Below are 72089 nucleotides of genomic sequence, written 5' to 3'. Positions count from 1 at the left end.
ATTATTATTGTAATAGTTTACTTTATTGGTTTAAAAGTATATTTAAATTTTCTCTGAAAATATTCGGTACTAGTTTTTAAGTTTGTTGTCGTTAGCTAGTTAAAAATATAAATTTTATTTTTCAATAAAACGATCTCAGTAAAAATGTATTAGTATTATTGTCTTAATTCAATTATATGTCCTGCTTAACATGGTTCTTTTATAACTGTTTTATTATTATTTTTTAATCTTAAAGTTCTTTTGAAACTTGGGGGAGACATTTTTTGGGTTTCCCTACGGCACACAAAAACGCTAGGACTGGTCTTGCTGGCATCCTTTGATTAACAGTAACCAGAAATTTTTAACAGCAAAAAGGGAATTTATCGAATACTCAGTCATCTAGGACTGGTCTTGCTGGCATCCTTTGATTAACAGTAACCAGAAATTTTTAACAGCAAAAAGGGAATTTATCGAATACTCAGTCATTAGAATTCCACTGTAGATATAGATCTAAATGGTGCAGACTTGAAGGAAAATATTTTTGTCGGCAAACTTCAAGAATATTTACTGTTATGAAAGTTTTCGTGCGGATTTTTTTCGCTCCGTAAACATTTCATATACTTGAATCGTCCTTAATTTTTAAGTAGGACCTCACTTGTTACGCTGAAGCAATTTTTTTTTTATCATATAATTTTATCTGCTGCCTCTGTTAAACTAAGTATAATGTTAAAAAAAAAATCAGTTATGCATATAATTATACAATTTAATTTGTGTGTGTGAGGGGAAAGAGTGGTACTTTGTTAATGTGTAAGTACTAAATTAATCTAGGAACAATAACAGAAAATACAAGAATAACAACAAATACGTTTCACAATAGATATTTTCCAAAATCTTTTAAAAAGTTATCAAAAATATTCAGTTTTTTTTACCATGAATTCAGAAGTTGCAGCAGTTAAAAAATCGTTCCCTGGGACAGTTAACAAATAGTTAAAACGCTATTAGCGTTATATTTATGAGGGTATACATTCCTACAAATTTTGTATACTAATATATACAAAATATTTCAACTAGTTTTAGATAAATCTGTCAGTCATTAATAAGGTTTAGTAAGGAGATGTTGCACCTGTTTTATAATAGAATCCTATTTATTAAAAAAATAATTTATTTTTAACTTGATTAATGCAGATAATCCTGTATTTAAATTTTTAATTAATTCAGGTTTTAAAGTAATGACCAGTTTTTCGAGATATGCGTAATAAAATATAATAAAAAAAAATCTAATCTTTATTCATCATATGTAAAAATAATACAGTCGTTATTTGAAACAGTGCATTAATAAACTTCAACTTTTTCTTTTTTTAAGTTGTAACTTCAAAACAATGTATTGTAATGCAGGACGGCATTGTAAATTATTGTTAAGGGTGTTGACCTACTAGTTCGAAGACGTTGAAAGATAATATATTTTACTAAAACATTATCTCTAATATATCATCTTTAACTTTAAAAAAACGGTTTTAATTAATATATTTTTTTTGTTGTTCAAAAATACATTAATACCTTTGAAAATTGAAAAAAAAGAGGAAACCTCATATCATAAATTAAAAAAAAAACGTGTTTTAAAATATTTATATGTTTTATAAAAAGATATATTTTTGCATATTACTATTACTATTATTATGTTTTTTATTCTTGTAATGTAATAGGACTTCTTCCGAAAGACGTTGATTTAAGATAAACTTGTTCGGAATCTGAGAATTTCGGTTTATTGATTGTTTTGACATTTTAACGACTCTTGTAAGTTAGTTAATGGTCTTCTTTATTGTTATTTGATTTTAAATGGATGTTAATTTGAATTTTGTAGTAGGCAAAAACAAAAAGATTACAATTGTTCATTCATGATCCGTTTACAGTATTTTAATGTTATTTACTTTTAAAATACAATGTAGGTTCTGATTTTTTTCCCTACGTATGCCATTAAAAATAATTAAGCAGTATATTTTTTTCTTGGTTGTTAACTATGAATGTAACTGTAATTAAAAAAAAAAAAAAACTTTATTTATATACTTTAATGTTAATTTTTCCTTCATATATTTATTTTTTTGTTTATTAAAAAGAAAAAACTAAAGAGTTATTACTGGTTGTTTGTTTTATGATGATGCTTGTGCAGGAGAGAAAACCTGTCAATTGGGGGAAGTATGAGAAAGCTGAATATAACTATTATCTGAAAAAATGCTAACCAGTTTAGACTTAATATTTTTATTTTTAGTTAAGTAATAAAGTTAGGTAGCGGTTCATTTCGTTTGTTTTTGGATAAATTGAACAGGTTGCAATTTGTACAGCTTTAATGCGAATTTTAGAAATTAATTATTATAGAAACTAAAATATTGTTTCTATAACTGTTTACCTTTGTTAGCTTCGTTCTTTTATTATATTTTGATGCGTTGCGGAACCACTCCATTGTCAAAACTTAGTGGTACTTTTTAATTTCTGTTGATCTTTGTATAGCGTTTAGTCAACGCCCAGCCCTTTATTTGATGTCATGTCTTATCTGACCTTGTTTATTCATTATTAATGGTTATATTTATCTTTTAATTTAATTTATTTATTTCCTAATTTTCAGTAAATTGAAGTTTAGTACAGTCAATTTGTATTTTTATTTGAAAATCCTTACCTACAGATTGATGTTTTTTCTATATGTTAGGGGTGATGAGGGAAGCTTAACTCCAGATTTTTAACATCCCCCTCCCATAGATTTTTGAAAAACTTAAAAAGTTTTTGAAATGCGTTTTTCTCTGAATCTATGCATTTTAGAGAAAAGTTTTCCAAACAAAAAAATGTAGAGAACATTCTCCTCTGCAATTAATGTCTTAAAGTTATGCCGTATAATTTGAAATTGAAATACTAGATGGCGCTGAAGTTGTAAAAAACGTGTTTTTTCGGTTTTTTCACCGAAAAAATAGTTTTTCGTCTGTATTGCAATTGGAAAAGTTGTTAATCTCAAAAAAAACAGACAACTTTTTTTAAACAATTTTCTTGTACGACTTATCGTTTTGGAGTTGTAGCTTGTGAAAGTGTGAAAATGTTGTGAATTGGGCACGTGTTCGAAATCGGTCTAGTCGCTGAACAATGCCGATCTCCCCGGCTACAGTAACAATAGGACCGCTGCGTTGCCATTGTACCGCTATAACTCTGGAATGCTAAGTCGTACAAGAAAATTGTTTTTTACAACACGTTTTTTACAACTTCAGCGGCACCTAGTATTTCAATTTCAAATTATACGGCATAACTTCAAACACATTAATTGTACAGGAAAATGTCCTCTATATTTTTTGTTTGTAAAACGTTTCTCTAAAACGCATAGATTCAGAGAAAAACGCATTTCAAAAAACGTTTTGAGTTTTTCGAGTTTTTCAAAAAATCTATGGGAGGGGGATGTTAAAAATCTGGAGGGAGCTTCCCTCTTTACCCCTAACGCATGGACAAAAGATCAATCGGTAGGTAAGGATTTTCAAATACAGCCTATTTTGATGACAAATGTGCCTGTACTAGTTCTTGAAAACGACATCCGCTTGATTGCTGGTATGTTCATTTATGATTGTTTTATTGTTATTTTTTAATTTGAAGATTTCTAAATTTTTTTAAATGTTCTTTCTTCTTCCTTTTACACATTTGTGAATTTATTTCATTAGTTCTTCCATCTTCATTAAGGTATGTTCTTCTTTTATTAAATGCGTTGCATAATTAGAATTTCGTTTTTGATTTTTAAAAGATCTCATATGTTCGTTATATCTTAATTTTAATTTTCTTCCCGTTTGTCCAATACATGTTGTATTGCATTTACATTTTATTATGTATATAACATTAATGGTTTTATGTATATTTTTCTTCTGTTAATATTAAAAATCTTTTTTAGGGTATTATTTGTATTTATTTGAAGTAGATAAATAAAATTAAAAGTATAAACATGAATAAAGAATAAACAAGAAGAAGCCCAGATAAGGAATGACGTCACATAAAGGGCTGGGCGTTGACTAAACGCTATATAAAGATTAACAGAAATTGAACAGTACCTGTACAATTAGTTTGGGCAATGAGGTGGTTCCAAAACAAGTCAACATATAATAAAAGAATGAAGCTGAGGAAGATAAACAGTACTCAACATAGAAACTACAGTGATCTTAGCAAAAAAGATAACAGTAATTATGTTAATAACAACAGAAAAATATTGGTTGGGTCAGTTTTGATGTATTTTATTCATCAATGATATTTGTTCTGGTGGGAGATTCGTTGCTCTATGTCAGTTTTAATATTTTTTATTTTCAGTTCGTTAATTAAAATTCCTGAGCCTATATTTCCTTTTTGATCTATTATTTTTACTCCTTCGTCCTTCGTCCTTTTTCTTTGCACTTTCTACCAATACTTCAAGTACTTTTTATTCAATCTTTATTCTCTAGTGCTTTTACCGATTAAATTATTTATTATAAATTTTTCTGTTTGAGCTACCGATCTTGTTTTTTATTCTTATTCTTTCGCTCTGGCGGTCGATTAATTTTCTTTAATTTCCTTACATCCATACAACAAATGCCTTCAGTTTTTAGTTTTTTCTTTCTAGTGTCAAAAGATCCATACAGAAGTACATTTTAAACATAGCATTTAAATTTAGCATAGTTATTGCTATTCTGAAGTTTGTTTTATTTGTCTTCTGATACTGTTTGACGTATTCAATTCTTCATTCCTTTCTGTAGACATTTAATTGGTTTATTGCTTTTATCTTCAATACTCAGTTTTTCTAATATTCATCATTTTCATGTCATATTTTGAAATCTTCAGTTGAATAACCTGTGGTTCATGTTATAAAAATGTCAGATCAGCTAAAAACTTGATACAGTTTCTTAAACGATAGAGATAGATAGTAAATCCTTAACACCAAATGGTCATGTTTTTAATAAGGATGTTTCTTATGCAGATGTTTTTCAGTATTAATTGTATGCCTGTATTCTTCTCGTAAAGTTAAGTTTATTTCAATTATTCTAAAAAGAAAAATTACGTCAATTTCAGGCTTTTTGAGTCAACAAACAACCTACAGTTGATTCATTAAATTAATTATTTGCTAAATTATATATAATTTTGGCTTCAATTCCATGTTTGGTAAAGTTTTTTCATGTTAAAAATATTTTTTTGTATTTTATTTTGTGATTAAACAGATGTAATTGTAAAAACAATTCCATGATATAAAAAATACTTCAAATAAATCCTGTATTTTATATGCTTATCTAAGTGGAAAAAGGTTCAAATGTTTTGTCCTCTCTTCTCTTTATTTCAAACAAACTGCATAAATCTAAATTCACGTTTACGTGTATGAAAAGATATACGTTGCTCATATTTTATATATTTTTTTTTCTTTTTTTAATTGAAGATAAATTGGTAAAGTTTTAAAAGCGTTTGTTGATAAAATTTAAAATAAAAACCCATCAACTGGAAAAATAAGAAAATTCATGAATTTGTTTAATTTTGATTGGTTATTATTTTTTTTTATAACCAACAATGCAAATAAATTTACGATTTTATTTATTGATTAAAAATGAAAAAAGTTTTTTTTAATTGTTATAAATAAAGAGTGTAACAAAGAATTATCATAAATATGAGAAATGATTAGAGACAATAAAATATGTGAAAAAAAATTCGATAAATATTTGTTCGGAAACTATTTGTTTCCATCAACATTTTTATGTGTCTACAAGAGAAATTTATGCATCAGAAAGAGGATAAAAGTAATAAAATTTAATATAACGAGATTTTCAACATAATAAAGTATATAAATCTTAAGATCTCAACTATCTCAGATTTTCAATCATTAACGTCTTAGTTGCTTTTTAAAATTTATAAGTTAATTATTAATCCAGTAAAATTTATTTTTGTTAGATAAAATCTAAATCACTTATTCTCTAAAAGGGAATTAGACGACTTTATTCGTGCTTGTTTTTAGCATAAAAAACACCATCGACAATAAAAAAATAACATTTTAAAAATAAACCTTAATAAAATTACCTCCACCACACGTTCTTAAATATTTTTATTTTGCTAGCATCACAGCTCTAGAGCGGTACGGATTTTCTTCCGTTTTTCGACGTTGAAAATAAGTGGGGAGTAATATTCATACGTACTTATGTACGTGTATTGGCGTGTTCAAAGCGTAATAATTTTTGAATGGATTAACCGAGTTTAATAAAATTTTGTACAGAAACTCATGTATACGGGGCAATATATTGGTAAAATTTTGGAATCAATATCTTTAAGAGGTGGGGTAAATAGGTTTTCGGGATAAATTTTCTCAAAATTTTGCAAACATAACCCTTATTTATATATCAAGCTCAGCACATGTGTGCATGGTTATCATACTATTTAAAAAAAAGAATTTCCTCCAAATTTCTTCCTTTCCCAAAAATTGAATAAAGCTATCTTTTTATTTATCGCAAATTTTTTAACAGATTTTTTTTTATATCTTTCTAGGCATAATTTAGTGCAAATTACTTTTAAAAAATACTTTGGGGGAAATTTTGGGGAAGGGGGAACTAATCAAAGTTTAATTTGATCAATTAAAAATATTTTCAATTTTTTTTTTAATTAAAACATTTTTTTAGTTTATTTAAACGTTTAATATTATTAAAAATTTAAAAAAATAAACTTTTAATAATAATAATAATAATAATAATAACCTAGCCAACAAGAATAATAATGTAGAACTCAAGAATAAGAGCAATACAGATAAAATTCAAGGAAAGAGATGCATGGGAGATGTAGGCACCGTCTAGACCAGAAAGGTGTCGACAAAGTAGCTTCAAATAATTGACTTGTGCAAGGAAAGTTACATTCCGAGACGGGAGGTTTATATGATCAAGTAGTAGCAATAAGAAATTTTAAGAAATTTATTCTTAAAGAAAATATCAGCAACAAATGTAGGCTATGTGTGCAACACAATGAAATCAATAGACCATATAATCACTGGCTGTTCGATTCTATCTCCGATGGAGTACACCAGGAGGCACAAAAACGTGGCAAAAATTGTACAAATCAGATATAAGTTAATAGTTTCAAAATAAGCCCTACTATACTTATAAGCCAGCCTCTTTTTTGGAGAATAAAAACGCAAAAATTTTCTGGAACCAAGGGATTGTAACAGCAAAACCCATCAACTGTAATAAGCCGATACAGTAGTAGTTGAAAAAATAAAAAAAAGTAACTTACCTAATAGACGTAGCCATCCCATCGCAACATCAACACTAAACACAATGAAAAGCTGCAGAAATATACAGATCTTGCTTTTGAAATTAAAGAAATGTGAAATAAAAAAGTAGATTATATAATCCCAATAATTATATCCGCGGAGGGAATAATACCATCTACTTTGAATAAGAGTCTTGAAAAACTGAAGATCCAGTAGAAGACCCACGCGCTAATGCAAAGGAGCGTGTAATTGAGGCCTGCCATGTTGCCCGGAAGGCACTTAGTCAACAACAACAGCCTAATCTCGTTGGTATAAATTACTCCGAGTTTAGGGAATGTCACCGGCAAAAGAAAAAGTTGTGAAAGTGTGGAATAATAACATTACAATAAACATTTCTTCATAATCCATCCCACAGCCCCAAAAATACTTAGGTAATTTTTTATTGGTTGTAGATTTTTCAGTCAGTTTTTTTTAGTCTCTTTCATTTGACACGTAATCGTAGAAAAAAAAACATTCTTGGAACGTAACTTTGGAGGCAGGGAGTAGAAAAAATTTAAACAAAAATGTTTGAATTTTTTAAACTATTTTGGTATACGTAAACATATAATGATAATTTTATAAAAAATCTTAATTATAAATTACCCTCATTCCAATAAAAGAAATCTTAGGTAATTTTTTTTCATATATAATTATTTTTCCACTATATAAGAATAAATAACCAATGCCAAGAAAATATTATAACTTTTTTATCAGCTTTTTTCTAACAATTATAATGTCGGAACAGTTTTCAAACCTTATCAGAAATTTACCGAGGATAACCAACCCCCACAAACCATTATAAATATGATTTTTTTACGTTTTTGTTATTTTAATTTACCAACTAGAATGACAATTGCTTTATTTGAATTTTTTTTAAACGGAACTAAATAAAGTATTCACATCTTATTAAAGAGGTAAAACTACCCAAAAAAACTTAAAAATTCAAGATTACTAAAAAAAAATTTATCATATTTAACGATTTGGGAAAAGTGTTCTGTATCTTCAAAACTGTTAACTCATAAAAAAATAAAATTTACGAAAGATGATGGTTACCATCTTTTTTGGTCTGGTGGTCTCAACATGCTGAGCGATTTATTTTTTTGTTTGCCCTCACTTTCCTTCCACCTTGATATGATTAGTACGTTGACACTTTTTCTCCCTCTTCCTTACACTATACCTTCTTTTTTTTTCTTTTTGGTTTGTTTTACCTCCGGGTCCGCAGTCGAACAATTCATTCCGCAGAGGATGCGATGAATGTTTTGTAGCGTGTGTGAAAAATGCCACGTCTGACCGGGATTCCAAACCAGGACTTCCGGGTGAAAGGCCGAGACGCTACCACTCGCGCCACGGAGGCCGGTTCTAATTTACCTTCTAATTTTTAATTTTTACCTTCTATATTTGTTTAAATTTTCTTCTAAATCACTTCCTTTTTCTGTTTTTTTATTTGTATTTCGTTATTTGTCTCCGTTCTCGGAGCGTGTTCAGCATTTCTAATTTATCCATTTTATACTCTCCATTATTTTCCAAATAAAAATTTCTGGCGCTTCTAATATTTTTTACCTTTCCACAAGAAAGAAAGTGAACAAATTACTAGAAACAAAATAGAAAATCCTTCATAAAATTTAAATAAAATATGAAACAACTATCTTGAACAGTGATTGAGATGTATATTTTAATAAAATTTTCATTTTTCAAGCATAATTGTTTTTTTTTTTTACCAACCTAACATATCTCTTCGGTAAATTTTTATACAATACATAAGGATAACATCAATTTATATATGTGAGTTTAAATTAAATATGAATGATAGGTAATTTAAATTTTGTTATTTATCTGTTCATTTTATTGATTTATTATTTGAATATACAATATACATAATATTATTTTAATTAGTTGTTTATTCAGTATATGCTGAATAAATATTCTTGCTGATAGTAAGTAAATCGTTAAAGGTAATAATAATAATAATAATACTCAAGTTCTTATTTCAATGAAAATAATACATAATATATTCAAGGTATGTATTTCTTAACATAGATTCAAACATAAGACTACTTTTGTAGTTTCTTGGGTGCTAGTTGCCTTTTTCATAAGTTCAATATATACATATACGGTTTATAAAACTGTCAGAGTATTTATCATTATCTAATGAAGTTGTAATTAAGAAATTCAGATCATTAATGTATAGACATTTTTTCTTCGTTAAAAAACAAATAACTTATATTCTACTGCCTATTTTATAAGCAGAATTCAATCAGTTTTTGTAATTATAGTAGCTAATCTATAAAACAGAATTTATTTTTTTAATTTTGAAAATATAAAATAAATCAATTAGAAAAAGGAAATTAGTATAAATTCTTTATATAAGGTACACATATATTCTAATTAATATTAATTAAAAAAAAAAAATGGATGTCATTTATTCAGACACGTTGAACGAATAAACTTGTATTTGATAAGTTACATCTTACGAACAACTTGATTAAAATAATTAAGTTTTATACTATATTAAAGCTTACAATTTTTCTCGTAAACTTTATTTAAACTTATTTATTTGAAAATCTATTTATGGGAGTTATAGGAGTCTAAGCACAAAAACCCTGATTTGTTTACATTAATGCTACTTAAACGTTTTTGAGAAATAATGTTAAATAAAAAAAAATAGTTTTTAAATATTTTTAAGAATTATGACAGTACGGAAGAATAAAGGAAAACATAGGACCGAGGAAAACGGAATACTTTCACTTACAGTAGGCGAAAAGCAAATTTTAAGAAGAGGAAAGAAAATATTTGAAAAAAAAATTTAATTTTCTAATGTCAATTCAATTTAGCTGCCGCTTGAAAAAACTGTATTTTAGCACTTAGTAAAAAGAGATTTTTTTTTCATTAAGTTATGTATTTTAACATTTTAGTGTTTTTATATAAGAATTTTGGTAATACTTCAATGAGGATTTGTTCCCTATAATAGAAGGTTTCCCCCTCAGATAAAATAAAAATGTTTACGGTTTTAGAATTTCATTTAACAACCGGTCGGAAAAAAGTTGTAAATCATAGAAAAACTCTGAATAAAATTTGAGAAATTCGACCCTCTGTTAGGAAAGTCGTTTCTAATACTAACAGCACCATTCGAGTCCCATGTCAACCACTACCATTTGAGTTCATGTGAGTACTCTACTCACAACTATGCTATTATGTAAAGACGGAGAGGGTTTCTGTTTGTTCGTGATAAACAAAAAATATACTCGATCGATCACAACCAGCCCATGTTTCTTGGCATAACTGAAAACGTTTTTAAATATATTTAATCTCGAAAAATCTAAAAGAACCAACCCATCGATTGCTTTTAAATTTTCAGGATACATTTGTATTATACTATGGAAGGTTTTAAGCCACAGACCCAGGCCTTGAATGCTCCGTTAACGATTAAAATATTAAAAAATATTTATTATTTCTTCATCCTCAGGAGGGTAAAGTTTTTCATTTAAAGATATTCATTAAGAAAAAAAAGATTAATCTTTTTACTTCATTATTATATTTCTGCTTCCACGGTAAAGAAATAAGTTATGAATTTTTCGTCGTCAAAGGTGTGTGCACTTTACTTATAATAGTTACTATTATTCCATCTTTTGAATTTCGTTTTTTTCAGGTTTCTATAAAGTCTGGATACTATAATTAATATTTATCAGTATTATTCTCACAAGCGAGAGGATAACGTACAGTGCGGTGTACCAGGGTGGAACCCTCTGGGTAGACGGGAATCGCGACCGAAGCAAGCTATGCGGGTGTGCAATGCGTCGGTACCTCTGGAAAATGGGGAATGGCGAGGAAAACGAGCTCTACGGCCATGGGATAGGCCCTTCAGCCCGGGGAGGTCCCGAAGAGCCCCTGAGTTGGCTCCGGGATTCGCCTAAGCTGACCTGACCCCTGAGGATCCAGGTTCTGGGTAGACTGCAAGGTTTCTGTTTGGAAGGTTTCTGTTTGCAAGGTTTACAGTTACAGTATAATTCTCGTACTTTAAAGCTCACTATTTCTCTTACATTTTTCTCTTTACAATTTAAAAAAAATTCATATTAGGATTAATTTTTTTCTCTCTAAATAAGGGTAATTTTCGATATTTCCTGCAGATTTTCTTATAATAATCAGAAATCACAAATATTAAGTAGAAAGTAACAAATTATAATACATTATAAACCAAAATTTTTTCATAGGAGTTCTTCGTAAGATATAATTTCATTCGTCAAGAGTAAGCTTTATTTTAGATATGCACACTATAATTTTTATTTTATTCCATCTCTTCAATTTTGTTAACTTTATAACATCTAAAAGAAAAAAAAAATAGTAGAAATAATGTAGATGGACCACTGAATATAAAGATAAGAAGAGAAAAGATTACGGAGGTAGAAGAATTTTGTTATTTGGAAAGTAGAATTACTAAAGATGGACGAAGCTGGAGCGATATAAAATGCCAAATAGTGCAGGCGAAACGAGTCTTCAGACAGAAATATTATTTGTTTACATCAAAAATTTATTTAAACATCAAGAAAACATTTTTGAAAGTATATGTATGGAGCGCAACTTTACATGAAAGTGAAACTTGGACGATCGGAGTACCTGAGAAGAAAAGATTAGAAGCTTTTGAAATGCGGTGCTATAGGAAAATGCTAAAAATCAGATGGGTGGATAAAATGACAAATGAAGAGGTGTCGCGGCAAATTGATGAAGAAAGAAGCATTTGGAAAAATATAGTTAAAAGAAGAGACAGAATTATAGGCTACATATTAAGGAATTCTGGAATAGTTGCTTTAGTATTGGAGGGACAGGTAGATGGGAAATATTGTGCGGGCAGCCAACGTTTTGAATATGTATGTAACAAATTGTTAGGGATGTAGGATTTAGAGGATATACCGATATGAAACGACTGGCACTTGATAGGGAATCTTGGAGAACTGCATCAAACCAGTCAAATGACTGAAGACAAAAAAAGCTCTCTCTGCCTCTTTCTCTCTGTTGCTGAGAGAAGTATATGCATATGCTACACATATTTCAATTTATATAAATATTCGCATAAAATTTTGTATAACTTTAAAGTAATTCAATCCATTTTTCAAGCAATCTCATTTGATGTGTTTCAACAGATTTTGAATAAATTTAATTTAATTGTTAGGTTTTCGTATACTTAATATTATGAGCAGAGAGAGGAAAAGTTTGACCTTTTTTTTTTTAAAAAAAATGATCCTGCTATTTACACTGTTGCAGGAAACAAAGAACAATTCATTGAACACGTAAACTTCTCAACTATGACACGTTTAACCCGCTGCACACGGCACAATCGGATAATTTATCAAACTAAAAATTAGTATAAATTAAAATTTTCAAAATAAACCTTTACGCGGTTAGGTATTTTAACAGTTTTACTGAAAATAAAATCATATTAATTTATTTAAAATCGTTTTATATTCAACAATTCTCTCTCTTTCACTCGCTCTCTCACTCACTCACTCACTCACTCTCTCTCTCTCTCTCTCTGTCTCTCTCTCTCTCTCTCTCTATCCCTCTCTCTCTCTCTCTCTCTCTCTCTATATATATATATATATATAATTTTGTAAACATTTTGTTGTTAATCTCTGCCTTTTTTTATAACATTACTTGAATCAATGATTCTCAGAACAGGGAAGATATTTTTACATTACTGATTATTTTATCTGTTATGCAGTTCTTTTAATCACAAATTACATAAAAAATTTGCCAAAATAAAACAATTTTGTAAAATTTTAAATTTTAGTTTTATTTATCTTTTGCTTTTTAAAAATTATTTTTTATTTATAAAAGACCCGGTCAAGAAGATACCTCCTAAAAAGCAATATTCATTGTAAAATAAAGAATTAGATATGAATATTTTATTTATATTTTACTCAGTAAATGATTTATTTTATAACAAATATAATCCTTTATTGATTAAAGGTGTAGTCTACATTGCATTATTTATTGCCAAAAATGGATATGTTAATTTATTGCTAAACACAATCTATCCCAGTGTATTTTACAGCTGTAGTATGTTTAAACTACCTAAGCTACACGGTAGACTAGAAATACTTTCTCTGTGAGTAATGTTGGTCAGAATGTAGTCCTTATGGTGAATAAAATAAAGATGTCTCAAATTTTTTTGGTACTCACATTATGATGTATGACTTTATATTCGGTACAGTGATGGTAATAGTCGAAAATCACTTTACACTTTCATTCTCTCTGGAAGATAGAAAATTACCATTAAAAGCTTGATGTTTTTAAGAACAACAGTACCATTTTTAGAAGTGATTTACATTTTATCTCAGGTAACCAACAACCATTTAGTCGTACCACCAAACAGATTAGAAGTATTCTACTTTTCACTTTTTTTTGTTTCATTTCTCATTTATTTCCTTAAAGCGTTTTCAGAAGATCGGCAATTTTTTCTTTTTCTATCGGAAACATTTTATCACCACTTACAGCACGTGATATTGTTTCAAAACTCCTTTATAATATGGAAACCTCTTTTTTTTAAATATTTTTATATTTAAAAGTTTTATTAATTTGAAATATTTTCTTTTTATTTAAAACTTTTGTGTTTGAGGATGATATTTTAGTATATTGCAAACAAAAATGTAATTTATTCCTGTTGTTAAGACGATTCAGTATGGAAGGGCAAGAGATGGCTGTTTTTTGATTTAAGGAAGGATAAGAGAAATAATTACAGTTTAAGATATTGTGATATTTCAAATTACACAGTTTTTGAAATGATTATCAATACACAAATTATGTTGAATTTTCCTGTTTATCTTATCTGCTAACAATATAGCTGATTTTGAAAAACTGTTTTTATGAATTTTTTTAACTTTTACTATTGATATCACTGTCTTTTTATATTAATTTGTCATTAAATTTTGTTTTCTGTTAGTTTATCTCAGTAAAGAAATAATAATTGTAATTTAACCTATCGGAAGAGAATAGTATTTTAAATGCTTTGTTATTAATATTAGATAGTTTTATATACAGTTTTATTTCATACTTTTATCAGTCAATATCTTAGAAGTTTTTGACCATGAGTATTGTCTATCAGATTTACGTGTTTGGGTATGTTCCAGTTATTGTAATATTTTCAAATAAAAAAAAATATTTTTATTTAAATTTCAATTAAGTATTCCAAAAAAGACATTTGACAATAACATATTTTCCAACTGATCCAAGAAAAAGATGCGATTAGTAACTCCTGAAAATTTAGTAAAATGGTAGTGCAATAACACGTGACCGCTGGGATTTAAGGTAGTTTTATAAGGGTTCCTTTTAAATATTAACCAAACTTAAAAAATTCAATAATCATAGTTTGAAAAGGGGTTGAATTGAAAGAATGAAAAATGTTGTTTAAAATTATCATTCATAAAAATAAAATAACATATTATAACATATATGATATAACATATATATTATAACACAGACACAAACACACACACACACACACACACAAGATTTGAATTTTAATGGATTAGTGAAAAATATTTTTTTTATTATTCATATTATCAATTATCATTCATATTAATAATCATTAATAACCGTTAGCGGTGGTAATAATAATAATGTTATGAATTAAACATAATACATGAATATAACGTATGAATTAGACAAAATATAACAATTTTTTTCGTTTTATTTATACAACTGGAAAAATTTTGAACGAAAATTTCCAAGAGGTGGTGCTCAAAAAGTTTCAATAAAATACCTCCAGTTATAACTTCCTGATTAAATGTTTCGATGTAAATTTTTCCGATCTTCGTGGCGGAGTGGTAGCTTTTCGACCTTTCATCCAGGGTTAGGTCCCGGAATTGAATCCCGGTTAGACATATGGTATTCTTCATATGCTAAAAAAATACCATTTTCATATTCCCACGTATAAGCTTCACAAGCTTCTATTGTTAATTAATTCATCAAGCAATAAGAAAAAAAATGGGAAAACGTTTCTTGTTTATTTATGCAACTTGTTAATCAGAACATATAACAACTACTAAGATTGACTCGAATAAAACTGGTTTTGCAGTAATGCTACAGAGTGTATCATGAAGTTCTCCCGGAACTTTCATAACTTATTCTATACGTGAAAATAATGGAAAAAGTTCATATAAACGTGTCTTAAAATATTTCGTTTGTAAGTTAAGGCTAGTAAAAGATTTAGCTTGAAATTCAGCTACCCCGGTGAAATAGGTCGTACTGAAATTTTTAGACCGTTAAGGTACAGAATTAGTGGTGTTTTACGGTTCATGATCTGAAAAATCGAATAAAATAGTCCAGAACCGTATCTGCAGTAGTTTTTGAGAAATTGTGGTAAAAACCAATAAATTGGGGTAAAAAAATCATTTTTTTTATGTTTGACTTACAATAACTTTGTTAAATGGGTAATTAACACGTAAAAATTTTAAACAAAACTTAATTTAATTCTTAACAAAATGGTTTTTAGATAAACTAAATAAAGCGAAGAAAAATTAGGAAAATTTGAATTTTTTCAGAAACGGACGTCACTACATTTTTCAGAAAAGTACTTATTTAATGTGACAAATACCAAATTATTTTTTGGTGAATCAAAGATTTATTAAAAAAAACTTACTGTTAAGAAGTTTAAAAAACTGGAAATTGCTTAACAATTGTAAATAAAAATAAATAATCAAAAGTTACTTATTATAGACAAAAATACAATAAATTGTTTGGAAAATTATTATTTCAAAGTTGGTAATAATGTAACAAAATACCGCTGTAGTGCTTAAATAATTCTGTAAGGTACATTAAATATATCGGGTACTGTGAATGTGCTGTCGATAGCGAAGGTTTTCTGATTTTAGTTTCAACTTGATCGGTTTGCCATTGAAGTTATTCCGTACATATTTACAACAGAGGAATACGCTAATGTGGTATTAATTTTGGTTGTGAGAAATGGTAATGCTACAGCTGCTGCAGTAGATTGTGAACTACATTTTCCGAATCGCAGGATTCCAGATCTCAAAACAATTAGCGCGATATTTTCAATGTTCGGGAATCGATGCAGTTCTTCGCAATCCAGACGTCAGTCACGAAGTCTTTCTAAGCGGATTGGAGTTTCGCATTCGATGGTTTGTAGAATACTTAAACAAAACAAGTTTTATTCTTATCAAAATCAGCCAATTTAATATCTACACCCAGGAGACGGTCCGGTTCGCTTGAAGTTCTGCAACTGGTGGAATAGAGATCGACAACTCTACAAGTATGTTTTATTTACGATAACGCAAATTTCACTCAATATGGCGTCAAAAAATTACGCAATGAGCATATATGGGCAGAAATAAATCTTCATGAAATGGTAGAAGGCAATTTTCAACACTAATTTAACGTAAATGTAAGAATAAGTGCGGCCTTCTTCACAATCATCTGTTTGGACCGTTCATATTACTTGGCTGCTTAAATCCTGAGATCTACTTGCACTTTCTTCAAGAAAAATTGCCGCATTTCTTTCCACTTCTCTTATGCCGTTTCTAGTCGCTTAAATCATTTCTCTGAGAAATGGATCGGTCGTTTAATTCCACATTCCTGGCCACCAAGATCGCTTGATCTAACACGTTTAGATTGTTGCGACTGGAAATGGATCAAAAATATTTTATACAAAAAAAAAAACTAAAAAAAAAAAAAACGTTATAATGAGGAGTTAATTTTCCGCGTTATGGATGCGACTGAACAACTTAAGAATAGTTGTGAAGAATTAAAAAGAGCAACAAAAGCAATACAGAAGCGTGCCAAGAAATGTGTTGTAAACGGCGGGCTCATTTTAACATTTAATAAAAAACAGTACAATGAACTTTGGTCTAATGTATCTAAATAGTATTCGTTTTTTTTTAACTTTGTTTTATTCAACTTACCTTAAACAATTTTTTTCAGAATTCTCTACAAGTTATGTTTAAAGTTTTATAGGGTTTTTACCCATTTAACAAAGTTATTGTATGTCAAACTTAAAAAATTGGAATTTTATCCCAATTTATTGGTTTTCACATAATATTTCTCACACTACTGCAGATATGGCTCTGGGAACTATTTTATTCGTATTTTTCAGGTGAGAAGCCATAAGAAATCACTAATTCTGCCCCTTAATTAACGTCCTAAAAATGTCAGTACTACCTCATTTCACCGCGGTATCTGAAATCCGAGTGAAATCTAACTAGTATTAACTCGTAAACGAAGCTTATTAGGAAATATGTTTATTTTAACTTTTTCCATTATTTTTTCGAGTACAATATGTAATGAAAGTTCTGAGAGAACTTCGTGATAAAATACTTGTATAAATAAAATTTCAAATTGCGTTCATTCCTTGGAAACTACTCGATCGTATTTCCTGAAAACCTGGTATTTGAATTTAAAATTTTAAGAAGATTTCTTTTCAAAAGTATTCCTTTCGGTCTGAATACCCCTTGTTCTCAGGTCTTTGATCTGTATCGTAATCATCAGCAGCAGTATAGGAATGCAGGAACGGCTCTCAGTTAGGCTTTTTCTTTTTCCTGTTTAGCCTTCGGTAATTACCTTTCAGATAATACTTCAGAGGATGATATGTATCAGTGTAAATGAAGTGTAGTTTTGTACAGTCTCAGTTCGACCGGCCATTCCTGTGTGGTTAATGAAACCCAACCACAACCAAAGAACACCGGTATCCACGATCTAGTATTCAAATCCGTGTAAAAATAACTGACTGTGCTAGGACTTGAATGCTGGAACTCTCGACTTCTAAATCAGCTGTTTTGGGAAGACGCGTTCACCACTAGACCAACCCGGTGAATTCTCTTGGTTTGGCTAATATGAAGTTAAAGCACATCTGTTTATCTTAAAGCCAATTAAATTGCTTATGTTCAAGCACGAGTCATTCTAAAAAAATTGTTTGCTTTGCTAACGAATATACAAATATTCTTTATAAGGAAGTTGTTTAGACTTCGAAGTGTGCAATGTAAGCTCTCGCAACTACTTTTTTAATTTTTTTGACATTTATCAATAATAATTTATGGGTATGACAATAAATCTCAGTAAAGTTGTTTTTTGTTGATTTTGTTATTTTAATGGTACTTTTATGAAACTGGTGAACTTCTGACGTAGTTTTAAATTTTATCTACCTCGTTAGAAAATATTAAAAATAAAACTAAATTTCCTGTCACATTTTAATTTTTTCCTCTAAATATTGTACTCGCGCGTATTTATTTAACATTTAAAAAGGCCTGTAAACGAATATAAAAATATATTTTTTTTAAAACCATATCTGATATATTCGACCGGTTTTACACTAAGGCAGAAAGTTTATTTATGATCATGATTGTAATTGTTTACTTTGTTAAAATATTTAGTTATCTCTTTTTATGTTAGAATATTCGAAACAATTTTAAATAAATTTTTAGGGCAATTCATCGTGAAGCTAACTATCTGTCCATTATGCGGGTGAGGTCATGTTGTGCTGCTTGTTAGTGGTGTTTTTTAGCATTACATTTCATATGTGTGTGTATATATATATATATATATATATATATATATATATATATATACGTACACCACACACAAAATTTTTCCTTTTATAATTTCATTTTAAATCAATTTAAAATCAGATCCTAGCTACCTGATACATTGTTAAATCTTGTAGTAGAATATATGTATGAAAGGAGAAGAAAAAGGATAACGTTAAGTGAAAAAGAATGATTTAGTATGATCAAAGTGAAGGAATAAATATGAGAAAGTGTAACATGCAAAACAGTCAATTATCTGTCTTGAAACGGATAGAAAAGGCAAATCGATCTTTGTATCCTTAACACTTGATTCACTGAGGAACACGCAGATAGCCACTTAACTACCTGAGGCTCAGAACCTAATTATTTTACTGTTTCTTTACGGTTAACAACTATAACTGCAATTTTCTCTGACAATCTTTCTATACACGCATCTTTACTTGTTCAAATATATCATTTTTTCTTCTTTTATTAAATTACATATCACGTTTGTTTGAAGATGTTATTTGTTTGTTTTTTTATATAATTCGATACAAGTGCATCCTTTTTAGTAAATTTTATTAAAAAGAATTTATCTGTCGTGTAAGTGACGTAGGGTTTTTGTTATTTGAAGAAAAGAAAATGTTGAACAGTAATCGATATTTTATTTTAATTAATGTTAACAAATATGCATTTATTTTTCAATTCAAGTTTAATGTACAATAAAAATTCTCGAAAAATCTATTTTAGTAATATTTTTAACTGAATTATTTTCTTAATTAATTATTTAAATTATTTACAAATCCATAAAAAAATTGTAAAAACGTTTGATTGGGGAGTTAGTCAAACAAGTAAATTTGAACCCTTGATTTCAGTAATGTATAATTAGATTCTAAAGTTGCGTAATAATAATATTTTGCAAAATATTTTAACATTACAACTTGCACTATTTTAACATACACTATGTACTGGTTTTTTTTTTTAACAAGTGTGATGAGATTATTGATGAAAAATGCTTCTATCTCTTGTCGGGAATCGAACCCGACAGCTTATCAAGAATTCGGCACGCTAGTATAGCTTTCGTAATTTAATAAATAGAAATTTCATTCTACCATCCAATAAATCTATCGAAAGTTTTTTATTTCCGGCACTTTTGAACGCGAATATACAGAGTCGGCAACATAAAACCGAACCCACAACGCAATCGTTGACAAATCGGAGGTTATGTTGGAATGAAATTTTATGAATGATACGTATAAGTTAAATAAGAAAAACATAAAATGTAATGTAAATGTTGAATTTATTTACTTTATTGTTACAAAAGATGTTTTAAATGACCACCCTGGACATCGATGCACATTTTATGCTCAACTGATCATATTGAGAGTCGTTTGACGCAAAACGTTGTTCTCAATTGCGTTGTTCTAGTTGAATGTTCACCTTCAGTTTATCAATATTGTGGGAATTACATGCATAAACTCTTTCCTTTAAGTAGCTCGAAAGGAAAAAATTGCAAGTAGATAACTGGGGAACGTGGAGGCCACCGTCCTCCGCTGAAAGCATTTGTGAAAGCTGCATGAACGCGATTCAGTGAAACGTTTGATGTGTGAGACTTGCTCCGTCTTGTTGAAGAAGCTATATTATTTTTCATTATCAGTTAATTCCGCATAAAATTTTTTGAAATGGCATCTTCTGGATTGGCAGTAATTCTCCTTTCAATATCGGCAATGACCTGTGGAGTCCTAACGGAAGGTTGCCTTTTTCGTTTTGCACTTGAGACCGAACCTGTTCTACGTCATATTTTAAGTAAATCGTGTATGCTACTCTTCGCTGGGATAGAGGCATTCGGACATTTTTTTACGAATACTTGATGTGATTCTTCAAACGATTCAGAACGAATATAGGCATCAACTGTAGCTATCCTCTCTTGGAATGAATAAGGCATTTTACACAAACACAACTGCACTCAGACTACTGCACAGCAACAAAACGTAAACTGCACTGACACGTAATCACTTGACAAACGGCAGGAACAATCAGTAGTAACATATAATCTTCTAGTTGCGCTAGTTGTGTTAGAGTCTTTCATAAGTAGTGTTGAGTAGCGGATTCATTATGGGTTCGGTTTTATGTTGCTCACTCTGTATAATTAGTACAGTATATCTCTGTATATCACAGGTTTTTATTAGTTTGGGGTGACAGATTATTTTCGAAACTAAAATTGTTATCTGAAACATATTTCGTAATTATGAAATCTTTCTTTATAATTTTTTTTTTGCCTCGAAAGGTAAATCTATCTTGCGATAAAGTTTTGTTGTTTAGAAAATTGTTTTTTTTTTCATTTACATTTAATTTCTTCTACCTCTTCAAATACATATTTTATGGAAACACTTAAAAATATTACATATACATTAGATATGATTTTAAGTGTATTAAAAAAAAAGTTAAAAAAGTAAATATAAATAATATATATTTATAACAAAAGTTACGTACATACATATACGTGCGAAATAACAAAATTGCTTTAGACAGTCCAAGACTAAGTGAAAAATTAACTAAAGCGTCTACTTATACCCCCTTTACTCACACTTGCCACCACACTGTAATACACAACCCTTCCTTACAGTTGAATAAAATGAGTTTATCTCTGGAATGATAGAGCTAATATGTACTATTCTTTTTATAAAAATATTTCCTTTTTTAAATAGAACTTATGCAAGGTAACTTTTATTTGAAATAGATTTTTCAGAAAAAACTTTAATAAATTAAACATTTTAAAAGGTTTAAAGCCTCCATCATTACCAACAATTATTTTTTTCATTAATGTTAATAAAGCAAATACCTTATCTATGTAATTTTTAATTACTACGTAATTTTTTAAAAACTTTGGTGGACAATAAGGATATTGCAGGAAATTGTATTTCCAGTAAAAGAAAATTCATTTTCACTCCCTACTCCACCATGCGACCGAAAGTAATACATATTTTTCTTCGAAAAGTCGGTAAACATAGAATGGGAAAGATATTTGTGATTTTTGACTCGATTTGCGAGATTTATATCAAAACATCGAAGTTTTTTTTTAACGCTTTTATTTATAGTCGCATCAACAATTAAAAGTCATTAACGACTTATAAGTGTAATGTAACTGTACCGGTAAATTTGTAGTCTTGAACAAACTCAGGTCGGCTACTCCTGAGACGAGTGGTTAATCGAAACCCAACCACCAAAGAATACCGGTATCTACGATCTAGTATTTAAATCCGATTAAAAGTAACTACCTGTAATAGGATTTGAACCTGAACTTCGACTTCGAAATCAGCTGATTTGCGACGACGACTTTCTTTCTTTTTCCTGTTTAGTCTCCGGTAATTACCTTTCAGATAATACTTCAGAGGATTAATGAGGATGATGTGTATGAGTGTAAATGAACTGTAGTCTTGTAATTGGTTAATTGAAACCCAACCACCAAAGAACACCGTTATCCACGATCTAGTGTTCAAATCCGTGTAAAAATAATTGACTTCACTAGGACTTGAACGCTGGAACTCTCGACTTTCAAATTAGCTTATTTGGGAAGACGCGTTCACCACTAGACCAAACCGGTCCATTAGATTAACCCGGTGGGTTGTACTGTATCGAAGTTTAATTTTATTATTTTGATAGAGAAAGTTGAACAAAATAAAAATTACAGAAAAATACAAAATTTAAAATATAAAATAGATAATTGATGATGTAGTAAGTACGAGGTGTATTAAGAATAAACTATTAACACAGAACAAAAAAGGAATGGAAAATAACACCAAACCTGTTGGATGACTGATACAGAAAAAAAACAAAAATAAAAATTATTTTTAGGGTCATATTTTACAATTTTACAAAGTTTCTTTAGCAAAAATAAATATTTGGTCAAATAATTTCATTTTTGGGAATAATATATATAACTTATTTGAGCAATTGTAACAAGTAACGTGACTAACTCCCAGAAAATGCTGGAAGTTGCCGCTCATTTATATAATTCTATTTTCATAATTTAATTTAATAAAAAATAATTTATCTTTACCAAAAATTGTTCTGCATATTATATAAGTATGTTATGTAATAGACATAATTCTTAACGTATGTCTACTACAGACTCCTTTTACTGAGTATACTGATTTACTATTTTACTGAGTACACATATAAATAATAACGTTTGAAATTTATTAGTTCTTTATGCAAGGAGAAAAAAATACTTTGTCATTTTCTGAATTGTAAATTTCATTGAGTTTATTTATTTAAAATGGTATTTCTCTTTAACATAAAACAACAACATTTATATATTTTTTTAATCTCTCACGTTCTTTGTTCAAAACGTTTTGCTGGTTGGTTGTACAAGCAATTTTTTTTTAATTTACAAGTTTTATTATTCCAAGTTGTAGATGAATTAGTGGGATAAAAAAAAAAACATTGCTGTAAGCGTTGATATAACTGCCAGTCACTGAGATTTCATTATATTGTCCTCCTTTTTTCAGATTTACATTTGCTTCTCTTCTTTAAACATGAATAGAAAAAAACCTGGATAAAAAAACTGTAGAAAAGAATTAAATAAAGTTTTGTTTGTAAATTACTAAATTTCTACTTAAAAAAATGAATATATAGAAAATTGTTTTACTTATAAAATATTAATGTAAATTTTTTCTAACAGTTTAAGTGATGATTTGAACATTTATTCCTCATTTAAAGGGTTTTCAATTACACACTACAAATATAATTTGAAAAAGAATTAAAATTTAAAAAAATACAAAGGTTATAAAAAAACTTGATTATATGTATATATAATATTTATATAGACTATCTTGAACATTTCTTAACGTTTCGAATTCAGTAAGGTTCAACTGCGTAGGATTTAGAAAAAAAACTGAGCTCTAAGTTAGTAAATCGTATTCTAATTTTTGTTTGTTTTTTTTTTGGTGTTTTTACCTTCTTTACTTCTTTCTAGAACTAAAATCGTTCTGAATGTATTAGTACTCAGTGTAACTGAATGCTAGTACATTTACTATTTTCTCTTTACTATGTTGGCAAACCTGCTAAACTTAAGATCAGGCGGTTTTCTGAAATTGTTTGTTTTAATGTAACTTGATATGTTCTGCAGTTAGGACCATCGCGAGTGTACAACTTACGTAACGCTGCTTTTGTTATCATTAAGTATGATTTTTTACTTCATTCATTCTTTCTAATTTTATTTCTTAATAATAATATTCTGCAAATTTTGGTGGACTGTGTATATCTTATTATTAAACCCTTCGTTATTCCACTTTTTATCATTTCATTTCATTACCTATATTTTTATTACGGAAGGTTTACTTATTTCGTATTACATTTCTTCCCGTGAAATGAATAAATGTCATAATAAAATCATAAAATTCTAACTCATTTCTAGGTTGGTTTCAAAAGTTCCTAAAATAATATTTTCAGCTAATCTTAAACGTTTTATTTTCTGTTACTGAAGTTTACTTCACTGTCAAAATTTTCTTTAGTTCCTGAACAAGCTTTTACACAAATAAATTAAATTGTAAATGAGAAAAATTACGTGTTTTAAACTTTTTTACAGCAGACTGTCTTTACTTATTTTCTACTTTTATTGCAACTACTTGGCTCATTTAAAAACTGTAAGTAACTTTTTTTCTTATTGATTTACATCAGTCATATAAAGCTAGCGATGACATTAAGATGCAGAAAGAAATGAGAAACTATTGCATTAAGCATTCTTTATCATAAACTATCATAACAGAGTTCAGAATAAATGTGTGACCGGTGTTTTTGGTTTCCCCTTTCGGTTCCCGGAGGGAGGGGAGGTTGGTAAAATGAGTGGGAGAAAATTATTATCAATTCTAACTGAGAGTGATCGGAATGCTAAGAATCTTGGACCCCCATGAAAATTAGTACCTGAAAAATAAAACTCTTTTCATAAATGAAAATAGTATTGAATAATCTCTAAAATTAAAGCAAAAATTGAGAAAATTTCAATTAAAGGACAGAAATTAGTGCTTGAATTTGAAAGTTTTCAGTGAGATGCTAAACTGTTTTTCTCTACGGAATAAAGGTATCGACCCTGAATTAAACAATTCTTAAAAGCCACAGGCAGTTGAAATGTGACAAATTTTAAGAATACTTAGGAAAAATGGGATCGCGAGATTAAATTTTGGAAAAATGGAAATAACCAGAAATTTTAAAAACAATTAAGAGCAAGAAGCTATTTTGAAATGGTCACATAATGCCAGAGGCCAAACATAATTATACAAATGATTGCAAGGAAATATCCAAGAAAGAAAATGTGTACGAAAAAGGAATACAATGACAGTAAAATCTGAGATAAAGGAAGAGCTTTGGTTGTTTATCAAGCGACCTGTTTTGAGCAGCTGTTTATAACAGTTGACAGTTACAGCAGTAACAGTTACAGTTACAGTTTATAACAGTGACGGTTTATAAAGAGTTTGAGCCAACAGCTTATATCTATATAAATCAATTTTTAGATCAGTCTTAGTGAGAAGAGTGAAAACTGAGGCCTGATTGGACCGTGTTAGGAAAACAAGACTTTACTTAGGTATTTGATCAAGTAAAAAAGCTGTTATTAATCTAGATTTTTGTTTAAAAAAAATTCATGTTAAATATATGTAATAGGCAATAGATATACAATAATAGATAATAAACAATGTTTAAGCGTTCCATATAATAAGCAAAAAATAGAAAAATTTGCTACAACCATTACCGGCCCGATTTCATTTATTTAACAATGAATAATCATAAGGATTGTATTATTTCTGTAAATGTAGTATGTATTACATATAAATGAAATCGGGCCAGTAAGAGTTTTGTAACAAGGTTTTCTATTTTTTGCTTATTACATGGAATTCTTAAACATTGTTTATTATCTGTTATTGTATATCTATTAATATTGTTATATAATATCTATTCCTTCTCTATGAATCATGAGACCTTGCCGTTGGTGAGGGGGCTTGAGTGCTCAGGGATACAGAGTAGCTGGACCGAAGGTGCAACCATATCGGAGAGGTATCTGTTGAGAGCCAGACTAAGGAATGATTCCTGAAAGAGGGCAGCAGCTCTTTCAGTAGTTGTTAGGGGCGTGAGTCACAATGACTTAAACGGCCATATCAACATCACTCAGTCCTCTGAGTACTACGCAGCTGAAAGCAATGGAAAACTACAACTGTTTTTTTTTTCCAAGAAAATGTGGCTCTCTGCATTTTCACATAATAATAATGGAGGCGCCCTTCCTTGGTAAAATATTCCGGAGGTAAAATAGTCCCCCGTTCGGATCTCCAGGTGGGGACTACTAGGAAAGGGGTCACCAGAAAAGTAAAAAAAAACATTCAGGAAGATGTAAAACAAATTGTTAGGGATGTAGGATGTAGAGGGTATACTGAAATGAAACGACTAGCACTAGATAGGGAATCTTGGAGAGCTGCATCAAACCAGTCAAATGACTGAAGACAAAAAAAAAAGTATATCTATTGTGTATTACATAAATATAACATGTATTTTTTTTTTAAATTCTAAATTAATAAAAGATTTTGATAATAGAAATGTGGTTTCTTAACCTTTTTTTATATCAGTATCATTTTGTTAAAAAGAGTTTTATTTATATTAAAGAAATTTTTGTTTGTTTTTGAGCAGAAGAAATTATATCTGCAAGACTCTTACCATACGGTTTATATTTCATTGTAATTTTTTTTGGATATCACTGCGTTTCGTTAAATTATTCTTTTATTTTTTTTATGAAATCTTTTTTTATTTTCCTTTCTAGTAAAATGAATAACTTTCACGAATCGAAGCTCCGTGATGTAATGTTGCAGTTGTTACTTTGTAAGTGTAACCCTGGATTTTTATTATATCCGTGGACATACTTTTTATATTATTATTAAATGAATTTTTTTTTTATTTCTCCATCAATTAGTTCAAATAGTTCTAATTGTAGAATAAGAATTTTTTCCAATCGAATTTATTTCTGTTTTATGTAACAAATCTTTATTACTAGATTCGCAACACTTTCCTAATATTCGTGTTTTTTTCTGTTTTATTAGCAACTATAAACTCTTATAAATTAATACTTTTACTCTTTTTTAACGAATTGATGGGAATTAAAAAATTGTTTCACCTTCAGTACTTTCATTTCAATAACAGCATTTCAAAACAGTTGCAGTATATTTTCATTTAAATAATAAAATTTAAAGTAAGTCATAACTTTAAATAATAATTTTCAAGTACATTATCTAGTTTTTGTACGAGAAAATTTGCATAATTCAAAGGCGCCGTTAAGTACTGCTATCTAGCGGTGCGATTATTAAAATAATGAATAAAATGACATATTCTAGTCCCGCGGTTCATCAAATGGAAAAAAAAATGTTTTCTAACAATATTCGAGGTATTTTTTGAAAGTATTCTTTATTAAAAATCTAATTAAACTGAAATAAAATGTTTTCATACTTATTTTTTAATTTCTTTTCCCATTTTCATTTCACTTTTAGGTTAGGTCATGTTTATAACTGTAAATATAGATCGTTGGCTTCGCCTTGCCGTTCATTTCTGCAGACTCTTACCGGTGAAGTTCTAATGAACTTCTCGATTATTTTTTTTTGTTGTAATTATTAGGTTTAATATTTTTTAAATAATTAATTTGTTTAATTTCATTGTTAGCACTGAAACATAAGTAATTGCTACAAGCAGTCCGGAAAGAAATCTATTTTGTAATAGTTATAGACAATAGTTGGTTGGAATGAAAGTATCGCTATTATTAAAGTAGTTTTAACGAGAGAGGAGCATAGCCCCTATTTAGAATTTCAAAAAATTCCTAGTAAAACGACTGTTAAAAATTCCTTTACTTTTATAAAATTAATTAAATAAATAAATTAATGTAATTCTTTTTCCTAAATATTATTGCTAAATGACTTCAAACTCATCTTAAGTTTAAAAAAAAAATGCTTTCTAAGAAGCTATGTTTATAATGATATTGTTGTAATTTTTCCTTTTTTTTCGTTATGTAATTCTTTAAATTATGAAAAATTTAAATTCTTTTTAAAAGAGGAACCGATTTCAGTTTGAAATTAAAAAATTGTTTTTGTTTTAATAAGGTTTTTTAACGTTATAATCACTAATTTTTTATTACTATATATATATATAAATACATCATAAGTAAAAAAACTATTGCTCAGTTCTACACAAGAAGACCGACTTTTCGTTAATATATTTTGAAATTAATATTTTAATAGCTTTGTTAATTTGATTTTATATTGTTAACAATAGATACCGCAGGTACAGAAACGTCAGCGTTTCAATTTGGAGCATCATAAAGAAACACGCTTCTAAATTGCCCAGCTCAATTTTTCCGACCTTAAATTGAGCGTAACTAAAGAACTACTCAACCAACATTCATCGAATTTTCATATGCGCAACTTCAGATACGCCATTATAATATATATATAGATGTAAATAAAATTGATCAAGTAGTTTTGGAGATTTTCGAGAAAAAATTTTACATATAAACAACATACATATATACTAGCAGACCCGGAAATGCTTCGCTATTGCTAGATTTGAGTGTTATATATATATATATATATATATATATATATATATATATTTACATAGATTAAATAGACACAAGTGGGAGTTTTACATTAAAAAACTGCACATTATGGAACTTCATAAAATTTTACCTTTCAATTTATCCCTTTTCCCTTTTTTCCTGCTTTCCACTTTTCCCTTTTCTCTTTCCCGTTTTCTCCTTTTTCCCTTTTCCTCTCTCCCCATTTTCACTTCTTCCCTTTTCCCCTTTTTACTAAATTGGTCCACTAGTATTTTAGTCTATAGCGGACACACATACGAACATTGCCTTTTGTATTTAAAGAAGAAGAAAATCTGTATGGTTATTTGTTTGTTTGTTTCGTAAATATCTCGACCCCGGCGCCATCTAGTGGGTCCATTTTTTGTGTAAATATTTCTTTTCATGTAACTAATAGATATTCTGAATAGGAGGCAAATCGGACCATAAATACAACTTTATGAAATATCTTGACCCCTGCGCCACCTAGCGGGCAAACTAATTCAGAAACCTTCACGAGCCTGTGCAGAACTCACGAACGTTTCATAGGAATCGGATGAATGGTAGAGGAGCGCATACGGGATAAACAAACATTCATTTATATATATATATATATATAAAATTATATAAAGAAACCCAAATTTAAGTAAATGGTGTTATCGTACTCCTCTACCTCAAAAGAAAATTGATTTTCTCCTCCCTCTCCCACTACGCAACCGAAAGTAATACCGTACTTTTCTTTGAAAAGTTGATAAACACATTATAATAAAAAGTGTTCAGTAGATATTTACACAAAGCAAAATTTTCAGTCATAGTTAAATTCATACAAAATTCAGTTGGTATTTTATAAAATAATTGAAAGACAAACTGAAAAAATATAGAGATAATGGGGTAATTTGTTAAATGTTTTTTTTTTTTAAATACTGAGATATTACTACAAAAGGATGTTTTGCGCAAATTATAGTTAAAAATTAATTCTTTTTATCCATTTTATAGATATAAAATTATTCTTCTCTATCTAGTAAATTTATATCTTGAAGTTGGAGTGCATGAAGTTGATTCAACTTCATCTTTATTATCTGAGGAAGAAATTTTCGGAGTCGGGTAATAAATGAAAACTTCCAAAAAGTATTTGAAGAATCAAATACGAGTAGTAGTTGTATATAGTCTTTATATTAACTAAAATAAACAAATAAAAGTATTATGAGTATCTTTTAAGAAATACATGTTCTTTATTGTTACATTTTTTTTTCATAATTTTCTATATTTGTATGCTACACGTAGTTTGGGATACATTAAAAAGTTTTTTAATAAAAAAATTATTTTTACAACTAGAATAGTATGTGTTTGTGACCTCTGCTCTTGGGATAATTCTAATGTTGTGTATATATAGGTTATATATATATATATATATATATATATATATATATAGTCAAGTGTAAGATACTAAAAATTTACTAAATTTAAAGTGTAATATTAAAAGTTTTCTAAGAAAGAAAGGAAGTTATGGTTGTTTTTTCCCTTTTTTCAGCTTTGTGCTCTATAGTTTATTTATATGGCAGTTCTATATCATAACTCCTTCTTTAGTCCAGTTAAAAATAGTCTAATAAAGTTCTTTTCCAACACATCCTGTCATCTTTTCCTCTTTTTAAGAAAAAAACTGTAAGTTATTCTCACATAATTCTCAGAATTTATCTTCTATTTATTATTAAATTTTCTTCTGATTACATTATTATCTTTATTTATTATTTGTTTTCCATAATCGGAATTTATTATGTGCTTTTTGATTAAGTTCCTTTTAATAGGGGGTAAAAACAATGGTCATATAAACATAAGTTTTAAGATGTACATAATGAAGTGCTTAAAAATAATACTTAAATTTTATTATTATTGTTTAAACTCATTTCTCTTTTTCCATTTTATATCAAATTTTGGCGTAATTAATCTATTTCTATTTTGAAACGATTTGCACTAAATGGGTTTTATTAAGTTATTTATTTTAAAAATAAGCAACAGTAATGGATGCTAAATACAGTTAATGGTAATACAGTAATGGATGTTTAATACAGTTAAATTTCTATTAAACAAAAAAAAAAAAAAATAAATGCGGTAAATGTATAAATAAATAATACGTAATAAATAGAATATTCTTAAAAAATACAATTCTCATGTTTACACTATTTATTAATGTTTATTATACAGAGTGTTCCACGAAGAAACGGAGGAATTTTCAGGACGTATTCTACTGGTGAAAATAATATTAAAAAAATCATATAAATATAGGTCTGGAAACGTTTTGTTTTCGAGTTAGGGCGAGCGAAATATTTCGCTCGGATTTCAGTTCTTTTAATAAAAAAATACCCTACTGTAATTTTTGCAATACAAACTGATACAAATACAACAAAAAAATTAAGGAGTAAAGTTAATGGTTTCTTATGTAATATGAGCTGGGAATTATGATAAAACAGGTTCCAGAACGGTAACTCCAGTAGTTTTTGTTTAAAAGAAGGAATAAAACGCTTTTCTGTGTATTTTTCTTCTTTTGCTTCAATATAAAACAGATTTTTATATTTAATACTTTTTATACTTTTTATTGGCTTATTAATTTTCTCAGAATTAAATTCTCTACAAGGTTTATTACTAAATCTTCCGCATTTGTTAGTCAGTTGATAAAGTTATATTACAAACCTAAAAAAAAACGTGTTTTTCGAAACCGAATTTCGTTTTACGTCGGCTGTCCTAAAACCTACTGGACCCAGAACTACAGTTCTGGGACCTGTTTTATCCTATTTACAGACTTCTTTTAATGAGAAGAGCGGAAATCCGGGCGAAATCTTTCGCTAGCCGTAACTCGAAAACAAAGAGTTTCCAAACTATGTTTACATGAACTTTTATCATTATTTTCGTCAGTCAAACAAGTCCTGAAAATTTTTCAGTTTCTTCGTGGGACAATCTGCATATTTAAGTATATTGTATATGTATACATATAAATTTCTTTGAAGGATTTCAGTGAAGACTCTCTCTGCAGATCCTCCCTGTATGTATCCATTTTTTAAATTCAAATTTGTTTATGTTCCGGTAAATTGGAACCGACTGTAAATTAAACATTGCGGCAAAGAAAAAAAAACAATTTTCTACTCTTTTTCTTTTACCTTCCAAGTGAATGCTATATTGAAGGGTATATAATCATGTGAAAAATGAGGTATCGGGGTTTTTTATGCAAATCTTTACATTGTAGGGCTCAGCTAGTTCTTCTAGACTAAAAAAAAAGTTATATATGTGTGTACGTGCATACGAATGTACGTATGTGTCGCGCTGCTTTTGGTCTTATATCTTAGCATTAATCGAACCGATTTTCTTCAAATATTTCTACTTATGAAGCATTGATCGTATTAATTTTTTCAAAATTTTTTATAGTTGGGGGATATCGCAAAAAAACCAATTGAGATTTTCTTCAGAATAATTTTAGAGAAAAGTTTATTGAAGAAAATTTGTTACCTAAAATACATATATAAATAATCCAAAGGTTTTTCAGTTTTTTCAGAAGTTAACAATCAACTCTTAAAATTAAAATATATGCTTTTGTTCTATCTCTCTTCGGCTTAAATAGCTTTAAAAAATTCTTTGAAAATTTATGGTTCATCTGTAAAGCTAATATGTATTCATTTACATAGCTTAAAACTTTACTTAAGCAAATTTGTTAAGTTTAACCAATATATGTGAATAATTTTAGAAAAAATTTCTTAAAATTTATTTGCCACCTCTAAAAAATAAATATTTTTTTTTTTTTTTTGCTTTTTGGCTCTAACTAGTATTATTAACAAATTGTTTTTGTATCTTCATCATTTAAAGGACTACTAAAATTAAAGTAGCTTTGTCATCTCTATTATATTTCGGATCCAAAATGAGAAACAATTTGCTATTATTTTTTTCTCAAAAGTTAAACATTTTTTTTTTTTAATTTTTAAGTATCACTTTTAAATTATTATTTTTTTTGTTAGGGATCACTTACTTATAAATATTTTTTTCCCAGAGTAAGGAAACCTCTGAAATCAAAAATCTCTGTATTTGAAATTTTGATACTTAAATCTTATTTCGGTAAACATGAATTTCCTGACATGAAAAACACTGATCATACTTGACTAACCTTTTTTTAGTTGATATAAAAATTTCCTACTTTTTAAATTATTTTCCTCAAATAATTTTTAAGAAATATGATTGAAAAAAAAAGAAATAAATAAAATAAAATTATATATTTTATAGCATGTAAACACAACATTACCACTGTAAGTTACTTTATCCTTTATCAAAATTAATTAATTAGTCTAAGATACTTAGCAAGAAGAAAACGGATTACTAAGTATCAAACGAAAAGTATTGAAAAAAACTGAAAAATATGATGGCCAAAAATAAGAAAAAAATAGAAAAGGAAGAATAAGACTGAAAAGGAAAAGATAAAAAGGAAAATTAAGAAAAAAAATTACAAAATAAAATAAAACACGATGAAAATAAAGATAAATAAATAAAAGAAATAAGCTTATGAAGCGATATCATCAAGAAAACAAAATGACGATAAACGGAAAGTAAAAAAGAGGAAAATCATAAAGAAGGAGAAAAGGAAAACTATTAAGAAGAAAAAGATGAGTAAGAAGCAGAAGAAGAAATAGAATAAAGAGAAGATAAATGAAGGAGAAAAGGCAGTGAACAATCGTATAAGATCCCACTTTCAAATTTTGTTCGATGGATTCAAGAAATAAAATTAAGCTGAGCCAATTTTAGCTTTTATGTTTACAACTGCTTTATTAGCTTTATTCTTTTATCTATTGTTGACGCGTTTCGGAACCACTTCATTATCAAAAATTATCGTACTGACACTGAAACAAGAAAAAGGCCAGATAAAGCGTGATTTTAAACATAGGGAGGGGCGTTGACTAAATGCTACGTAAAGATTAATAAAAATTTAAAAGTACTAGTACAAGAAGTTTTGATAATGGAGTGGTTCCGAAACGCGTCAACAAGAGATAAAAGAATGAAGCTAAGAAAAGTAAGTAGTACTAAACATAGAAACTATAGTGATCTTAGCGGAAAAGATAACAATAATTATTATCTTAACAATTTTAAAGCCAATTTTAGCTAACCTAAGAGACTGAAATTGTCATATTATGTTTAACAAAAACATAGTAGCCTGGACAGATGCCGAACGCTATATAATTTATAAAATTTTGAGACTTGTTTTTCGTGAAAACTGGGTATTCTGTTTGAATATAAGAGTGAAACAAAAAAGCAATTATAATATAGATTACAAAATATAACCCTTTATAGTTAAAAACGCTTTTAGTAATATTTCAACATTTTTGGATAAAAATTGTTACAACGAACAATTTCCAGCATTTATTTTTATTAATGTCATTAATTTTTTTATTATTATTACTTATGTGTAGCAGGTGTGATTTTTTTTGTACAACCGGTTTCGGGCTCAGCCCGTCGTCAGGTACATTATGGATTTATATAATGCACCTAACGATGGGCTGAACCCGAAACCGGTTGTACACAAAAATCATACCTGCTGTATGTAAAAATAATGCAAAAATTTAATCATGTTAATAAGTAAATATTTATTGTAAAATATTTCAGGAAACTTCTATCTAATTACTCTGCATAAAGGAGAAAGGATCATAATGCATTCTAAGAAAATATTCTAAAATATTCTGCTTTTTAAATCCCTACGCATTCTCTTCTTCCTACATACATAAAATAATAAATTAAATCTAATATATTGGAATAACAAGAAAATTTATACATCGTTTAGAAAAATTACCTAATATATATATTTCTTATTTAATTAAAATTTCTTATTATTCTACATTAAATTATTAATTATTTAACCTAAAATAAATTATTCAAAATATCCATTATTAAATTCTACTGGTATAATTTAAATATATTAGAATAAATAAACGTGCTTTTCTTTACAGAATTTACGGTTCAGATCAAAATGATGATATATTGTAAAACATAAAATAAATTATAATAGTTTTATTGACTAAGATTGATATTATTTTATAGAATATTACTACAGGCCAATTTATCATAGTTTTATTCATTTTTAATATATAATTTCCCTGTAATCGTATAATGAATATTCTGTGAAACAATAAATATTGATACATATAATAAATAACTATGGTTAAACGCTTAAAAACAACTACTATTTTGAATATAATTTGATGAAATTGTTACCTAACACTATAATTAATTATAATAGTTGATGTTTGATGTTATAGATACACTAAAATAGTTTAAATTGTATAATAACATAGTAATCGTTATCAAGAAATATATATTGTGTCTATAAAAATATATATAAGCCTATTTATATATAATTAATATATTTTTTTAGACTTATAAGCTTCTTTAGGCAGTAAAAATATATATTTTAGTCGGCAAGACAAGTCGTTTGTGCAATAGTTTTTGAACGTAAGCGAATTTATATATAGGTAGTAACTTAAAAAGTTGTTAATAAGGAAAATGCAAGGGAATAAAGAATAGCGGTTTAGAAGATTATAAACGCGTAACAACTGTAATTTTTTTTTTCTATTTATATTATTTTTAATAAAGAGAAAAAATAATCATAATCAAGAGAAAGTGTTTATTTTTCACTGCAATAATTTTGTTTATTTTATTTAATGATTTTTATCATTATAATTTCTTTAATATTTTTATGTATATCAGTTTATCTTATATTCTTTGAAAAGTTTTCTTTCTAAGCATTATGAATATAAGTATGTACAGACGATAAAAGGTAGAAAATTGTTGTCTGTGCTTCATATATATATATATTTAATATTAAGTATCGTTGACCTATCACCCTAAAAGATATATCATGATAAAACTAGTACACGATAAATATCTCTCTGCACGTGTGTGAATGCAACAAAAGACGGTAAATAAAAAGATTTGATCAAATTCTTCAACAAACATTATACACATGTAAACCCGCACATAGTAAAATATTAATTCTCCAAATATTATACTTAGAAATTTATTTTTGGCGTTATTAAATAAATTATCTAATTTATTTAAATAAAATACAATCTTCGTTTTGTATGTACCCTAATAATAACAACTTAAAAAATTCGTAACGGATTTAGCTGAAAATTTTACAATTTTTGTTATTTGTCCCGCGAGTGCTTACATGTTATTAGTTCCATAATGCATAATAATTTAATAATATAATATTTAATCATATAACTCTCTAAGGAAATCGATATTGACATAGACTAAGATACAGTATTTTTTACATACTGATATTGACATACTACGTTAAAAAAAAAAATTGATACAGACAATGACAATCGATGTAGACGATATCTCTCGGCATATACAAGTTTCTTCTTTTTTTCTTTTTTTTACGTTTAACGTTATAGTAACTTTACAATCTGTACAGAATTAAAATTCAACAATAAGAAAATAAGCTAAATTTGGAATATCATCAAGAAGCTACAGATCAAGTGGTTAGTAGCTTGAAAGTTACCAACGAAAAGAAAAGAAATTGAAGAGGAATTCGTAAAGCTGGTTTATAAAAATCACTTAATTGTATCGATATATCAAATCAAGAATATTGTTTTTTCTCATTCATCTTGAAAAATCGGTTATAGTGTTATATAAAAATTAACTACCACATAATCTGGATGCCGATCCAGACAATTTTGATACCGCTGACTGATCAGAGAAATTTCTTGTTTAACGATTCGTAATTTAAAATCTTTATATATGAGTTTATTGCTTATACCTTTTTTTCCCCTCAGCTCTTCTGGGCCGGACCGACTTGTTGGTATTACGCCACCCAGAGGAGTGTCTTTAAACTCAAATAGGCCTCCCCACCTACCGGCTATATACCGGCATGGCAGGTCGGCCTACCGGTTAGCTCTTTTTGAGAGTTCTTTATTATTATTATTATTGCCCTTTTGGACACCACGCCATACCTAGTGTGTCGTGACGTGGTGCCGGGTCTTATCGGTATTCAGTGTGCTGTTACCTGACTGTTACCCATGGAGTCCTTGGTGGCTCATCAGTGCTAACACAGCAGCATGTTGGACCTCACCAGCAAGGCTGTCCACCCAGTCCTATTCTAGCCAATAGATAGATAGATAGTCTTCTCTCATCGGAGTATTTCTGTAGTACGACTTGTCTAACAAGACTAGCAATATTATTCCAGTTTAAGTCGCTTCTTAGCATGTATCCAGTTGTTGTCTCTGGAGTTATACCTGTGAGTGCCTTACTATGTCTAAGTGTGTCCCGCCTATTGCGCTCAAAAAAGGTGTGTTCAGCATCATCTATCTCGTTGCAGTAGTTGCAAATTGGCTCTTCTCTCTTGCCTATTTTGTGCAGGTAGTTATTGAAGGAACCATGTCCTGTAAAAAACTGCGATAGGTGATGATCAACCTCATCAAATCTTCTCGACAACCATGGTTTGATGTTGGGGATGAGGGTTCTCGTCCACCGACCCATACCTTCCTGCGACCATCTTTCCTGCCAGATATTATAAACAGCATTCCTGACCTCTTGTTCTGGCTTGCCTTGTGCCCTCTCCACCCTCTTTTTTGCGATTAGGTCAATAGGAGGTACACCCGATAACACGCACAGGGCGGCATAGGACACTGTCCTGTATGCGGACACGACACCTAGGAGCAAACGCCTGTGCGTCTTCGTTAGTCTCTCCTTGTTGCGCCTGATGGCGATAGAGCGCCACCAGGCCGGAACGGCATACATAAGCAAAGACACGATGGTGGTCGCCAGTAAACGGCGCTTTGAGGCCCTAGGGGCATTTTGCGATGACATAATGATGTTTAAACTTTTTATCATCCTTTCTGCCTTGTTGCATACACTGTCTATGTGCTCAGTGTATCTACCGTTTTTCTGGAGGATAACTCCTAAGTACTTGATGTTATTCGCTTCTTCTATAGAATGACCGTTGATGGAAATATTGAACGGTTCTAGCATTCTTCTACCCGTAAAGGCAATACACCGACATTTTTCCGTAGACAGTTGCAGACCCCTGGACTTCAACCACTCCATGTCCGTGTTTCACGAAGTTTAACTTAAAAAATCCAGAGGTTTTTAATTTTTAATTTTTTTTTTTAAATTAGTATTAAATTCCAAATTCATCTGTAGTATTATCAAATTCATCAGTAGAATTAAAGAAAATGTTTTAATTTTCTTGCAAATAAAATAGTGAGAATATTTTAAAATTGTTCAGTAATTTACTAAAAATGAACCATAACAAGACTGTTCGTCGTAAAATGAAGCATTATATTGAGTTACCCGTAAAAACGTTGTTTGGTTTTAGAGAGTTGGATGAATATTTCTATTTTTAAGAATCAGGATTTATTCATTTATTTTTTCTTAAGAGTGACATATAAATTTATGGATAAGTTGATATTTTAATTTACTATTTATCGGTGACACGTAGATATTTATGGACGCTGATGAATATCTTTCTTTAGTTTATTGTGGTTGCAGAAATATTAAAACGATTCAATATTTTTGTTACTCTTGACTTTATCAGAATGTGAAGTATCATAGAGGTGAAACTGTGGATGGAGAAATTCCAAACCATAAAAAATTAAAATAAAAAATTTGTTAAAATTAAAAATCTATCAATAAAGTTTTTTCTTAATTTATTTTAATTATTAAAACTATTGTTTTTTTGGTACGTTGAGCAGGGAATTAGGTGAACATTATAACTAGAAGGGCTAAGGCGGGGGTCTCCCTTAGTTTTTCTGCTAATTAGTGTCTTGTTTAATATTCGTCCTCTTAAACTTTACAAACATTCTGGGTTTTCGAATTATTTATTAATTCATTATATTATTATATATCAATATCGTAACTTTTTTGAAAAAATAAAACCTAAAATTTCTTTCAAAAAACACAGCAGCTTATTCTCTAAGTTTCTTATTCTCTAAGTTTCTCTAAGTCTTCTAATACACGGACATTCCTGTCTAATAGCTAAACGAATTTCTACATAACTTATTTGCAAACTAATATAGCCTTTTCGCGGTTTGATTACTTTGTGATACACATTTCATACGGTTACGGTCTCTGTTATTATTATTATTAGTTCAATATACAGATCCTTTTCATGCAGGATTCTGGATAACGTACAATCCAGTATTCTACAGTAGATTTCTTAGTAAACAACAAGAAATTGATAATTTGGGCGTATTATTTTAAAATAATTATAAACAGTATTTCTAGAAATAGATCTAGGAAACTATCCTGTTGAGAAAAGTTTCTGAGCTCTTTCAACTTTTTATATGTCAGCTGCTAATTGGGCTTACTAGAAGTAGGTCTACTTTGTCCGTTTTTAATTATTATTTACTCTCCATCATCTCTACCGTTCTTTTTTTGAAGTTTCTTCTCCCTCTATCTTAAGGAAATTCAATTTCTTTTCTGCTTGTGAACTATGTAACTTACGCTTTCACGCATATTCCTGATCTAAATTATCAACGAATGAGGTCAGAACTTAGCTTAACTGAATATTGTGTCTAGTAATCATAATAAAAAAATACATGGTAAACATTAGAAGTATTATTATATACTTCAAGAATGTATAATATAGAGGTTAATTTTAACCCCTTTTCTGGTGTGTCAGAGTGGTGTAGATGATCAGCGGATGTCTTCTGTTGGGAGGCTGACAGTTTAAAGACCGGCCAGAGTGTTACATTTTAACTCTAATGGCTTTTAGATGTTGTCCCAAGATACTATCTTGTTGTTTGACTCAAATTAACAGCAGATCCTACTCCGATAATTCTTATATACACAGTCCGTCCTACAGGAAAGGTGACTGATTTTATATTCACGTAACTATTAATGCGATCTGTGAACGGATGCATGAATTAACTAGCGTGGTATTCCGACTACAATCCGTTTTAAATTTAACAGCGCTGACATCACAGACTGCTCGTAATAAGCAAAACTTTAACAGTATGTTTTAAATTTTGGTCGTGATAGGAGGAGCAACGTGCAAACATTATTTTTTTTTTAAATTGAGTAAAAATGCCACAGACACTTTTAAAATGATACAAACTGTTTATTGTAGTGAAGCAATGAGTCATAAAAACGTTTTTAAGTGATATGCAAGGTTTTGTGATGGTAGAGAGAGCATTGAAGATGTTCCACGTCCAGGAGCATCATCCACAGTTCGAGTAAAACAAAATGTTCAAAAAGTGGCTGAAATTCTTCGAAATGATCTTTGTGCATCTACACATGCATCTTAACTGAGGAGATCACTAGAATTTCTAAAACAACTGTGCATCGCATTCTAACTGAAAATTTGGGCAAAAAGAAGATCTGTTGTCGCTTTGTGCCCCAATCACTCATTGACAATCAAAAAGATTGCAAAATGGAACACTGCAGAGATATGAAAAGATCGGCCGCTAAGAACCCAAACTCTATGTCTTGCATCGTAACAAGTGATGAAACATGGTGTTTTCAGTATTTCGTGTGCTTTCATCGTTTCGACACGATTTCAGATATCCAGAGGGGTACGACCATGGTACTCCAGGTAACTTCAAAGGTTGAGTAACAGAATTGTTTCGAACAGTTTTTCCAACGCTTCCAGTTGTATATTGACTCACAAGGAGCCTATTTTGAATAAAAAGTCATATAAACTAAAAATAAACAACGTCTTAAATTTCATTTCACATGAGTCACCTTTCCTGTGAGACGGACTGTGTGTAACTAATTAATTATAAGGTACGAACAAAGGAAACAGTTGTCTACGAGGTCAAAATCACAAAATCTACATTAGATGTTTGTAGTTACAGAATATTATACGAATCAATAAAAAATCCCCCTTGATTAAAGGTTTTTTTGATTTATTAAAATTCTGGAAGTTTTACACGTACTTCTAACTCGTTCAGTATAGTATTTCAAGATCAGTTGGTCGGTATTGTGATTAGTACGCTGATTTCTAGGTACTACGAGGTTCAATTCTTGTCAAGATTTTAATATCTTTTGTTGTTCCATTCGTATTTTACATTAAAATAGACATGTAAAATATCAAAAATCGTAATTATAACATAAAAAAACCTTATACTCGACAGAAAATCGAATTAAATTTATGCTAACTGAATTAAGGAATTAGAATTTATAAAAGAAGAAATTAAAATCTAAAGAAGTTTTCTTGGATATAAGTTCTACTGTATTTCATACTTTTTCTGATATGAAGAACATATTTAAGATTGATGTAAAATTGTTACTTCAGATGTAACACCTCAGAATTTCTTCAATCAAAATACCAACGAAATCTTTAAAAATACAAAAAAGGAAGTATTTCCAAATGGACAATCACGCTAATGAAGAAGATTAGTACAACAACAACGTGGAAAACAAATTCACAAAACACAAAACAATTTCTATACTTAAAATTGGATTAACGGTTTTATTTTGGTTGCCTGTAGTCCTATAATCAAGTAATCGAGTAAAATAAAGATTACGGTTTGCTAAAGGGGGATTAATCTATAACAAGAATTTTAATTCGGTTTCAAAATAATTTTTTTCTTATCGATGAGAGTATTAGTGAACTATCTGGATCCATTTATTATGTACATAAATTCGGAGGAAAAGGGAGAGACATTCGCTAGACACCAGGGAATATTTTTCGAATTCTTCTAAAAGTATGGGAATCGCTCCCTTGAGACTGCTTTAGAACTTACATTGTTGACGGTATAATGAAAGAAAACGACCCTTTTTGGTTCATGATACAATTCAATTCAGTAACAGCGATGAATACGAATGAATTGTTGAAGAATTTAATAAAAAGAGCCATCATCCAACGTAGAATTTATTCAAGCCCTAGCTTGTCCTAACCTGCCTTTGATGTTTCCATACGTTATTTTCTATTTTCTTGTACATGCCACCTAAATTAAAAAAAGAAAAAAAAAAATTGGCATGTATTTTATTTTTTTAATATCTTTAACTTGATTTTTATAATAATTCGTGATTCTGTAAAAACGAAACTTAAGTAATGAGTTGAAAAACTGAAAAGAATTAACATAATTTTGATCATACCTGTTAGAAAAAAAAAAAAAAAAGGTAGTCATATCGTATGTACTCGTAAGCTATGACAATGACGGTGTTACATTAAAAATTTAAAGGAAAAGTTCTGCATTTCAAATAAAATATAGACTAATCGAAGTGGTATGTAAACTTTAAAAAATTTATGTTTGTATGTTACAGGGTAAGATAGAAAAAAAACATTTTTTAAAATTAAAAGATTCTTGTAATAATTTGTTTATTTCATTAAAAACTTTATATTTAAAAGAGAAGAAAATTAACAAAAAATTCTTTAAGAAAAATTAAAATGTAAAATGATTTGCCTAAATAACTATAAAAAAAACCCCAAGAAGTAAAATAATAATAATAAAAAAAAAACCTTATGAAGTATAACAAATATTTTTTTTACCTAAATTAATAAAATAAAATAAAATATGTCTACTAACAAAAATAAGTATTGAATTAAGTTAATTAACACAAGAAGTCGGATTTTTTAATTTTTTATTTGTTTTTGTATTTATATTTATTTTTTAATTAATCCCTTTATACTATGTTTAACAATTGAAATTAATACCTACTTTTATATATTTATTCATTTTTTTCAAACAGTTCATTAGCGGGTTGTTTTCGTAATTTTTATTTTTTATTCTACTTTTTCATTTTAATTGTTGTAAAATTCCTGCGTAATATTTACAATAATTAACTTGGGACTAATTTATAACATTTCAAACAAGTTAATTAATTTTTTTTTCAAAACGGTTTTTTATGTATAATGAGTATATTAATGTTTAGTAATGTTTAAATATTAATGTTTAACGGTTATTAATGTAATATGAGTTGGATTTTGTTAATTAATAATATTGCTAATGCTCTTTTAAATTGCTTGTTTAAATTCATAATCATAATCAAATCTTTTTAAATAAAATATATAAAAGGTTCTAATAAAAAGAAAAGAAGATTTCCCTTGGTTCTGACTTGTGTTAAATAGGAGTTAATCAAATTTGATAAATGATAAGGTGATAAAACATTTCGCTTTAAAATATTCTTCCTTTATTAAAAAATATTAAGGTTATGTTTTGTATACAATGTAGACTAGATTGTACAGGATGTCCCATATAAAACGCAACACATCAATCACTCATCCATTAAATTTCAAAAGTCAAGCTTATTCTCCTACTCGTTACTGAAATGGACTCGTCCAACATCTGAACATCGCGGCGTCTCAGTTGAACACTACCGATAGTAACAACAATGCAAACATAACGTTCAGTGTTTTGCTAGAGACAAGATGGTGTTTTCGCTAGATGGACGTGTTTTCATTGTCGAGTCGTACTTCAGTACGAAATCAGCTGTTGCAGTGCAAGATTTGTTTCGCCATAAGTACCCAGATAAACCAGCTCCTAACAAAACATCAGTATTAAGGTTAGTCGCAAAATTTAGAGAGACCGGTTCTGTTAATAACAAGGAACACAAAAGATCTGCGTCAGTGTTGAATACAGATACAGTCACTGAAATCAAAGACCGATTACTCGCCTTGCCAAATAAATCGATCAGACGTTTGTCTGCTGAAATTAATTTGTCTAAATCGACTGTTCATCGGGCGACCAAACAATTACAATTACGACCTTATCGTATTCAAACGGTTCATCAACTTCTTGAGCCCGACAAAGAAAAACGGCTGCAATATTGTCAACGGTTCCATCGATTTCTGCGTGAGGGAATTAATGTTATGGATTCGTTATTTTTCGCAGATGAAGTACGGTTTCATTTGGATGTCTACATAAACAGCCAAAGCAGTAGAATTTGGAGTGCTGTAAATCCCCTCGTTTATCACGAAAAACAATTACACCCGCAGAAGTTGGGCGTGTGGTGACCGATATCGCGGAAGAAAATAATCGGTCCTACTTTTTTCGAGTACACCATTAATGCAGAACGATATCTGGATATTTTACTTCAGTTCGTTGCACTCTTGGAAGAGGAAGACGGACACTGCTGGCTACAACATGACGGTGCGACATCGCACTACGCAGGTTCAACTTTTGATTTCGTTGATGAGTTCTTTGGTAATCGTGTTATCGATCGAGGCTTGTGGCCACCAAGATCTCCAGATTTGACTGCGGCGGATTTTTTTCTACGGGGTTACCTCAAAGAAAAAGCCTACAGCAACAAACCACGAACACTTGAACAATTGAAAGTCAATATTGAACATGCTGTATTAAGTATCCAGCCACAAACTTTGAAAAAAGTTGCAAGAAACGCTGTAAAAAGAATTGAAGCTTGTATTCAAGAAAATGGCGGCCACTTCCAACATTTACTCTAAATGTAAGATAATGGATGGTAATAATAAAAATTACATTTACATTTACACATGTCTTTTTATTATTTCAATACCTACCAATATAAGGTTGGGTTGCGTTTTATATGGGACACTCTGTATTAGGTTATGTCCCAGGTACTGAATTTATGTTCCGTTAGGAAGACAGAATATATATTATTTAGTGAGGTATTTTGTAGTAGTCTATAAAATACAAATACTAAGAAATATTAATTATTTAAAAATATCTAATAACAACCAGTTGTTATTAACGATATCTAATAAGGGCTTTTTTGTTATTTTGAAGAACAAAAATAGAGTTTAGTAGTTCCTTTTATAAGCAGAAATAGTTAATTATGGAATGTTTAAAATATCATCTAGAAGAATATATTAAAGAAGAAAAGTTATATTTAATATAAATATATTAGATTTCTTGTGTTCCGTATAAATATGCGTGGGTTTGTGCGCGTGCGCGCGCGCTTTTATACATTTAATATCTACTCTATTCAACTCTATGAAGAGTAATTTTAGGAGCTATTTTTCATTTAAAAGTGACTGTTTATTTGAATACTTATTAAAACATCAATAATCATTTCTCAGCGTAATTTGAAATCCCATTTTCCTATTATTATTTATAGTTCACTTCATCTTTAAGATACATTATAGGATTTATGAAGTGCAGAGAAGCTCATCAGTTAACTCTCAGGAGCAATACCTTCAAGTACTATCAACTTGATTCAATTTCTGTACATTTCTCTGACATTGAATGTGATTCATGTCGGTATAATAATTTATATGTATTATTGCAGACTATTTTTTTCTTTTTTATGTTTTTTGCGTTGAATATATTTCTTAATTATATATGTATGTTAAAGTCATAATCTTAACGTTGAAAGCAATCTGATATAATTCTAATTCCGGATAATGACGTTGTATTTTTTAAATATAATATCATTCCATTTTAGGCTTACTTCGGAAAATGAGAACTGAAATGGTCTCTCGTTTTTATTTTCCTCGTTGAACCAAATATATAGCTGCATATTAGCGTGCTTAGTCTGTTATAGAAGATATTAAGCTCTAAAATGAACCTTCACTCAGTTCGCCACGAGAAATGCTGTGTAGAGTTTAGCTGTTCGTTTTGGGAAACTCGATTTTAGACAGACACCCGGTGCAAGGCTACGTACGGACAGTTTGCTTTAATGTGTTCGTTAGAGATTAGTGATAGTACCGAGTGCGCATTTCATTCTATAAGTAGCTGAGTTCATGCTGTCAACGTCAGTACTTGTACAGTCAGCACAAGAAGTGAGACGCGAATTACCGTATAATTGGCTTTATATTGTGAATCTTATAACATAACTATAATCTATTTATATTAAATTGTAAACATACTCCCTAAAATTCATACAACTGGAGAAGCTGTTATCAATAATTATGGCTATCATTGTATCGTCTCTGTAACTGACTGAGCTTTTGTCCTTGGTGAAAACGCATGCGTAACCTCCTTTTGGAGGGGCTAATTTTACGATTTACACAACTATATCCAGTTGCCAATAATAAACGGCCGAACTCTATTAAACATCATTCGTCTAAGAAAAACCCAACTGTACTAGCATATTTTGTATCTCAGGTGTATCATAGTCATGGTAAAATATTAATAAAGCTAGTGAAATATAACCCACCGGGTTGGTCTACTGGTGAACACGTCTTCACAAATCAGCTGATTTGGAAGTCAAGAGTTCCAGCGTTCAAGTCCTAGTAAAGGCAATTACTTTTATACGGATTTGAAACTAGATCGTGGATACCAGTGTTCTTTGGTGGTTGGGTAACAAATAATCACACATCTCATCTCAGGAATGATCGAACTGAGACTGTACAAGACTACACTTCATTTACACTCATACATATTATCCTCATTCATCCTCTGAAGTAATACCTGAACGGTAATTCCCGGAGGCTAAACAGGAAAAAAAAAGGTAGTGAAATGTAACAATATAATTCTTGATTTTATAAAAAAAAAGTTATTTATTTTGCTTCAGCTAATTATTCACTTATCCTACCCTACTAAATGGCATTTGTGTGTGTGCGTTCCCCTTAGCTTAGCACTATAATGTACCGATCACAAGCGGAAAATCCCGATTCGTTAGAATATGTCTCGTGGTAGGCAGATATATACTTGTAATATTATTATATATTGATATACCGTGTATATCGATATATAAGCGAAATGTATATCGAAGTTTTGGGAAAATTTAGTACTTTTTAACCGGATTCGAATTTTCGGACGAAAATCGCAAATATCTCGAAAATGGTCTGTCCTAGCACTTTGAAAAATTTACCCCTCCCCCCCACCGACGATATCCGCTCCCAGTGGTACCTGTCGGATGGTAATATTTTCAAGTACTCCCGGAGCGCCGTTTGGAAATGGAGAGGGGTTGCGATGGGTGGCCACCGTAATATCTCGACAACCGCTTGTCCAATTTTCATAATTTAAACAACGTATGTTTTAGCAGGTCAAGCGCTAACTGCTTAACGCAACGGGCACACTTTTGATCGACCGGATCTTGGTTATCCGGAAATTAAATCATTTAGTCCTGTGTTTTGATTGCACTTATCCACCGTAAAATATACTGATCCGATTTTTCGCTAAATACGCTCAATCCTGTACGCTAACAAAGCTGTAAAGTATAAACTTATGAAGACTGAAAAGTAGAAAATAAAAAAAATCTAATTTTATTTTTTAAACCACTTATATATAATAAATGCACTAAAAATATAAAACAAAAATATGTAAAAAAAAATTTAAACACCACTCTTAAACGCATTAAAATGTAAAAAATAATTCTAGGACGGCATCTCAGAACGGATTTGTCAACAAGGTTTGATACTGTGATATGTAAGATTATGTTTATATGTAATTCATAGCTTCAAATTAAAAATTTGACGTTTTTTGCCAGTTTTTTCTTATGCATAATGAATGGCCTAAAGAGTAGGATACAAACACGCATAAGAGAAAATTGGCAAAAACATCAAATTTTTAATTTGAAGCTATTATTTTCACATAATCTTACAAATTACCATCAAAGCTTGTTGTTAAATCCATTATGAGATACCATCCTAAAATAAATTTTTTGTACGTTTAATTTAAGAATAGCGTTTTAAAAAAAAATTTTACGTATTTTTTATTTATCTATGTGATAGTTTTCCTTCATAAAATACGGAACTACAAGCAAAAATAGGCACCGGAATGTACCGATCACTAGCGGAAAATCTCGATTCGTTAATATAAATTTCTAGAGTTAAAATTCTAATCCAACTTTCATTAAATTAATTTTCGTCATTCAAAGAAAAATATTTTTATACAAGAAGTAATCAATTTTGGACACCTCATAATCTCATTCCGAGACGCCGCCCGCCAAGGCAACGCGCCCGGAGGGCCTAGTTGTTGAGGGATGCGTAGGCACCCCCTGGAGCTAGTGTTATAATGTATTTAAATATTATTCTTGTTATTCGTTTACAATTATATTTGTATAAAAATTTATAAATAAATTGTGTAAACTTACATTTATTTATTGTGAGGTAATTCTTGTGAATGAAATTATCGCATCTAATGATTCTGTCGATATCCTGATGATGAATAAGAAGTCATAAATGATAATTTTTTTTACTCCACCTTGGAGATAATCTGCTCTCCTCATCTTTGGATCAATATTTTTGATATTCTCGACGTATTTCCAGTTTTTCTAGCTTTTACTTATCAAATACATAACGTTATACATTTCAATAACAAATTATAAAATTGTTTGCATTTTTTAAATTGATTCCAAATTATTTCAGGAGTTTAAGTTACCGTAAAAATGATCTTGTGTGTCCTGTGTAGAACCATTTTTCTTTTGAAATATTTAAGTAATCATTTTTCATAAAACATAAAGTTTGAGAAATGATTTTCAATAGTTTTATTATTTTTTTAAAGAAAATCGAGATCTGCCTGAATAATAAAATATAAAGAACAAGGCATATAAGTGAACATAGACTGGGCGTTACGTTATATGAGTGTACATATTAAACGAAACGATTACATGTTTGGTTTAATAAAATCGAAGAGTAGAAATAAAAGAATAGATTAGTGAGTAAAGCGAGCGTACATTAAGTTTGATTAGATTATATTTGTAATTTCTCTCCAAATACCTCCAAATATCCACTATTTTGGAAAAAAAAATCTAAAATATGATAGGTAACAGAAAAAAAAACCATTGTGGGGAAAACAGAACTGACTCACAAATTTTATTACTATAATTATATAACAATTCTCTTAAATCAAGTATACACTTTTATTTTTATTTTAGCCAACAGAAAATATATATGGTATATTTAGAATAAAAAAAAAAATGATCTTAAGTAAGATATATAACCTGTAAAAATATTACAAAAAAAATAAATAAATAAAAGAAAAAAAATGGTAGCAAATTCCGGTTTTCTTTCTAGGGATTGTAATTTTTTCCGAGTCATCACGCTCGGTGTGTCTACAAGCCCCGAAGGATAGCATTTTCGATTCTTTGCCAAGAGAACTCATGCCAAACTGTTTTCTTTTAGCTCTTTATCTTCTTTTTATTTCTTGAAAAGTTCATTTAGAACAAAAGTTATTTTAAATATCCAAATAAAATTTTATGTTAAAGTCCTTTAATCTATTCATTTTAATAATAATAATAGTAATAAAATAAAGAATTTTAATATTTTATTGTTAAACGTTTAAATAGAATATAAATATATATTTTTTTAAATCAAAAATAATCCATTTCATTTAATTATTTTTCCAATTTTACTTCTTATCCAGACGGCGGATTAATATGTAATATGCATTTGAATAAAAAAAAAAATATATTGCAAATAAAATAAGAATTAAAGTAAATATTTTGTAAACGTTTAAATCTTGATTCGTAAAAGATTGTGGGTTGAAAGACACAATATTTTATGTTTGGCGTAAAAGAGAATTGTTAAACTGGTAATAAACACATAAACGTTTTAAAAAAACAGCATAAAAAAATTGATTTGAGTCAAATGGTATGAATGTATAGTCTATAAAAATTAAATGCAAACGTAAGAATTTTGAAGTCTATTAAATACAAAACGTGCCAAAACTATGACAGATTTTAATTGGATATTAAATGGAACAATATTTTCAGTATTACCTAACAAAACAATTTAATATTTTAGAAAAATAACAATTAAAAATAATTAACAACTGAAAATTTATAAATCAGTCTCGAAGTTCTTTTCTTTTGATGGGAGCGATGGGCAAAAAGCCGGGAAAGCTGCGCGTCTGAGTAAGACATTTCTTCTCTACGACGGAGGAGATGCTAATAAAGAGGAAATAATTGACTTCTTGGTCGTCCCAATCCTGTAAGCCTTCCGATTAGCCCATTCAACAAAAGATGTGCTGAAGGTAGTCAAGCAAGGGAAACGCTCAAAGAAGGCTCCAAGCTTTGACTTGAATATATGTAGAATATTAGTTATGCTCCCGTTAAAAGCCATAAATTAAATTACACACCTGTTTCAATGGCATCCTTCGAACGTCGTACTTCCCATCAGAGTGGAAGGTGTCTCAAGTAGTGATAATTCCGAAACCAGGTAAATCTGCTCACGACGTATCTTCCAACAGACCAATATCTTCCTAGAGACCAATAAGTCTTTTACTGATTCTGTCGAAGTTGTTTGAGAAACTCTTTCTTTGAAAAGTGTAACCGACATTAGAGGGGTAAAAAATATCCCAGATCATCAGTTTGGATTCAGAAGTGAATATTCTACCATTGAATAAACGTACAGAGCTACCAGTGTTATCACGAAGTGTCTAAAAGAGAAGAAAGTATTTTCGGCGACCTTCTTGGGTGCTCAGTAGGCCTTTGACAAGGTATGGCTGCCTTGTTTGCTTACAAGATGAAAGGTAGCATTTCTCAACCCTTCTACATGGTTTTGCGGAACTACGTCAACGGGCGTTTTTTACCCGGTCAGGTGAAATGACGGATTGTCTGGATTCTTTGACATTAGGTGGGGGGTTCTTCAGAGCTCTGTTTTGGAACCAGTCCTCTACTCAATTTTCAATGCGGATCTCCGGCTCCGGACTATGTAACCATTGCCTCATTTCTGAAGACACAGCGATCCTGGTTATTGATAAAGAACCTTGTCTGAGTCGAAGAAGCTTCAATCGGCGTTAGACCTGATCGGCGAATGGCTAGCAAAGTAGAGAAAAAAAGTAAATCACAGTAAATCGAGTCGTGTCACGTTTGCTTTAAGAAGAGGTGACTGTTCCCGGGTCAACCTAGCTGTCATTTTCTTCCCGCATTCTGACCAAGTATGGTACCTTTAGCTTCATCTTGATCGTCGCTTAATATGGAAGAAACATCTGAAGGAGAAAAGAAAATAGCTAAACATTACGTTTAAGGAACTTTATTGGTTATAAAGCAGGGATTCATGTTCGTCGCGGTCCAACAAACGTATAATATACAAGGTCATTCTGAAACCCATTTGGACATATTGTATTGAACTATGGAGTACGCCGAGGAAGAGCAACATTGAGGTTATACGGCGCTTCCAGAGTAAGTTGGCGAGAATTATTACAAAAGCGCCGTGGTTTGACGAACGAAAAAATTCATAAAGATCTGGAAATGTCTTATGTCCACGAGAAAATCAAGCGATTTGGTTCACATTACAAAGAATGGCTAGGTAATCATGTGAACTATTTAGCCATGAATCTCCTGGAAAGTAAGGATGTCCGGCAAAATAAACGGTTTTATGTGCTGGACCTGAGGGAGTCAGCCCAAGAGTGACTCTTGGGCTGGGACAACATCACTTAAGTGATGGACATCTTCATTATGCCTGATGAATGTCCTGAAATCCCTTCATAAGAAAATTATGTTACTGTTTTGTTTTTCTTTGTCCTTTATTATTATTTATTTTTTTGATTTTTGTTTGCGTTTTACGAACTATTGTTCCTTTTTATTAAATGAATCTTTTTTCGAGTGTATCTATTCAAATGAACTTTTGTTTTATATATTTATACATTTCTTCCTTTTTCCTGTTTCCCTCCAGTAATTGAGATTACCACCAAAGAACACCGGTATCCACGATCTAGTATTCAAATCCGTATAAAAATAACTTACTTTACTAAGACTTGAACGCTGGAACTCTCGACTTCCAAATCGGCTAATTTGGGAACACGCGTTCACCATTAGACCAACCCGTCTTATTTATATATAAGACATACATTGTCTTATATTAACATCGCATGTGAACGAACTATTGTCTTATGTATGTTTTATTGAAGGGATTCATCGGTAATCTCTCATCGAGCGTTTGTAATTGTAATTATATTTTTTTATGGTTCCATCTTGGGACCAGTTGCAAATAAATGAATTGTGATACAAAAAAAGAACACTATACCAATTAGCAAAAAAAAAAAACCTGACAAATGTCAGTTGTTTCAGATGAACGGTTTATACACATATATACACAAACAACTTAATTTAAAATATATCTAATCTTATTTAAATATGATAATATTTTTCGTTTATTTAATTAAATGATTCTAACTAAAGCGGGCGTGCATACCATATTTAATTCGGGCGGGTGTGGTGGTACTAGCGGCGACAGTCAGCACTAACTAAACTAATGAAATTTCCCAACTTAAATAGAACAAATTTCACTTGTACGGTGTGCAGAATTGTGTAGCCGCAAGGCTTAACACTCCAAGTACTAAGTTAACCGGGCGATCGAGTTCGAGATTACGATACTTTCTCCTCTAGAGCTATAGCGATATCTAGATGGGAAAGTAAAGGAGGAATAGGTTCTGAAAGAGGTCGGAAAATAAAATATAAAACATTTTCCATTATTTTAGAGGCTTTAACTTACACATAGTAAGTTACTTAACTTATCAGTAGTCTTTTTATATTTATCTACGTTTCTTTTCTTATTTGTAAAATACAGATTTCTACCATTTTGCTTTTGTTTATGAAGCAACATTTTTTACGTCAGGGTTTTGTAGACTTAACCGCATTTTAAATAAAAATTGATAAATTTTAAATAAAATAAAGTTTAAAAAATTCAAAAATATTATATAAAAACAAGGAACATAATCGTTAATTTGTTGTCTAAAACTACAGGTTGTCCCGTATAAAACGCATCCCATCAATCACTCATCCATGAAATTTCAAAAGTCAAACTTACTCCCTACTCGTTACTGAAATGGACTCGTCCAAAATCTGAACATCGCGGCGACGCAGTAGAACACTACTGATAGTAACAACAAAGCAATCATAACGTTCAGTGTATTGCTAGAGACAAGATGGTTCATCGCTAGATGAACGTTGAGTCGTACTTCAGTACGAAATCAGTGGTTGCAGTGCAAGATTTGTTTCGCCATAAGTACCCAGATAAACCAGCTCCTAACAAAACATCAGTATTATGGTTACTTGCAAAATTTAGAGAGGCCGGTTCTGTTAATAACAAGGAACACAAAAGATCTGCGTCAGTGTTGAATACAGATACAGTCACAGATCAGATACAGATACAGTTTGAAATCAAAGACCGATTACTCGCCTCGCCAAATAAATCGATCAGACGTTTGTCTGCTGAAATTAATTTGTCTAAATCAACTGTTCATCGGGCGACCAAACGATTACAATTACGACCTTATCGCATTCAAACGGTTCATCAACTTCTTGAGCCCGACAAAGAAAAACGGCTGCAATATTGTCAACGGTTCCGTCGATTTCTGCGTGAGGGAATTAATGTTATGGATTCGTTATTTTTCACAGATAAAGCACGGTTTCATTTGGATGGCTACGTAAACAGCCAAAACAGTAGAATTTTAGAGTGCTGAAAATCCTCACGTTTATCACGAAAAACAATTACACCCGCAGAAGTTGGGCGTGTGGTGCGCGATATCGCGGAAGAAAATAATCGGTCCTATTTTTTTCGAGTACACCATTAATGCAAAACGATATCAGGATATTTTATTTCAGTTCATTGCACTCTTGGAAGAGGAAGACAGACACTGCTGGCTACAACATGACGGTGCGACATCGCACTACGCAGGTTTAACTTTTGATTTCGTTGAGGAATTCTTTGGTAATCGTGTTATCGGTCTAGGCTTGTGGCCACCAAGATCTCCAGATTTGACTGCGGCGGATTTTTTTCTACGGGGTTACCTCAAAGAAAAAGCCTACAGCAACAAACCACGAACACTTGAACAATTGAAAGTCAATATTGAACAAGCTGTATTAAATATATAGCCACAAACCTTAAAAAAAGTTGCAAGAAACGCTGTAAAAAGAATTGAAGCTTGTATTCAAGAAGATGGCGGCCACTTCCAACATTTACTCTAAATGTAAGGTAATGGATGGTAATAATAAAAATTACATTTACATTTACACATGCCTTTTTATTATTTTAATACCTACCAATATAAGGTTGGGTTGCGTTTTATATGGGACACTCTGTATTTTGTCCAGTATTTTTGTTTGTTTGTAATTTTAATGTTAATATGGTAACCCAACGGCTTGGTCTAATGGCAAACTCGTCGTCGTAAATCAGCTGATTTCGAAGTTGAAGTTCTCAGGTTCAAATCCTAATAAAGATTTATTATTTTATTCGTATTTGAATACTAGATCGTGGATATCGATATTCTTTGGTTGTTTGGTTTCAATTAACTACACGTCTCAGGAGTAGTCGACCTGAGTTTGTTCAAGACTACAAAATTACCGCTGCAGTTACATTACACTGATAAGTCGCTAATGACTTTAATTTTTGATATTACTAAATAAAAATAATATTAAAAAAAATATATATATATTAATATGATATTGATGAATGATTGTGTAACCCACCTGCAGCTATAAACAAAGCAACATTAAATCTGTAAACAGTGTTTATAGGAACGCACAACGTTGCCAGGATGATTATGCTATTACTAAGTGTAGGATATGTCAACACAGAATTAATAGCTTGTAACAAGTAATTTATTTGTTAGTATTATGTGTATTGGATTACACAATTCTTGGGTGTCCTTGAGTGTTTGTTTTTTTATTTGTTTACTTTTTAACTCTCTGTTGTTACTAATCTTTTACTTAATTTATTTAAACGTTTGTTTTAACTCTTTAGAAAAATGTTACTGGCGAAAGAACTCACAATTATTTCCTGTTTTAGATTTTTAGAATTAAATAAGTCAATGATTTTTTATTAATAAATTATTACAACTTATTTAACAGATTTAAAAAAATCAGCTAAGATTATTTATTACAAAGGAGTACTCTTTATGGAAACACTGTACCCTTTACTGTTCAATGTCAATAGCATAGTAAATTTTTTTCTCTTTGGCTTGATATCACCACATAAGCTTGAAGCTTGTGCGTGGAATATGGAAATGAAATTTTTTAGCGTATGAAAAATGTCATGCCTTACCGGGATTCGAACCCAGGACCTCCGGATGAAATGGCGAGACGCTACCACTTCGCCACGGAGATCGGCAAATTTAAATATTACTATAATCAGATATGATTCCCGTAATTATTTAGAGAATCATTTTACTATAAAATCACCCTTAATCAATGAATAAATACTTATAAAATTGAATGTAATCTAAATTCGTGTGGGTTTCTCTTCCGTTATCCTCCCACCAGCTGTTATTAGCGAATTAATTAGTTTCATTGATCAATTTTCATTACTTTTAAAATACTATACTTCTATAGCATTTAAAAATACGCATATTATAGAGAGGAAGAGATAATATGATTATATTACCTTGAGAGAGTGACATATTTCATTATGCGCCTACTTACATGTTTCTAATTATTCACTTCACGAATATATTGATACTCCACAACTGAATGTTGCTTTTTATATGCTTTTTTCTTATCCACTTTGCGTGTGAAAGATAGGTTCCTGTTGTTACCGTATTCGCGTTATAGCGTAGCGAGAAATTTATTAGATAGCTATTTATGCGAATTTCTCTGGCGCCATAAAGTAGAAATAGTGAATCAAAATCCGATCCAACCCATTCTGGAAGACACTGTCGCCTTTTGGTTTGTATAATAAGACACTAGTTGTTAGTTTTGTTAGGGTAACAAATATAATTTTCATACTATAATTTTTATACATAATTATGTCACATAATACACATGATGTAGAAATAAAATATCGTAAAATTAAAAAAAAAAAAAATTAAATTCTTTAATAAATTCATTTAATTGATTATAATTATTTGTTATTATTTTTTAATAAAATAGATATCACAAAAATTCATTGATTAAAACTGGCCGAAGGATAGCAGATGAAAACCTTGTTCGGTTTAACATTCTAATGTAAAACTAATTTATTTGACATAATGAAGAATGTAATACGAAATGGGTTTCGCTCTTCATTTTCCCTAATAAACCTGAATTGGTTGCTTGATTTTCTTGAATATGCCAAAAACATTTTTGTAGTGATTTACAACCCAAGTTATATTTGATAATTATGTTTGATCATTGCAGTTAACAGAAATAATTATTAAGTTTTTTCTTTTGATTGCTGTTTTAAGAAGCACTGATTGGTTTAATCAGAAGTTTTTTAGTATATACTATTTAATTCAATTAAGTGATTGATTATATTTATAAAAATGTTTGATGAATTTGTAATGATTTATGTTATTTATGTAATATTATTAGTCAGCGACCTAAACTAAAGATATGAATTTATTAAGATAGGTATTTAGTATATATTTATGCACTTTGTATTTAATTTACGTCCAGTTTATCTAATTTTTATTAGTTTGTTTATGTTTATAATGTTTCTTAAGGGTTGTGCTTAGAAGTGTTTCTCTAAAATTAGACTCGCAATATAACTTGATTTATTATTATTTTTTATTTATCGGAGGATATTATGCATATTAAATCAAGTTTTTAATTTCATACAAGATGACGTGAAGGTAATTTTTTGGTTGAAGGGAGAGAAGGCTATTAAGCTATTGATATAAGAGTAGTATAAAGCTAATTAAATTTTATAAATTATATAAAAATAAATATAATAATGAAATCTATAATAACAACGTACATAAAACGTTTATAAAATAAATTTAATGATTTTGTTTTATTACGTAATAAATTCAGTAGAAGAATATGTATTGCTACTTTAAAAATATAATAAATTTCCAGATGGCCTAAATAGCTTCCAAAAGTTAAAAAATTAAACATCGTAAAAGTCTAACGTAAACATAACAAAACCAAACTTCAAAGTGTATTGATTTAGTTTAAGGAAACTATTACTGGTCTTAAAATTTTACGATTTAAGCCATATTTCATTTTTTTCTGTGAATTTATTTTGATATAATATATAATAAAATTGTACGTATTATAATTTATGAATTTGCGACCTATTTAAATGTTAAAATTGAATTTTTCTAAGAACTATTGTATTTATTTATTTATCTTTTAAGTAATCTAAATATATCTAAAATTATGTTCATTTGACAGAATTTATATTCTCACCAATTTAAGAAATGAAGCAAAATTTCTGTATGAAATTGGATATTACCCGCTACGTTAGCTTTGTATCTTTTTTCTAAATAAATTATGATTTTCCGCTGAACCCTGAATTAAGCTAAATTCGATTCACAAAACAATTTTGTTTTTTCTAATTTTTTTCCATTATCACATTTCCCGTTTGAGTTAAAATAAAAATGATATATATCTACATATAAATAAAAATGTGGAATGTTCGTTTGTTCAAAATCTTAAATCTCCGAAAGTTCTTCACCGATTGCTTGGAATTTTGATATAACGTTGCATTCGAATATGCGCGTGTTTTTTTTCCCTAGTCTCCCCGACCGGATATCCAATTAAGTATACTCAGTCGGGGAGAGTGTCCTTTTACTCGAAGGAGGCGTCCCCCACCCGCTCGCTATACGTCCGGCACGGCAGTTTAGCCTCCCCGGTCTCGGATGTTTTGTTTTACATTGCCTGCCTCTAATTCCCCGCTTTAAAGCCAAGGTCCGGCTATGCCGTCCCCCGGCGCCTCAGCAGGGAACCGGGACTCGGTCCTTACGCCTTTGGCCTCTAATCGACAGCGCCGACCCCACAAAGAGCCTAGGCTCCCGCAGGGACGACCCCGCCGACCGGGACTTGGTCTTTTATTTTAACCCAAACTCAAACTCCCCTGGAGTTCACCCCCTTCTCAGGTACCCGCACACCAAGGCGTACGAGCCCTCCATGGAGTGACTGTCCGCCCTACCCTACTGTTTATACTCCCATTCTTCTGTCTTCATCCTCTTTGGCCCGCAGGACCTCCCCGGCGAACCTGCGGAACCATTCCCAGTTCTCATTGTTGTACCCCAACCAGTTTATGAGATTTTCTGGTGTAAGACCATTAATTACTATTTGACCTCTGTTAACGGCCCATCTTGGACATATGAACAACGTATGTTCGGCATCGCCGTTCTCTGGACAATAGATGCACTGCGGGGTGGCTCTCTTCCTGATCCTATACAGATACTGACCGAAAGAGCCGTGCCCCGACAGTAACTGTGTCATGTAAAAATTGACATCTCCGAGTCTATTATTATTCCAGGTTTTAATATTAGGGATTAGACGTCTGGTCCATTCTCCCACTCTGGACCCTGCCCACTCTTCCTGCCATTCTTGTTCTACCTATTATAGGTAGGTATTTTTGTATACCTACTATTTACATACCTAACATGCCACACCTTTGACAGGTAGAAACAAGCTTTTTTTAAAAAAACAGCGCTGTCTGTTGGACGTAAAAGCAACTCACGCTATACTAAATATTTTACGATTCCATTTCAATGTTTCCAATATGTGTCCGCTATAGACTAAAAAACTACTACTGGATCGATTTAAGTGCGGGGAAAAAGGAAGAAATGGAAAAATCAGAAAAGGAGAGTACGGTAAAATTGGAAAAGGGAAAATCGAAAAGATAAAAGGAAAGAAGAAGAAAATGGACAAAAGAAAAATGGGAAAACGGGGAAAAGGAAATGGAAAGGGGAAAGACGAAAAAAGAAAAGGGGAGAAATAAGAAGGAAAAAGGGAATAAGGGAAAGAGAAGGTAAAGGGGAAATATGGGAAATTGAAAGGGGAAAACATGGTAAGGGAAATGGAATAAGGTAAAAATGAAAACGGGAAAAGGAAAATGAGGGAAAGGGGAAATGAAATGGGGACAAGGAAAGGGAAAGGGATTGGGTGAAATGAGGAGGGAGAGGATAAAAGGGAAAAAGGGAAAGGTTAAATTTTGTGAAGTTTGTAATGTTCATTTTGTTAATGTTCATATAATTCATATATTTATGTTCACATCTAGCAGTATCGAAGCATTGGCGGGTCTGCTAGTATATATATATATATATATATATATATATATATATATATATATATATATTTTTTTTTTTTATATATATATATATATACTAAGTATATATGCTTTAAACATTTGTAAAAAATATACAAATACATTTTTTCTTTTATGCTTTTCTTTAAAATGTGTTTTTAAGATAGATTCTGACTAAATGTTTCAGGTCAATTTTCATTCTAATTGCTGCACTCATTTAACCAAAATTATTGGAACTTTTCTCTGTAACAAATAAATTTTGCGTGTATGATATTTGTACTTTATTCTTGTTAAAAACTGACATAATTTATATTCTATTCACTAAATCTCCTGAAATAATTAAACGTAATTTTTTTTATTTTCTTCAAATAGTTCACTTAGGAACACATTAAATCATTTATTTATTTGCGATTTTTTCTTTTTTCTGTTATTCTATCTTCCCTGTAACTCTTCATTCTTTCTGATATCTCTTTCCTTCGTTCTTTAGAAATTTCACTTCTGTTGTTTTTTTCGTTTTGGCGATTCTTGGAACTTTTTATATTCATATTTATTTTTCTGTTTACTCTCCGGAACCATCATAAATTATTATTTCAGAGGATGATATATATGAATGTAAATTAAGTGTAGTCTTGTACAGTCTCAGGTCGACCATTCATGAGATGTGTAGTTAATTGAAATCCAACCACCAAAAACTACCGGTATTCACAATCTAGTATTCAAATCCTTTTATTTTCATCTTTTAATATTCTGTTTAAAATTTGTCTTTCTCTCACAATTTCTTCAGTTATCTTCAGTTCTTTTGGGTCTTCTTGGACTACTGTGAACAATTTGCCTTTAGTTTTTTACTTTGAAAGAAATCAAACATTTGTTTAATTAATCTACTGTTATTCTTCTAAATAAACGGAAGTAAAATACAATTTTTCTTTTCCTTATCGTGTTTGACAATTTTTCAATTTTAGTATATAGTTTGTTATTTGGAATTAATTTTACCCGATTATTTTGAAATTTAGGACCTAAAATTTTCTGTTCTTTTTTTCTAGATCTTTAAGTAGACCTTTATTTCACAGTCTTAGAGTTTCTATCGTTTAGAGTGCTTCTGGCTTTATTACTGTTTAGTTGTGTCGAAATTTTGAGGTCCATGATAAAGGCTGTTTGTTATATGTGTTTTTCATTAGTTAGAAAGCAAATTCCATTTTCTTAGCTCTAACTGTTAACGCTTTTTTATCTAAAGAATTCCAACTGATTCATTCTCCACTCCAACTGATATTTTAAATTGTCCACTTTCTCTACGTTTTATCATTTATACTAAGGAAATTCGGATAGTTTCTATCATTAATAAAAATTTTCGTTTTCTCAATCGCGATTTTTAGTTCTATTTTAGCAGCATTTTTTTCTAATTCTTTAATTTTTTATTTTGCGTCTTTCCAGTTTTTAGCTAATAATGCCATATCATCAGCGAAAGCTAAACAGTTAATCATAATATTTGTTGCATTCTTTGACTAACTTTTCAAGAACACAGTTAAAAAGTAGTGGAGAAAGTCTTGTTTTACGCTCGTTTTGATGAGAAAAGGATCAGATAATTCTCCCAGAAATGTAGTTTAGAGTATGTGTAACCTTTAGTTTATCTAATCAAATTTTTTGTGTGATAAAATCTTTCTCAATTAAAAATCTTTTCTTTTCATGTTATCTGATTAAGGATACAGAACATTTATACTTAACGTTACTAAAATTTTCAAAATTTGTATTTGTAGTGTAGAATTTTCATCAGGGACTCCACTTATGATTTTTATCACTATATTAAAATAAATTAATAGATATCAGAGAATATGAAATTTAATGACTTTTATCATTCTATAAAGGGTGAATTTTTGATGGAGTGTTTTTACCTTATATTTCTATATAAAAGAAATCCTCTCGTTAAAGAGTTCATACAATCTCTTGCTGCATAAAACAAGATTTTATACTTACATTTTAAAAGTATTTTTTTCTTTTTTTTAATTCAAGCTATGCATTTTAATTATTCAGAGATTATTTTTTGATTTTAACTTAATTTTACAATGGTAGTACACTTATATAATAAAAATAACATTATATTAAATTTGGAGTCATATCCTCCTTCAAATATTTTTTTTGAGTAAAAACTGCTAAAAAAGTAACATTTCTATATAATTTACTTACATGTATAACATATTTATGAAAATCAATAAATTTAGACTAACTAGAACCAACGAATAGTTATGGAGATACTATTACATGGAAGAAATCTACTATTATAAAGGGTTATTCTTAATTAATTACTTAAAATTATTATTAAATAATATTCAAAGTAATTTAGATATTCTTCCAAACTTGTATGGCGTTAATTGTTTTAAGTTTAACTTTCCAGATTTTATCCAACCACTTCTCCCTATTTATATAATATATGACCTGCTATATGAAAGTTTAGATGTTACGGAGAATTCGCAGGGTTATTTGTGTTTCTAAGAAATAAAGTTGTAAATTATTTTTCAAGAACCATGAAGAATAAATTATTACAAAGCTCCAATTCAAGCTAAGTCTGTAAAGTTATGAACGACTGTCTAAGTTCATGGAGACAAGCTTTTGATTTTCTAAAATGATGTCAGGGACGTTCTATTGCAGTTGATCATAAGGAATCCTTGACGAAAAATAATGCACTACGCCCAAACGGACAATATTGAAAGCTAGTTTGGAGCTAAATATTCTGCTGTTTACAGCATAGAAAATTTTATGATCACTTTTATAGTTTGTGTTATAATTGCTTTAGGCTTACGTAGTTGAGATAAACAATAATTAGTATATTTTTTGGATCGATATGATAAAAAAAAAAATAGAAGGAAAAGATGATTTGTTTAAAATTAAAATTAACGTTTAAAATTAAAAGCTTTTTATATTTTTCACAGGATGAAAATTTAGATCGATATTTTATTCAGCGTTATAATCGGTTTAGGACTTTTAAGGTTGTACTATAATTTAGGATAATATTTAATGACGGCACTTCTTATTAATAATTTTATAAAATTAGACACAACTCAAATCAGACAGTTATTTTTTTGGGGAGGGGGGGGTGCATAATGAAGTATTGTCATCAGCGTCCGGACACGATTTTTATATTTTAAATAAGTATTAAAAATTAGCAATTAAAATTAAATTAAAAACTAAAACCCAGTAATATAAAAACACAGGATAAATGGAATACGCCTGTGACGTGTGATAAAAGCGAAATAATACCACAATGAAGTATTTTCATTAATAATCTAAATTAAAAACAAGAAAATTACCATCTGCTATGCGCCAAATGGCATAAATAGCTGAAAAATACAAAAATATTTGAGCAAACTCAAATATTTGAGCAAACTCAAATATTTGAATAAAAACGGACGGACCTAAGAAATCGTAAAATATTTGACATTGTCAAATTTATTTTCTAAGATATTTCGGAAATTAGTTCCTAGTTTAAACTTCCAACCCAACGCCCCATAACAGACACAATACACCAGGAAGTGTTGTATACAGTTAGTTGACAGTCGCAGTAAATGCATATGGGTGCATCGGTCTGAGTTAGATGTCTGTGAGTGCCTAGTGTGCCCTATTCGAAAACGGTAAATAACATTTTCTTGACAGTTATTCCTGAATGTATCACCTCCACGGTGATACATTCTTCTTAACAGGATTAAGTTTATTGTTGAAATCAGACAGAAAATGATTTAAATCTAAAGTGAGGTTTAAATATTTTCATCAAAGTGACTTCATTGATTAAAATAATTTAGGAATAATTTATGCTATACTAGCAATTGGAATCCTAGGATTTATTGTATGAGCACACCACATATTCACCGTGGGAATAGATATTGATACCCGAGCATACTTTACATCAGCAACCATAATTATTGCAGTACCAACAGGAATTAAAATGTTTATATGAATAGCAACAATGCAAGGAATAACAAAAAAATTATTATTTTTTTCATTTTTTTTTTATACATTAACTTTTTAGAAATACGACAAATTTAAAATACAGAGGATTAAAAAAAAATAATAATAATATTGTAATTTATTGTTTCATTCCTTTTCAACCCGTTTTAAAGGCTAATAAACATGATAATTTATGCTTAAATTTTCTATTTAAAATGTGATAAATAACCATGTCAAATTTCAGATTAAGTATTCAGTAAAGTTGGAGAATTAATGATGAGACAGTGACAAAGAGTTTTCGAATTACTGTATACAGATATGCATATTAACAACCATTATAAATTTGTACACGCCTCCCCAAAAAGGAGTGTATGTATTTAGGGTGAATATATGTGTGTTTGTTCCACCGCAGCAGCTCAAAGGCTAAACCGATTTAGATGCATGACCCCACGTTACCGGGAGGGTCAAAGGCTATATATATATATATATATATATATATATATATGTTGAAATAAATTAAAAAAATTATATACACAAATAACGCAGCAAACTCAATACATTGAACGAAATGAACTATGTCATTTTCAAATTATAGGCAACAGGAAGTGTATCGTACGTGAGCATTTTAACAAAGTTAAACATTTTTAATCAAGTCATATTGGCATAAAGCCTTCACGGATCTAATGACAATGGTCCGAAACTTGGGAGGCTCCGCGTTTTTTTTTTGGCAGTCGTGTTTTTTCATTTTTAGCAGATTTAAAAATTGTTTCCTTAATTTAACAGGTACTGTAATCTAATGGAAAATTAAATTATTGTGAATTAAATAATATAGATATTAATAAAAATAAAAACCATGAACCAATTTTTTATTTTTATTTTTTTATAAATATCTGTTGGAATATTAAACGAATATGAACACTAAGCGCTTTCATTATGATTTCCTTTTATATCACTTTAGTTCAGGAGGTGTGTGTGTGTGTTCGCTTGCGCGTGCGCGCGTACTGTTGATTTTTTTACGGTTTCATAGATCTTGCTAACCAACCCTTCTTCTTGCAGCATGTGTGCTTTATCACGGTGAATTCATTCTACAGTTTGCCGCTGGTTTTAACTACTATGATATACATATTTAAATAATGTATATATAGAAGACAACAAACGTCGTTGGATAGTCGCTTGCGGTGCTCAAATACCATCCAAGCTACCATCATCATTATCTTATTTTACTTCGCCTTCTTTCACGGCTTTTATGCTTTAGCTTACAAATAATAAAATGATGCTGGATGGTTGTTATATGGAAAAAAGGTTGAAGCTCTTTTTACATTTTTTTTTTATTTTGTGTTACAAAATGTCTTTACAACATTCATTTTAAATTAATGTTCACTTCTTTGACATTCATTGCCTCATAATTTAAAATATATCTTAAACATTTTAAAATTAATTCGCAGCTTACACATTCAATTTACTATTAATCTTTTATAACATTTACTTAATTTATCTGTATTTTGTCATATATTTAAATTAATTCTATACTACAATTTGCACTTTCAAATAAAATGAAACGTGACATATCTATTTTTATAATAATATTAAATTATTTTTATAATAAAATTAAACGATATAATCCATAAATATATTAAATTAAAATATATTTTGATTAAAAGTGATTTCGTTTCGAATCAATAAATTTCAGAATAATTAAATTTAGTTTACGAAAGCAGCTAAGACTAAACTTACTATCAATTATTTAATTTTAAACAATAATGAGATATTACTTGCTGTAAAATTACAAGTTTTAAATATAATTTCAAATTATTGTGACAATATGGGGTTTCAAAACATATGAAGTTTTTTAAAAGGTGCAAAAATACTTTATTAGAAAGGTCTTTGTTTAATGAATTACGCACAGGATTATTGTTTGCTTCTAGAAAACAAATTATCCAATTTTCTTATACAGTAAAATCTCCTTAATCGCGCTTCCCGTATTCGCGGTACAATATTTTGCGATGTCTTTTCTATATTCGCGGCTAAAATTTTCCATATTCGCGTACATTACATTATGTAGTGACATTAAAATATAAAAATATTAGAAAATTTAATGGTGCAAGTAGAGTATGAACGTGAAGAGGTACAAAGATACGATCCCTGGTAAACAGTTAAATTTCAAAACGCTTACCGAAGGCATTAAACTATCTCATAATCTTATCCAGTTTTTTTATAGACGCTGATCTATCTTTGAATAGAAGCTTAATCTTTAAGCGCAAAATTGAAGATGCCATGAAGTAATACACAGAACTCCAAACGGATTTAAAAACAAAAGCGAGACAAGGAAAAATTAAAAATTGTTATAAATGCAGTCTAAAATATTGTAGGTTAGTTTTGTAAATTTCCTTTACATTAATTCTAGTTTTAGTGTACGTAGTACTGTAGTGCTGTTTTCATGACCTTTTAAGGCGATTACCGAGTACGATTTGAACATGTAAAACAGTTTTCTAATACAGTACGTACTGTAGTGAATTTTTAAATCAAACAGTTCGGTAAGTGCTTACGAGTAAATTAGGAAATATACTATATTTTTAAAAATATTTTTTGTGTAGTGCACCTATGTACTATACTAAACCAGTGCTTATAATTAATACTGCCGTTTGTATTTCACCAATAACATCGCCCTAAATAAGTACGCATGACTTTTTTTTTGTAATTTTACATAGAACCTAACCATTCTTCCTTAAGTGAGTATTACTTCCGTTCTATATTCGCGGTTTTCTACATTCGCGGCATTTTTTCGGTCTCTTAATCTCCGTGAATAAGGAGATTTTACTGTATAAGTTGAAGATGTATTAAATTATGTTCAGAAGTGTTACATGTTACCTTCAGATAAGTATGCAAATGTTTTGTTGAAGAAAGTAATTTATAAAAAGATTAAAAAATAAAAGAGGTTTGAAGGTTGGAATAATGCTTCGATAAATTAATTTAAACTAATTTCCAGTGCTCGTACGTTAAATAATATATTAAGCCTTATGGAAGACCACCTTGAACCATTTATATCAATTCAAATTGCCCAATAGTCAAACGCATCTTAGGACATCATATACCAGTTGTTCAATGGGGTCAAAAATCAGTCACATAAGCTACTTTTGTGGCGTGTAAAATGCCTACACGATATTCTATTTCACGCTACACATTATGAAGACTATCTGGAGTTATTCTATTAATTTCACCTTCGATTCTTCCTTTTAGTTCATTGATTTTGATAACCTTAATGGAGTAAACCATGTCTTTGATAAACCACCAAAGAAATAAATCAAGCTCCGTAACGTTAGGGAATCGAGGTGGCCAGGGAATTGGTTCATCAGGTCCAATTGTTGAAGAAATTGTTCGTGTAGGTAGTCCCTAACATGTGAAATGCAGTGTGGTGGTACACCATCTTATCGGAAGTAAACGTTGAGTTGCCGAAGTTCAGTTTGTAACATGTCTAGACAACTATACATTCTATACATTCCTGTAACATGTCTAGATAACTAGCGCTATTAACAGTTGGCTCGGAAAAGAAGGATGGTCTGATTTCCTCATAAGCAGTCAACACCTAGCAAATTTAATTACGTCAAACACCCATAAAATTCGGGTTATTACGTTGTGTTTTTCAGACGGCATGAGGATTCTTGCTACCCCAAATCTGACATTATAATGTTTAACGTGATCAGAAACATTGAAGGTAGCTTCGTTGGAGAAGATTACTTTTCCTAAAAACGCATTATCATCGTTCACTTTATCAAGAATGTCCGCGTACAATCTGTTACGGCGTGGTTTATCGTCATCTTCAATTGTAAGCACCAACTGAATTTTTGTTCATGAAGTTTTAAGCACTTGTTTTGAATCTTCACGATTATCAATTGCGGTATTCCCAGTTCCAAACTCACATGACTAGTCGATTCATCCTGTAGTCTCTGGTAACTTTATCTTACTCGATCCAGAACTTCCTTGAAAACAGAAGTTCTTTTAAGCTCTATTTGTATCTTTTTGACAAAATAATTCCTTTTTATTGAAAAAAAATTTGAAAATCAAAACTTATGAATTCGATTACAGTGTACCTTTTTTGTGTACTATACTTCCTGTATCTATAAACTGCTGATTTAAAACATTTAATAAAGTCTACATTACGAGATCACAGCTGTACTCTAAATGAATACTTCTACGAGCAATAGTAAGAGATCCGCTTTCATGAAACTATAACACGCACATTGCTTTCTCTTGCATGCTAGCCATTCCTCAACTGACGATCGCCCTGCAGTTACATCGCACCCGGCGTGTTCATTCGAGGTCACATTAGTAACTAGTACTTACACTAATGTTTGAAAAATCAACGAGCGCTACATTGCTTTGTTCATTTTTTATTAACCCCTAAAAGGCACTGAATAGTTTATGTTCATTCTGTACGTTTCAAATTTTCTGATCAATGGGTTTTTGAGGTATGAGGAAAAAGCAGTTTAAAAATGCTGTTGTTGGATATCCTTCCACCTTGAAAACCAGTTTACGTAACGCTTTGAAATTTTAAATAACTTAATAAATACTTTTATTTTACTAAAGTTCAATTTTCTATGAACATTATACAAAAAGTAAAAATTTAAAATGGCAAATACCATTCCACCACCTTTTGTAATTTTATCAAATATTTAATTCCATTAATGTCTCGTTTTTAGAATTTTTTTAAGCGGTTTTCAAATAATTTACGTTGAACCAGTCCATAGATAAATAATAAAAATGCAGACCAACACAAATAGTTACGTATATACATACATCTTCCAAAAATTTATATAATTTTTTTGTATGTCATGAACAAGTTGATATTGAAACGTCAACATTTACAAAATCCTCGATAGCCAAAATTTTGTTTAATTTTTACACTTTCCCTTAATTGCTATTCAATTACAACAGCACCGGGAAGTTAAAACTTAAAAAAAATATTAATTTCCAAACTTGAATGAGATCTTAAGACATTGACATGTCAAAAGGAATATCTCTTAATATGCAAAAACTTATTTTTTCGTGACGAGTGCAGTTAGTCACTGTTCATACAGTTATCGAATGCAGTTCAAAGCGTACAGTAGTACCTCCTCCTTCAGATTAATACTCAACTTCATGTTTTGGCCCCAATATGATGGCTGCCTAAATGAGTCGATTAAGGAGTTCCACTTGACTATTAATGTGCAAGAGTTAATCATGTGTGTATTTTTAATAAATAATGTACAACATATATTTTTTATTATTTTTTCACTTTATTTTACTCCGAATATATATTTTTTTTACAAATACTCTTACGAATTCTCTTACAAATACTTTTATCTAATGTTATATTAGATGAATTATAAATAGTTATTTTTGGTTTTTTATTTTTATTTTGAATAAAGGCATCATCACCTAGCATTTCGTTTCCTCTATGTTTAATGTGAGCAATGAGGTTATTATTGCGAAATAAAGGAATAAATAAATTTAACAAAAAATATATTTTCTGTATTACAGCAAATAAAAAAAACTAAATATAATATAAAATTAAAATACAAAATAACAGTTACTTTTTATTTTTTAACCTCCGGAGCCACCGTTAGTTATTGCTTCAGAGGTTGAGATGAATGACAAGTAGCGTGTGAAAATGCCATGCCTGACTGGGATTCGAACCTGGGACCTCCGGATAAAAGACTGAGGTACCACTCGCACATCGGAGGCTGGAAAAAAAAGGTGTGGACATCACATGACTTCCATGAACGCCGATTAAATTATATATACACACATTTTTAAATGTGTGTATATGTAATGTGTGTATAAAATTTAAAAAAGAAGTTAAAAAAAAAGAAATGAAGTCGGATTCGAATCAATGTACCCTTGTACAATCCAGATATTTCATTAATTAAAATTTTATTTAACTATTAAACTGGAACAATTGAAAATAAGGATCATTTATGATATATCGTTGAAAAGAGCTCAATGAGAGCTGATTACTGTAATTAAGAAAAAGGTAAAATTTCAATTTTTTTATATTTTAGGCTTTTTGAACACTTTTTGTCCAGCGGATTGCAGTCAAAAGGGGAGGTGCACAACTAGATGTTACAACAGTCATAAATATAAAATTTCGACATTCTACAGCTAATCATTTTTGAGTTGCGCGAGATACATATGTACGTACGTACAGATGTCACGCTGAAACTAGTTAAAATGGTTTCAGTGATGGTCAAAATGGATATTTCCGTTGAAATCTGCAAACCGAAATTTTTCGCGATCACAATACTTAACTTACTTCGTACAAGGAAGTAAAAGTAAGCTTTTCAACATTTTGAAGGAAAACATAAAGAATTTAATTGGAGTATTTAAAATTATATTTTAGAAGGCTTAAAATACAGAATAATAGTTGAAATAGCTATTTTTCAATTCGATCATTTCAAATTTTATTTTTATTTTTACTACAAAATAATTAATTTTTATTGAAAGACAATTGCCAAAATTATTAATTCTTTTACAATGTACGAATGTGTTACAAAGTATCAACCAAAAATATCCAATTACCCAGCTTCTCAAATAAAAATTTCGTTTAAATTTTAACCTTATTTATTAAATAACATTACTTTATATTATTAAATATAAAATTACTTATTTGATTTTATTTAAATCTTTTAATTTTAATTTTTGGAGTCAAAACGCATAATAAAATAAAGCAATAACCAAACATTTTAATATTATATTAGATCAGAATTTTGAGAAATATGTTGTCGACTTTTTGAAATTTTGGAATCTGGTGCGTAAGGTTTTTTTACTGAATATAAAAAATATTCAGCAAAATTGATTTTAAATAAATAAAACAAAACAAATTTTTCTCCCTTTTTTTAAATCGAAAAATGAAATGGGAGCCTCCCTCATCAGGAAAAGGTATGAAGTTATTTTAAGGCTTTATTGTTCAACTTACTCCGTTTTGAGCATTAAAAATGTGAAATTGTGTAATACGTTTTTTTTCCATTTTGGCCGTTCCCATAATCAAGGGGAAAATCATTCGGGTAAAATTAATTTTAAGAAAACAATTCCTAAATGGTGATAATAAATTAAAAAAGAAAAGAAAATTGTTTAAAATGCACATAGATACAGCCATAATTCTAAATAAACAAAATTGTAATTTTCTAGGAAGGTGTGAAAAGTTCTGGCAAATTTTTATTTTAAGAAATACTAAAGAATAAGGGCTACGAAAAAATTAAAATTTTTACATTTTAAATACAATGGATAACATGAAAAATGGATTTAAATTTAAAATAAATGTGAAAAATGTTTTCAAAAATATCTTTTATTACAAATAATTGAGTGAAATGGGCAAATAATTTTCATAGTGGTGTAAGTCCTGTTGATGTTGAAATATAGATACATAAAACTCTCCGTTAACTCCTTTCTTGAGCAATATATAGTAAAAAACTAATATATGTAGCCATTTTTTGTCATATTTAATCATTTTTACTTCCTTGTACGCAGTAAAGGAAGTATTGTAATCGCGAAAAATTTCTGTTTTCAGATTTCAACAGAAATATCCATTTTCACTATCCCTGAATCTATTTTGACTAGTTTCGGCTTGACGTCTGTACGTACCTACGTTTGTACGTATGTATCTCGCATAACTCAAAAACGTTTAGCCGTAGAATGTTGAAATTTGGTATTTAGGACTTGTAACAACTGGTTGTGCACCTCCCCTTTTGATTTCAATCGACTGGGCCAAAAATGTGTGTATAATCAGACCTCTACATAAAGCCGGATTTCAATTTTGAAAGATTTGGATTTTGAACTTTGGAGTTCTTCTTAACTGCAGTAATAAGCCCTTATTGAGAGCTTTTCAACGATATATCATAAGTTGTACTTCTTTTCACTAGTTCCAGGGGTATAGCCAAATAAAATTTTAATTAATGAAATATTTGCATCTTATAAGAGGAAGAACATCGGTTCAAATTCGACTTCATCTACCTTTTTTTAGCTTTTTTTTAATTTAAATATATTCATTTAATTATTAACCTCTGAATGTAAAAAAAAAATTCTAACAATAAATAGTAATGCAATACAAAAAACAATACAAAAAAAAGAAAAACAAATGATCAGAAATTATTATTGAAATAGAATTTTATGTACCATTTATTTTAATTTGCATACAAAAGCAATTGCAATTACAGCTTCAAAAAATATTTATATTTATGAAGAAATAAAAAGTGACTCTATGAATAAAAGAAAGACTTTAAAGGAATTACAAAATAGATGTGATTCAGAGCTATTGAATAAAAATCATTCTTTGTTTACAAAAAATACTTTCAACAATGACAATGATTCATTGTCTTTAAAGTCTATATCATTACTATATACTGATGGTGAAACGAACATTGCTCATTTTTCTGCAATTTTACGTAAAAGTTTGAATGTTGTTCTTTTGAAACCAAAGTACAGACGAGATGTGAGACCTACTGAAAATTCACAAATTGTAGTAACAAGTTTATAAATTCAGAATAAATATACATAGACAAAAACCCTACAACACCATACTCATTTTAAATCCAGTAAACACATGTTAAAAATGTAAACTAACAATTTAGTAACCTTTTCTAGTTTTGTTTTTATTTTCATTGAATTTATTCGTTTTTGTTTTCATTTTGTTAATGATTACATCATAATAATTTAAAAATCATAGTATTAGATATATATATAAGATTTACACTTATTTAAAGAGTAATAAAGGGACTTTTAATATTTCGGTAAGGTTGTTGAATTAATAATTGCATAAATATTTGATGATAATAAAAACTAATATTTTAGCAATTGTGTAACTGTCCACTTTATTAAAAAATTGGAGGATCATACTTCACTTTCAACTGAAATATATTTAAATGAAGTGCAGCAAAAAATGTGTATTTGGTCTAGTGGTGAACTCGTCATAGCAAATCAGCAGATCTTTGAAGTCGAGAGTTCTAAGGTTCAAATCCTAGTAAAGGCAGTTAGTTACTTTTATAAGGATTTGAATACTATATCGTGGATACCGGTGTTCTTTAGTGGTTGGATTTCGATTAACCACACATCTCAGGAATGGTCGACCTGAGACTGCACAAAACTACACTTAATTTACATTCATACATTTCATCCTCTGAAGTAATACGTTACAGTGGTTCCGGAGGTTAAACAAAAAAAGGCGTACAACGAAGTCATGTGGTGTCCACATCAATTTTTTTATTTAATATTTAAAATATTAACTAAATATTTTAGGTAATTTGTGATCTTAATAAAAAATGTTCAACTTGTGTATGAAATTTTTAGCTAAATTACTCAAGTAAGATTTGAAATTTTATTTCGGCCAAAACATCCCCAAACCTTTTTCCAATTTTTGAAAATATTTAACACATTCTTTTCCCCCCGAAGGTAGTACCTGTCCACTAAGTCTGAAGAAAATCGGATCAGGGGGTCGAGAGTTGGTCAAGATCAAATACAGGATAACATATTATAAGTACGTACCTACGTACATATGCGCAAACGTCCTTCTGAAAATATTTTTTTTTTTTGGATTTGGGGGCATTAGAATAAAAAATTTTTTTTGGGAGATTATTTTACATTAATTTATTTAAATCAGTTTTTTTTTGTTATTTTTTTTAGATGTCTTCTTAAGACACTTAAAAGACTAGTTTTTTTATTTATTTATTTTTTTTGACCAATTTATATACTTTCCCGTTTTAGCCATAGCAGCATATATCACTATAGCCGAAAAATTACGAATAATATTGCTAAATTTTATCATTTATACCTGTTTTATAAATAAGTTAAAACTTTTTTATTACATTTCTTTAAATAAAAAAAAAGAAAAGAACGGTTAACATTTTTTTCTTGAATTTCGTGAAGTAAAAAGAATCCTTATAATTTGTCAACGAATTTTATTATTCTTTTACTTCTTGTCACTGGATCTTACCAATTCTTTTTCTTCGTCTGAATTATATTAGTTTGCCCGATCTTCTCTTCTAATTCACTCTTACAAGTACTGTTCTTTATTTTATCTTCCCACTTAACTTACTACGTCTT

The sequence above is a fragment of the Lycorma delicatula genome, chromosome 7, assembly GCF_047948215.1.
Source record: "Lycorma delicatula isolate Av1 chromosome 7, ASM4794821v1, whole genome shotgun sequence".
NCBI lineage: Eukaryota > Metazoa > Arthropoda > Insecta > Hemiptera > Fulgoridae > Lycorma > Lycorma delicatula.
The sequence above is the reverse complement of the archived record's forward strand: the minus strand, read 5'-3'. Positions refer to the sequence as shown.